The 72,089-nt window shown below is 40.9% G+C and overlaps 1 protein-coding gene across 1 annotated transcript; it reads right to left on the bottom strand.

Annotated features, from left to right (window-relative positions):
- Nucleotides 1-28,308: 28,308 nt before the first annotated feature.
- On the bottom strand, nt 28,309-55,524 carry kitlga (kit ligand a). The gene is made up of 9 exons (XM_053886198.1): nt 55,266-55,524; nt 37,623-37,733; nt 37,155-37,211; nt 36,717-36,869; nt 36,472-36,649; nt 31,416-31,460; nt 31,044-31,141; nt 30,777-30,886; nt 28,309-29,629 (listed from the first exon to the last, which is right to left on the bottom strand). Exons 1-9 carry the CDS (start codon nt 55,278-55,280, stop codon nt 29,599-29,601), a joined length of 798 nt encoding a protein of 265 aa, XP_053742173.1. The 5' UTR covers nt 55,281-55,524; the 3' UTR covers nt 28,309-29,598.
- Nucleotides 55,525-72,089: the final 16,565 nt, after the last annotated feature.

Genomic DNA, 72,089 nt, shown 5'->3' with positions numbered 1-72,089 from the left:
TGCCTTCCTTAAGGCCCTGGGAGCGTCCCCCAGCCTGTCCTCCGGCTACCATCCCCAGACCAACGGACAAACGGAGAGAACGAACCAAGACCTGGAGTCCGCCCTCCGATGCGTCTCTGCTCAAGATCCCTCCGCCTGGGCCTCCAATCTCCCCTGGGTGGAATACGCTCATAACTCGCTGGCTTCTTCTTCTACGGGCATGTCTCCTTTTATGGTTGCCTATGGTTATCAGCCTCCTCTTTTTCCATCCCAGGAAGCTGAGACCTCCGTCCCATCTGTTACCCAGCACTTGCGTCGCTGCCGGGAGACCTGGTCCCGGGCCCGCACAGCTCTATCTCACACCGCCGAACGCAACAAGAGACTGGCAGACCGAAACCGGATCCCAGCTCCGTCTTACCATCCCGGCGACATGGTCTGGCTCTCGACCCGTGATTTACAGCTTCCGGGTGAGTCTCGCAAGCTCTCACCCAGATACATCGGTCCGTTCAAGATTGAGAAGATCATCAATGACACGGCTGTAAGGTTAAGACTCCCAGCTTCTCTCCAGATCCATCCCACGTTCCACGTCTCGCTTCTAAAACCAGTCTCCTCGTCCCCACTCCATGCAGCCTCTGAAGCTCCTCCTCCTCCCTTCACCATAGACAACCACCCTGCATATAAGGTTCACAAGATCCTAAACAGCAGAAGACGTGGCCGAGGGGTCCAGTACTTGGTTGACTGGGAGGGTTACGGCCCAGAGGAACGATCATGGATCCCTCGGTCACTCATCTTAGATCCCTCTCTGATTTCAGAGTTCCATGCCAGTTTCCCAGATAGACCCGGTAAAGCGCCATGAGGCCCTCCTTAAGGGGGGGGTACTGTCATATCCGCAACTACTTTGTCTGTCTTAACCTCTGTTCACCCCGCATTGTTCCATGCTTTTATTTTGTTACTCTCGGTTGCTCCTGTGTTTCCTTTTCCTTCCTTTGTTCCAGCTTCACAAGCGGCGCAGCTGGTGTTCATTTGACAATCAAGCCTCACATGGATTTCAACACCTCAACACCAGTCTGTGCCGCCAGAGGATTGTTTCGCTTCCCTATGGTAAACTCTTTCAAGACTCTCTCGCTTCGTTACCCTGACTTTCCTAAATTTCTCTGCGCGCTTGATTTCCTTTTCAGCCGCCTTCTTAGTTCTCGTTCTTCCTCGCTCCATTTTCTGTTTTCCCCTCCATTCATATAGTAGAACCGCGTGTGAGCATTTAGTCTCACCTCTTTCATTTATCGTTTATAGAAGTTGATTCCTCGTGTGAGTTTGAGTTTTTTCTCCTCCACGCAGCGCTTTAAGTTATTTGGACCTCGTGAGCTTATCTCCGAGCGTGTTTGTGTTCTCCTCGTTTTATAGGCCTGATTCTAATTCGCCTCTCCTCTGTTTTCAGATTCTTCCCCAATCCCTACGTGTAGTTCCCGGTCCGCGTTCTGGCTCCGGCGCCTTCTGTTCTCCGTACTTGTTCGTCTGTCTTAAAACTCGCCTTTTGTTGAATAAATTCTTTAATTTACTCTCGTTTCGGAGTTTTCTGTCGACCAGCACTCACTGCACCTGGGTCCACCTTAAGCAGCCATGACAAAAAGAATACACAGGAAATAACTAAATAAAAGCACACAAATACCGGAACACGACAAGTAGTATGATTAAAAATTAAATTAAATTACAGCCTCATTTTAAAGATTCAAATCACTTTTCAGGAGACAAAATGGTGTGAGCTTCTCCTGCAACCATGAGGTTTAGTCATCAATATTAATCCGAACGCGTTTTTCAGCGATCACTCTCATGCCATGAACTTCACTGGTGCACTTTAAATTGCCAAGCAACATACATCATGATTTTGACCAGAAGTCTTCAAACTGCACCGTCCCGGGCCTTTGAGGACCAGTTCGAAGACGCCAGATGTAAACACTTCTGTAGCGTCCAGAATGGTGAAATCATGCTCCATATGGTGAGCTCCCCTCCAACCTCCAACCTTGAAGTTGAGATATAAATAAGTGATTAAATTAAAAAGAAATGTAATTGTTGGCAATTTTCAGAACCATTGGACCGAGCATGTGCGTTTAATGACAATTGCGTGAGAGGAAATATATTACTCTAATTAAGACATTGCGACAGGAATGCTCACACAGCAATTTAAGGCACTGAGTCACAGTTCATGACCGTTTTCTAATCGTGCATTTTATCTTCTCACATGGTCTTTGAAAAAGACACTTGCGACACTGTTGCCTGAAGCACTTCTGGCAAGGCAAAACGTTACAAATATTTTACAGAAAGCTCTGCCAAATACTTTGTTAAACAGTTACGTGCATTTTTGTTGTTGTTTTTTTTCTTCACGTCAGTACGTCGACATAAATTTTAATAAATCTTCTAGCGGTTGTAGTCAATGACCTTGAGGCCAGATTGAGCTCAGGAGCAACATCTGTTTGGAGCAGTCTGAAAAATAACACAAACACATCTTTAAAGGAATTCTGGCAGTATAAGTGACAGCGATCACAAACCTAGCATTACATAGACTCAACAGAGAAGTCTTTGTTTTAATTATGGGCCATATTATAATGAGATGGGTCTTTGCGCCTTGTATTTGGTCACAAGCAAAACATAGGTCTTTCTACTGCAGCAGTGTGTTCTTTGTACTTCTAATGGAATTAACGTAAGTAAAGAGTAAAAGTAAAAATGTATGCCTGTCAACTAGGGATGTTCAGATCGATCGGACACCGATCGTGATCGGCCAATTTCAGCGTCATTACCTGCCGTTACAGATCCCCACAGCCAATCACGTGTGACAGCTGGCACTCTGATGAAGCCCCACTGGTTATGACGCGTCCGCTCCTCCCTCCCTCCCTGCGACTCACCAGGCAGCAGCTTATCTGCTGTGGAGTTTCTTTCAATCTGTCATGTAAAGTTTGCAGAGCACAGAGAGTTTTCTGAGCTCATCAAGGTGAGACCGCTGGTTCCTCAGCAGCAGGCTGTTAGCACAGCTAATACCTGCCGCTTCGAGCATGACATTCGGAACACAAAGCAAATTGCCCAAGAAATAATGAGCAATTTGCCCAGCATTTATCCGGTGTTGTTTACACATGACACATATTTGCATTGAGGAAAGTGGTATTGGACACTCATGTTGACAGAATGATTTATTTTGTCATAAATGTTAAATATGCTGGTTTGCTCATTTCTTGCATTCTGGGCCTGAAATTGCTCACTTCACTCACAATGCCATGTTTGGCAATGAATCATATTCCCTTTGTTGAAGTGCTATAATTTTCCCCCTTTAACTCTGAGATCTCTCCCTTTCCCTTGACAAGACCACAGGTGAGGGCAGCGGTTCACTTGAAATTGACTGGGTCATCCATTTACTGATGATAACTGGAATTCACTTAAAATCTGAGTTGAAATGACGATTAATAAATAAATAAATAAATCGACAAAGTGACCATTGTTATCTGTCATCAAGCAGGCAAAAGACAGAGGTGGACCTCACAGAGAACATCACTGTTGTACAACGATTAACCATCAAAAACAGAAACGATAAACTGTTATTATTCCTCACAACAAGTTGCAACATAAATTTTCACATTGCACTCATAACAATGAGTAATGAGTGGAGGCGGCCTTACAACATGAGATTTTGGAAATCCATTCAAGTGTGAAAACTGCGTTGCCTGTTGACGCATTAGGTTTTCGGTTGAAGCACGTCGGGTGCTGTCGGAGGTGTCGTAATATATATATATATATATATATATATATATATATATATATATATATATATATTAGGGCTGTCGACGTTAACGCGTTAATCTACGAGATTAATGTGACTGTGATTAACTAATTAAAATAATTTGACGGCGTTAACATAATTTATGTCACTGCGCATGCGCGACTCCTGACACCGAAGCCGGAAACTTTTGGACATCCGGGTCTTGGTTTTGCGTCTAATCTACTGCCGCTAACACCAGATTGGATGCGATGGAGAACGTTGGAAGAGGATGGAAGGTTTTTTTTTTCAAAACGCTGAGTGACGGAACAACAGACCGCTCTGAAGTTGTGTGCTCAATGTGTAAGTCTGAGTTCCGCTACCACCGTAGTACGTCCACGCTACGATATCATTCGAAAGCGAAACACCCAACGGAAAGCACCGCATCTTCTGCCAGCCGCCGGACAACGCTCCCCGAGTACAGTCGGTCAATCTCCAAACCTGTGAAAGAAAAAATCACGAATGCTTTGGCGGTTTGGGTTGCCGCGATTGTCGGCCAGTTAACATTGTGGAGGATGCTGATCTACCCTGCGCTGCTCACATTTTGCAACGGACAGTCACCGTCGCCCTAAAAGACTGCGGTTTTGAAAACGTCCTCGCTAAAAGTCGGAAAATAGTTGGACATTTCAAACACAGCCCATCAAATGCTCGTGATTTAAGAGCACAACAGACTGCACACGGACAGCAGGTTTCACTGTCAGGCCACACTGTCCAAAAGAAAAGAGCAGCATTGACTCCAGAAGATGTAAATAAGCTTGTGTGTCTCAGTAACTGGCTGCAAGAGAAGCAAAGTTAAGCCTAATTCAGTGAAGAAAGCAAAAGAGATTTTCCTAGTTTAAAGTGTTAAAGTTTAAGTGTTTTTGCACTATACCAATAACAATGTGAATGTTTAAGTTCATTTTGAGCACTTGATATACTGTTAGGTCACTTTATGGTCTTTTTGTGGCAATATAGTTGTTCATTGTTTGAGATACCAGTGGATGTGTTGTGATGGGTAAGCTGCGTCATTTCATAGAAGAAGCAGATTTGTCTGTTCTTGGTTTTCTTTAGTTTTATTTATTTATTTATTCAATTTTATTTTGATGTTTTTTGGCCATAGCATTGGTTTGTAAGCGAACAGCCCTTGTGATTTGTATTTGCCCTAATAAAAGAAAACTAAATAAAAAAAAATACAAATTACTTGACTGGTTTACTAATCTCTTTCAATCTACATATCTTAATAGTTTTGTGTTTGCCTGAATACACAGACTTTCAACCTTTAATCGCGATTAATCGCGATTAATTAATTAAGCAAATGAGATTAATTAGTTAATTTTTTTTAATCTATTGACAGCCCTAATATATATATATATATATACACTCGTCCTCAAAATTATTCATACCCTTGCTAACTCTTGTGATTTTTTTATTTTGTGATGAAATGAATGATTTTTTTCAAATTTGTGTGTCAGTTATACGTGGCCAACAATTGAAAGAATGACAAAAATACAAAATAAAAAATATGTATATATTTCTGGGGTATTTTATTAATGGAGTCCCAAAAAATGTCATGTTCAAAATTATTCATACCCCAGTCCAATGTATTATTTAATGGTCAATGGCATAGCCTTTATTCTTTATGACCGCTTCTAGACGATTCCTGTACGTGCCCACAAGCTTCCTGCATGTCTCCTGTGGGATGTTGGCCCACTCCTCCTTGGCGAATGCCTCAAGCTGGGTCAGGTTTGTCGGCCTCCTCGCCATTACTCTTGGTCTTCAAGTGATGCTACAAGTTCTCAATGGGACTGAGGTCAGGACTTTGACTTGGCCATTCCAGGACATTGACATCATTGTCCTTGAACCATTTCTTCACAACCTTGGCAGTGTGTTTAGGATTGTTGTCTTGCTGGCACGTCCAGTTGTGGCCAAGCTGGAGTTTCACAGCGGATGCCTTCACATTTTCATCAAGTATCCTGATGTAATCCTCCTTTTTCATGGTTCCTTGGACCTTGCGAGATTCCCTGTGCCACTGAAGGAGAAACATCCCCATAAAATTATGCTTCCACCACCATACTTGACAGTAGGCACAGTGTTCTTCGGCCTATAGGCTTCTCCTTTCTTCCTCCAGACATACTGAGCATCCATATGGCCCAATAACTACAACTTTGTCTCATCGGACCACAGGAGAGTTGAGCAAAAGCTGGGATCTTGCTTCAGATGACGTTTCCAAAAGGCCAGGCGAGCTGACAGATGTTTCTGACTGAGCAGCGGCGTCATCCGAGGTTTACGTCAATGGTGGACCGTGACACCTTTGTCCTTGCCTGGTCAAGTGTTTTCATTAGGGCCTTGGTTGTCATCTGTGGGTTGGTGTTGACCTCCCGGCAGATTTTCCTCGCAAGTTTGGGGGACACCTTGCGCTTCCGTCCACGGCCACTGAGGTTTGTAAGAGTGTTGAACCTCTTGTACTTGTTGACAATGCTCTGGACGGTTGAAACAGGGACATCATACTGCTTGGAAATAGTCTTGTAACTTTTTCCTTCACTGAAGCTACGAACAAGACGCTGACGCAGGTCCTCGCTGAGCTCCTTCTTCTTGACCATGATGACCAGAAATTAAGAATGACCTGAACACTTTCCCCCTGTTTATAATGTTCTGGAAAGATGCCTTTTTTCACTTAAACATTTGGCCAACAATGTTTACTTCATTGTGACATCTTGAAGTGAATACTAGACAAAAATTACCACATTTGGCACATTTTTGTTGAAAGATCGTCAGGGGTATGAATAATTTTGAACATGCCATTTTTGGGGGCGCCAGAAATAAAGAAATAAATAAATAAATATATATATATATCTATATATATATATATCTATATATATATATATATATATATATATATATATATATATATATATATATATATATATATATATATATATATTATATATATATTTATTTATTTATTTTTATGTATTTTTGTCATTCTTTCAATTGTTGGCCACATATTACTGACATGCAAATTTGAAAAAAATCATTCATTTCATCACAAAATAAAAAAAAAAAATCACAAGAATTAGCAAGGGTATGAATAATTTTGAGGACGAGTGTGTATCTCTCTCTCTCTCTCTCTCTCTCTCTATATATATATATATATATATATATATAGAGAGAGAGAGAGAGAGAGATAGATAGATAGATAGATATGTGTGTGATCATGGGCTTTTCATGCAGTGCAAACTATCCATAGTGAGATGTTTGTTTACACCAGGGGTCATCAAGTTGATCCTGGGGTTATGCAGGATTTTGTTCCAGCCAATGATATTTGTATAGCATGGAGAGTCCCATGATCCCTCGCAATTTACAGGAAAGAGCTGTCATGACATCAGCACCAATGATATAATGGAATATGTAGGCAAAAGGAATCTGAGAAATGATATCTGACATTCCTGCTGGAGTGATGAACCTCATCTGTGTCTGTGCAGTACAGAAGCTCTGAAGTGCAACAGACAAACACATTTCACAGTGGAAACGAACATTGAAGTGCCGACAACGTCTGGGCACAAATATGGTCTGTGGTGACAAACGTTGCTTACAATAAGCTTTGGGCTGATTCGTCGTTCGTAATCTCCTAATGAAGCGATTTGTTTGGACCTGGTGAGGAGACACCAGCAGATTTATGTACCTTCCTGCTGAGAAGGAACAGGATCACGCCGTGGTTTTATTTATGGAAAGTAAGCCTGAATGTTAGTCATTGGAGAAAAGGGTAAGCCCTGAATGTTTTGAAGATTAAAACTGTTATTGTTACTGTTGCTGCTATCAACTGAAAAAGGGATGAAGATGAGTGTTGGTTGATATGGTGGAGGCAGACCACTATGTGCCATGAGTTGTTGAATCAATTGCAGAATAACTGCTCACAGCACGGGAGAAAAGGTTGGCGTAATAGTGTAAATCCATTTAAGTCTGATTCTTAAACAAAAAATCTTCACTCACTTGACCCTGACCAGAGAAGTCATGTGATAATAGGTGTATGAATGTCCATGCGTGAGACTTTACGACTGCTTCAGTTTCTGAGTCCGTCTTGGTAGAGTAAATACCGACCAATGCTATAGTAACATCAAGAAAAATTAAATATGTGGCCAGTCAGCAATCAGCAGCAATCTTTGTTAACATTGTAAACAACTTCCTTGTGTCTGTTCGACTGTGTTTTTGTCAACTGCAAATTGTATTTATGTCGGCAGTGAAATGTGCCCGTGCAGGGCCACAGTACTGCAGTCAGTTGAATGATGAAATTCAGTTGGAAGAAGACATAATTATCAACTGTGTTTTGATGAAAAAAACTTTTTTTTTTTTGCTGAAAATGAGCATATGATTGATAATATGCTCATCCATATTCTAATATAATTGTCTGACACTACACTTAAATGTGGAGTCAGAGTGCAGATGAGGTCCCGCCGCCGCTTGTTATGTGAGCATTCAATTCTTGGTTTGTGACCAAGCTGATTTATAGAAAACTTGACCTCTTAAACAAGTTCTCAGCGTGAAATGTCTCAATTGATTTGCACTGGTTTGTTTGGTTTTGACTAGTCCTTCCTTAGAGCATTGTTTCACAGCTCCACAGGCTCATCATGTGCTCTCTGGCCAATATAAGTGAAGCATTCATATTTGTTCCTGGCAGGGGTCTCAAACTGGATTCAACCCATGGGAGGCAAGGCCTTGGTAAGGACGCAGTGATGCAGTGAACTGTGTCCTACAACCTCTGGTTTCCTGGGACCAGGGACTTTGTCTTGAACTCATTTCGCCACTTCTGTGAAACAGTATTTGCAACAACATGTATAGTAGATCAGATACATCAAGGCCATGTCAAACGCTGCTATGTTTTTTTTTTGAGCGGATAATCATCTGTGATAGAAATATTGAACCTCTTGCCACAGAAAAGGGAGGTCTGTGTAACATTCCTATATAAATCATGGATGATCCCCACATGAGAGCAGAAGCCTTCAGGTGCTCGCTTAACAATTAGGGAGCTAATTCAGGGTTTACCTGCACTCAATCACTTGAGCATCAGTTAGTGAAGGTTAGGAAATGTTCAAATCAATTCATCAAGGCAGCATGCAATACGCCATCTTTCATATGTGGAAAACAGCCCGCCTTGTGATCCTGAACCCATGGTGAGCTGTTGTGTCAATGAAAGTTGTTTTGTCTTCCTCATTTACAGGACTTTCTGAAGTGCGTTCACCTGACTTCCAACTGTTCTAAGTGCCAAATATTAATGAATAATTTCACTAATCACAAACTCACGAATCCCACCTCAACTGTTTAATGTCATTGTCTGAAGATAAACATTCAAATATTATTTGAAAACACAAGCTCTGATTTCAATATGGCTTTCTTTTAATGCCTGAAGTGTCCTATCGTGACGTACTATATATAGTATTTGATTCATCCGCCCATTCAATTTCTAAAGCTCATACAGCAGCTTTCCAGTAAAGTGGCTGCTGCTATACTTTTCAGGCAGTCTAATTTTATCTCGTCCACCTGCCGATGATGCGCTTATCTGCGGTATGAATTACACATTCTTTGTGCCACGGTGAAGAAAGAGCAGATGTCTTTCATGTCATTATGCTAAAAGTGAAAGAGACAGGTAGCTTTTGTTTGTATTTTTTTGTCAGTTAGTATTCAGCATTATCATGTTTCTCCTTTGAAATTGCTCTAAAGGGAGTCTGAAAAGGCTAGCGGTTCCTCATTCAAGTCTCGATAATGCGGCAACACCCATCTAACGGCTTTTGTGGATGCACGTTCGATTTTACTGTTTGACACAGGCGTCACAGTGTTTAAAATAGCACAGAACAAGACCTGCTTCAGTTTGGCCATTATCCTCATGTGTATGGTGCTTTTCTAATGCATGACACTGAGCAGTCCTCAAAGAAAAAGTCAGCCAGCCAGATGGTATTATCAGAGTGGATGAGAGTTCTCGTGTGGGGGCGAGCTGCTGAGCAATGTTCCCTTCGGTGCGGAAACACAGCCGCTCAGAAATGGGATCCTCTCCAGAAATAAAAGCCAAGAGTTAAGTGATTCATCCCCAATCTGAGCTCTACAGGCCTGAAAGCATCATTGAGGAGCCACTGAGTCACACTGTGCAGAGGTGGCCGGAGATCAGATGACAGGGACTGGAGTTGTCACACACTCTCACTCTGCACCAAGGTGACAGTGAACAAGCCTGCTCAAGGCCCCCTTGTCTGACTCATGCCTCCCTCCCTCCTCTCACTCGCTCGCTACCCTCCTCCCACGCAGGTGACCCATCTGCCTCTTATCCCTGTCTGTCCATATCTGCTGCCTTGTTTGGTCTCCCACTCACTGTCTAAGTATTGAATACATTTCGTTGTGCAGAAGCAGAAAGAAATGCATTAACATATTAACATCTGCCTGGTTACATCCATCGCACACTCTAGTTTTTGAGGGATGTGGAATGAATCCTGGCAAAAGCATCATATACACACCATTTTTTTTTTAAACTGCTGTTCATGTTTCAGTGGTTGTGCTTATTTTGAGCTCTAGCAAGGCTTCATGGAATTGATTCTGGAAGGCTGTTGTAAGCTCCTGACCAAGGATCTTTGTGCATCAATATTTGAAAGGCCACAGTGACTCTATTAACGTGATGTTATTTATGAATTTTACAGCGGCGATGACAGTCTATACATTGTATTCTGGGGAGCAAAAGGCAGGAGATACTCACGTTTTCACTGACAAGAAAGGACAAGACTTGAAACAAGTATATGTGAGGGACAGTGCACAATAAGTGACAATGTTAGGGAGGAAAGGTGGTGAACTGTTCGATGAAGGATGTAAGACATGAAAGCGCCGGGCAAAAGAAGAAGAGGAATGATAGCAAAAGTTCAACCCGCTCTTAAATTCTGACACTTCTGGTTTTCAGGTGCTGGAGATACTAACACTGCTGGGTGGCTGCAGGGACAGTCAGAAAAAACACTGCTCTCTGTGTCTGAGCATCCGTCCCGCCCCGCCTCTCTATTTACTTTCTATCTCTACTTGTCTCTTCGTCTTCTCGGCGAGAGCTTCTGCAACTCTGAAGGGGGGTTGCCTTCTCCATTACCCTCCTGCCCAGAAAAATCAATATTGGGAGGCGGCCTGAGAGGCCTTTCACAGGAGTATTACAGCACAGCCCGGCGCTCTGATAAGCCTCCTGTTACGTCCTCTCGGGACGGGGCTGGCCAGGCCCACGCTCCCCACCTGGGGGGGAGGCTTTCTCCTCTGGCCGCAGGGAGGAACATCATAAAGGGCAAGACGTAGATCACAAGTCTATTGGTGTGGGCTATTAGTAACCCTAGAGCCCCTGACCTGTGACTAGGGTCTTGTGCTGATTCCCACACACGAACGCACACACACTCACATTCGTATCATGTCGGCGGAGAGTCAACCTCACATACGCAACAAGCGTTATGACTAGGTTTGAACTCTATCATTGCATTAGCAGGAATATGATCCTTTTCATATGAGACAAAACTAACAGAAGTCAGGTTGATTTGATATCCAATCAAAAAACAGCGTCCATGATTCAAGTTTCCAAATGTGTGGTTGTGCTCACATCGCATTTTTTCCTCAACCATCGGCAACACATTTTGGCCCCCCAGTCACATGGACTGTATGCTGTTCTTTTCCAATGAAATGAATGAATCAATGCCCGTAAGCTACAGTGGGAGGAGCCAGCCGAGTCACAGAGTCCTTCCATGCCTTCAAGGTTCCAGGAGGTGACTTCTAAAATTGAATCATCTGTTCATTTTCTCTCAGACAGACAATAAACACGCTCAGTCATGGAAACGTTTAAACAAAGGCTCCACAAAGTTGCAGTTTAAAAAAATCAGACTCAGAAAAAAAACTTTGTTTCATAAGTTAAAAATCGTAAAAATGAGGACATTTCCTCCAGACATTATTTCAACGTTAGAATAACTTCACCACCGGAGTCCATCCAGTTCTCTGTCAGACAAAAACAAGGATTGCTATTGTAACTTACTCCTTTCTGGCCCTCCCCATGTGTCAATTGGAAAATTGCAATTTGTACAGAATTCTGCTGATCGTCAGCTGACAAGGACCAAAGAACACGTAGTTCAATTTTACTCTTGGTACGGGTGCCCTGTGAGTTAACTTGAATGTTTGCAGGTGTCAAAATCCTCAAATGGTCTCAATCTGTGCACAGTACGTCCCTCAAAGGCCCTTATCAATGTGAGCATGTGAGCACCGCGTGGTACTTTTTGTCCTCCTTGAACTTCTCCATGGTCAACAATCATGAACCTTGACCCAATGAAAGATGGAAATGCTTTGTGTGGGGTCCCCAGTGCTTACTATGACTGAGTAACACATTCATTTAGCAAATGACATTCATTTTATATTTCCAGATGTGTGTAATTGTGAAGTCGATGTTTGGTGAGGAAAGGAAGGATGAAGACCATGTCGCTCAACTGCGTCTTTGGTCATCCTCCAATAGTCATCGTCCATCTTTTATGGAGCTTGTATATTTGGTCTGCCCCATCTTGGGTCTCTGCTCGAGCATTGCAGGAAAGAGTATGTCTGCATCCGCCTTGATTTGTAATTGCATTTATTGCCACTTGTTTCAAATGTGATGCTTGTCGGGCCATTCCACACAATGTTCTCAGCCTGCACCCTGAATTTCATGAGCTCATCTTGAAAAGCGACCTGAATAGTTTGGGGTTTCTCACCTTGAGTTTTCAACCAAGAAACGGATACCAACATCCCTTCCAATCTTGAGAGTCTCTCCACTGATTCCATCCATTGATCCTCTCAACGCCTAGATAGAACATAGTACTACTTCAGCGCGGTGACAGAGAGGCAAGGCAAGTGGCACGGATTTGGTGACTAAGCTCTGAATGACTTGTAAGCATGCTGCAACAACATAGCCGTTTGGTATTGAATACAATTATTTTCTTTCTCTGAAAAAGTAACTTGTCTGCGACAAGCTTGTTTTGTGTTTTAATTTTGGTTGTAATGTTATGGACATTTTGCTTGCACTAAGGAGGTCAGTGGTTAGTTTCCACCTGTGTGTATTACCGGCACTGCTCATGTGTTCAGGACGACACGTTTGCCTCCGGTTGTGGAGACAAGTACGGTTTTAGATACACAGTGGGAGTAAAACGGAAGCATCTAAGAAGGTATCAGATTCAAAAGAGTAACATCCACATCATACAGTGGGAGCGAAAGTGACGGCGGCGGTCATCAGCACTGCAGCACCGCAGTGTTGCCGCCTGTTTGCCAAGAAGCACATTCAGGAGTTGATTCATCATCAGTGTGAAATGATGGTTCTCTGAAAAGAAAATGCAGAAAAATTGGAGATAATCGCAGACAAAGAGAGCTAAAGACATCTATTACAGTTTATGGATAACCACCCTATAGTTCGGCCTAAATCTAGACAATAGAATTTAATATATTCATTGTTACAAATGAAATAGAAAACAACTATATGTTGTATAAATGATGGCCAAATGTTGCATTAAGTCATTTTTAACAGTCAATGATGAATGAACAGACTAATAGATGGCCAGTCTAAACTTTCACTCTTAGATCAGTGGCCGATTTTTGGCTAGACGTTCATTAGACGTGTTGTCGACCAAAAGCTGCTCTGTGGGTAGCGTACAGAATAGGGGAGGAATGCCCAGCCACCATCATCGTCATTGTTGCTTGAGAGATGAGGAATAGTGCCAGTGACTCAGATAAACATCTGTAAAAAAGAACAATATTAAAGCAGGATATTTCATCGAAACAGTCCAGTGCCCAAATGGTGAAGACAGTATACAAAACTCATATACCTGTGTGTGTGAGACGATGGCTTGGTGCCAGTTATGTTAGCACTTGATGGGTAGATTGTGATTCCAAGTCTAGAACTAATGCTTTATTTTCAATGTTTATCAAAGGCGCTTCACCGTTATGATTTCCTGACTGATTTCATCATCTCAACGCCGTAACGCAGTGCAGCAGAAAAGAGAACTCATTTGAATTTTACGCAGCAAAAAAACAGCGTCAGGTGTGTCACACCTGTCAGTGTCGTGTTTGGAGTGAGTCCAGGATCACCTGCATCTCAGATGGAGTTGAGGTTGATCACAGAGGTTTTAGTAAAGTCTTTCTCTCCTACACTACATGTGTTGGTGGATGACCGCATAAACACCGCAAACATTTGAACAGAGAACCTTATTGACTAGAAAATCTATTTTGAAACAAGGACCGAAACCAGTCTCTCCATGCCTGGTGATGTCACCTCAGAGTTGTGTGCACATTCTAGTGGAACGTTACAGTGCCGCCTTTAGCAGATCTTATCTTGATTGTGAATTATCCATGCTGGTTGAGTCACCTCTTGAGTGAAATGAGGTGATGAGACACAGTAACACTTTATTAAGGATCAGTGAATTTGTTTGGACTTGATGGGAAAAGACATTCAGTTGCTTGACTGAAACACCAGCGATCCATCTCTGGGTTCGTAAGGCATGTAGCATTCACAGCATCCTCACTTACTTGTGACAGATTGAACAGCAGATCTGGAACTTAGCCACCTGCACACCCTTCTTATCAAGAGGTCTGTCAGGAGATGGCATGGATACAAAGATGGTTGAAAGCACAACAGACCAACATGGACTGATTCATGATATCATAAAACCTACAAGATATAGATGTAAATTCCTCTTAAATGGATGGTTTGTTTCAATCTTCGACTCTCATTGAATCATGAGAGCTGCTATCTCACCCTCATTTGTGTTAAGAATCAAGACGCGGAGCAGGGCCCAAGTGCAGTGGTGAAAGAGTCACAGGAGGCTGGAGCGAGTCAATACAGTTATTTAATCACAAGTTACAAAAATATACAACAAAAGGCATCACCGAACCAAAGAAGAAAACTAAATTAATCCAGAGCGTCGCCAAAACTGGGAAGAGTCCACAACGGAATGAGTCCAAACGAAAAGGGTCATCGAACCGGGAGAAAGAATGCAAGGAGAGTCAGTAGGAGCCAATGAAGTCGATGTGGCAGATGATCAGGGGGCTCCAGCCGTGTGCCACAGGGACAGGAAGAAAGGAGGGAGAAAGCAAAACTGGACTCAAGGGACCAAAATAAAAGCAGAATCATGACAGTTAGGCCTGAACTCACAAAGCAGACTTGGAAGTTGGTTTCGTGCACTCATTCCCACGCTTAGAAAGTAGGCTTTTTATTGACATTATTGTGCAACATTGTGGACACTGGAACCTTTTACACAAATAGTTATGCTTCATTTAAGGCCACTCCACAAACCTGTTTGATGCAAGTCTTGGATGTCTTCAAGCAGGTGACAAAGAAATATTGTCACATACTGTGCCTCATGTCAAGAGCTTGGCAGCATCAATTAGACAAATCGAATAACTTCTCACATCCGTTTTTTTTAAAAAGTTGTTTTTTGATGCTCGATGAGAGGGGAAACGAACAGCAGCAAAATTTAGCACTGTGACAACTAACAACGAGAGTGTTTATAAAAGAAACACTCCTGACACTGCACCAGCAGAGTAGACTGCCTTTTGCGATGTTTCATTTATTCTCCAAATGTACTTTGCAATCACTCAACTAACAGGCTTACAAAATTGTGAAAGTTATAGCATTGGTTTTGGAGCCCAAACAACTCATCCTCACTCCCATGGCATGTTGACATTGGGAAAGTGGACTTAGGGTCCTATACTGACACCAAAGACAGCCCACAGCGTTGCATGTGGATACGCAGGGGTTGGAATGGATTAAAAAGTTGTTTCCTTGGGGGTGGTCACGTGACCGCACACAAGATGGACGCTTAGGTTTTTGCCCTGCTCCGGGCTTGTAACGTTTCTATAATGTCCAGCGTCAAAGCCAAAAACTACAAGCATGATTTTCACCCGCTGTCAAAGACTGCTAAATAGACTTGTCTGATCATACTCCTCCTGTATACAAGTAACTTCCAACTTCCGACCGGTTGGTCCGAATCGATCCGATTGGACGTAAGTCGAATGCCATTCAAAATAGCCGATGTGAGGGTTCTAGGTGCTACTGTAGTGGTAGATGGCTGTGTGAGAGTGAGATGCTGGGATACTGGGCTGCTGCCGTAACTGTCGTACACGTTGCCAGGCTGCTACGTGCTGCGGTGCCAGACATTCAATAAAAAAAATAATCATCTGCTGGCCGTGGTCGTAAATACGAGTGGATGTAAGTTGAGCAGGTCGTAAGTCGGCTGTTGCTTCTATACTCATATATATTAGATGTCTTTATTCTCCCACAGCTTCTAGCCTATATTAAGAGGATCAGGCAACAATTTCTGTTGGTATCTTTTTATAGAAGTCTATCAAAGTGGAGCAGTAATACATAAGCAAAAATTTGAATTATATGACAGATTTTATTTTGCACCGAACTCCACAAAATGTTTCCGAACAGCAGAGATTTAAGCTTCACATATAAAAATCATGAAGGGACATGCATCCATTTTTTTCCTGTAATTGGAAAGATGTTCAAGATTCAAGATTCAAGAGGCATATTTGTCACACATACAGTTATACGCGGTACAACACATGGTGAAATTCTTACAGAAAGAATTTCACCATGCGTGAAATTCATACAGTTGTTCAGTATATTGTTGGTAGACACTTGACACCCACTTTTTATTTACTTAAAAATGCTTGTGGTATGTCCTTTGACTCAGGCATCAAGTCATTATTAACCATATTTTTGTATTCTGCTGCGATGGTCTACACATCAGATTCCTACAATTGACATGTGGGTCTCACAAATATCATGCCTTCCTCTTGAGAAGTTGACATGTGGCATTAACCACAAATCTGAGAAATACATTTGAAATACTTTTTGCATATATAATTTTTACATATATATATATATATATATATATATATATATATATATATATATATATATATATATATATATATATATATATATATATATATATATATATATATGACTATTGACCTTTCCGTGTAAGTGAGGGAAGCAGCAAAATTATTGTTATTGTATTTTCGTTGTATGTTTGGTTTTATTTATATTAGAGTTTTGATTTTGATTTTGTATTTTCATCTGTACTATGTATGTAAAAACAAATATCAATAAACAGATTACTAAAAAAGGTGGTGACAGCAGTCTGGCGTGACAGACTGCTCAAAACAATTTTATCTGAACCTCGCAATATATTTCATGTTGACTAAACTCATACTTTCACAACGTACCGATGAACATAATTTCGCCTGAATAACTCAAAGATTCTGTGAGATTATAATACGCTTAATGAACTAAAAGATACTCCTATGTTTTGCAGGTTGTAGGTTGCTCCGTCCAACCACTCTTCTGAAACTGTGGTTTGAAATGGCCGTAAGCAGGATGCTTTTCACCTTCATAACTATGGACTGGTTTTGTTGCATCACAGGTCAAAAATGAAGAATGCGGTACTGCGAGGTGTTCGTTTTAAAACCTTGAATATGTGTTTTACTCAGCTAGTTTTCCCATCTTTGCAAATGTGTAATTCTGATTGAAGAATATTCATTTTTATTTCCAGACGCTGATTTTTTGTTTGTGTTGTTCCTCAATACTATGATAGACACTCAACAAACAATTGACACTGCTGTTTTGTTTACAGAGACTCTACCCTGCATCTTTTATTGCCTTTTGGAATGGTATTGGACCCCTGTGGAGCACTTTCTGTTGTACATTTTTCATACTTTATAATTCAATTACGGAGTAAAAAAAAGTGAACTGCTGTCATCTCCAGGTAGATTGACAGATAGCACAGAGCTCTTCCCGTCTATAGCTCTTTCAACAACTTTTCACCGTCAAGCTTTAGTCTGCAGTCAACGTGAGTGTCTGTAACACAACGTGAGAATCACTTTTCTGTAATGGTGCCTTAATTTTAGTAATTATTTTCTTGATCTTGTACCATGTGACGTTTATCTCTTGTGCATGTGCACAGATTTGAATACGGCGAGTCAGAGAGAAGTGAATTAGTCAGTTTATGACAGAAATACAGTGCTTTTTACTTACGTGACTGGGAAAACCCACCGAATACTTTACTTGCAATGCTAAATATTCACCTACTAAATGTTTATTTACAATTGCCCCATCAGTACAGCAGATAAAATATATAATAGACAAACATGCACCGACTCATTATCACCTATAAGACATTTAGGCATTGACTGTCAAGTCTCTCTGATACTGACATTCAGACATAAACAATGCAGTAAAGAATGACGCAGTTAGGGGTCTTTCAGTCTTCGACAGTCTGGAGTTAAAGATGCCATTTAAGGGTTTTAAGTGCCAACCTAGTTGTGGTCGAAACCCCTCATAACACCGATAGATCCTTATGTACAATATTCAGATCCAACCATTTGCGCATTACAGAGTAGGCAAAACAGGGTTTGAAGCCTTACATATATTTCATAGACATTATACTTCAGAAACTCTGACACTCTCTGGAAGTCTTGTCGCGACTGCTGACAAGATTATGCAGGGTAATAAAGACACGTCACAAAGGGAGCAACGCGTGGCACTTGTGAATCAGGCACAACAGCAATTCAACATTTTGAATGTACATCAGTAAGACAAAATATAAATTATTTCATTCTTGGAGGTCATTGTTTCAGTTTCAGTTCAGTCATGATGGTAATAAAAAGATTTACATTTCCACAGTTGGCACTGTAAGTCTTATTTTTGTTGTCCTTTCAATGGAGCTGAATATATTGTGCTTGAAACATAATCACATGTATTTTATTTTGGTCGTAGCACACAGTTTAATGAACTATTTCAAACTGACTCCAGTTGAACCACACACGTTGTTTGCTCTGATTCTTTTTTTTGCCCCTGACAAATGATCCTTGAAAATAAAAGAATCAACAACATTGTGATCACGATCCATGCTAAAAAGCTCGAGGGACAGATTTATCACGTGCACCGGAACAAGCAGCCAGCAAAAAGCTATTCAAGTTCAGTGAGCTCAAAGTCTAAAAAACAGTAGAATAAGGTCCGGCTGTTCGATGTCTCTGCTTCTTGGTGCAGCTGTGAGCCATCTAAAGGGAAAGGACGTTGTAGAGCGGCTATTTGAATCTTTTTCAGCGACACTAGGCCACTTCCCTGACAAAAAAGATGAGCTGCTGCAGTTTATTTGTCACTGAAGTCATTACACATGGACTGGCTTTTTGCCTCCAGAGATAAATCTGCATTTATATGTTGGAGACAATGATAGAGTCTGATCGTTCATGGAGAGGACAGACATATCATGAACCATATGACGAAGACGAGGACTTATCTCATATCTCATCCCGCTTACTTTAAGATAAATTGACCTTATAAATGACATTTCATCAAGAGTGAGTGACTTCTTTTAAGACAATGCATCTTAAATATGTTGTTTTTATCACTTGTTCAATTGGCAGATTTTCTATTATCAGTTATTTCTCATTACTTTCACCTTGATGATAATTACTGATGACAAATAGCTGTCATAGCATCAGTTTTCCCCGGCCACTGTTGGAAGATTGCAAACATGCCAGGAGGCTGCCGCAACAACTAACATTGTCTTGATGAAAATAAAAACTTGGGCTTGCTGTCTGCAAAAAGGATCCTCACGATGTCAGACTATGGTGGCCTCAGTAGGACATAAAGCAAATCTCACGATAGATAGAGTCAGAAACTTTATCAGCATTTATCAAAGTTTCTTTCTGTTTTTTTTACATCCTGTGCCTTCAGATGCATAATTGACTTTCTATCAAGATGGAACAGGGGGAGTTTTCTTTACACAGTATATATGGAGATTACAGCATTCTATAAATATGTTTTCAATAATTTTATAGTATTGCGGCACAGTGGTGTGATGGTTAGCGCTGATGCCTCTTAGCAAGGGTTCGAATCCAGCTCTGGACCTCTCTAGTGGAGTTTGCATGGTCTCCCTGTGCCTGCGTGGGTTTTCTCCAGGTACTCCGGTTTCCTCCCACAAACCAAAGACATGCTCGCGGGGTTAATTGGACAGTGTAAAATTGCCCCTGGTTGTGTGAGTGGTGTGTTCCCTGCGATGGTATTCCTGCCTCTCGTCCAACCGCTGGCATAGGCTCCGCACTCCCCGGAACCATGTAACAGGACTAAGCACTGGTTAACTGAAGGTGTAAAAAAAAAAAAAATCCAGACATGACTTAAAAGAAGTTTCCAGTTAAAGTGTAAATAGCACCATTCAGAATTTTGCCATTCAAACCTGTTGCCGGTTGGGTTGTTTGTAGTGAAGAAAAAAGTGTAGTTCTTATATTTGTTAGTACAATTGAGCCACATTATTTAAGGGCAGAGTGAATTGTATCATGCTTTATCAACTCAGAGCCTTATCAATTTAGGAAATGGACCGTGATACCCAGCCCTATTGGTGGCTCTTTGTTGTATTGGATTGACTACAAGAAAAAGTCTCGTAGCATGAAAACCAGTGCTTCTTTTTCAATTTTCATTCATCAACGTATGCGTGGCTACCGATGAAGACAAGACTGGTTGTGTCTGTCTGGTGTTCACATGTGATGTGCCGCTACCGTTGAGCCCTAGAAAAGTGCTTTAGTTTGAACATCACAAAGAAATGTTTGTATTTTCAAAGTCATATCTGCGCACCAAGATGGTTCTCCTGAACATGAATAGGAAGCATATGTTTAAAATCAATGAAATATGGCAAAAGAAACAAAGACATTATTATTTGTCTTTCATCCTATTATGACGTTCATTTTATAATACTAACAGCATCAATTGTTTTTAAACAGGAAGCCTTGACTTGTGATGCAGTCGTTTCCTTCTTACAATGGTCGGTATTTATTGATTGTTTTCAATACTCTTTCAATAATTTCTTTGACGCAGGGTTTAGGTCATTAATTACAGCAAATCTTCCACGAAATCCGAGCTCTGGTTTTCTGGTGGGCAAGGCGATTCACCTGTCCCCATCTCAGCTATGAATACTGCTTCATTTATCTCAAATATGAATAACATCAGTGTTTCGTCCTTCCTCTCTGCTACATAACTACAAAGCGACATTTTTTTTTGTTAATAGTGGAATAATCTACCGCTGCAAAAAGATAGGATCTTCTTGAATCTAAGATAAGCAGTGAGGGAAAAAACAAAAATTCAGTAAAAATCCCCGATGACCAGCTGCATGAGTCAGAACTGTGTTTCAATAACTCCATTCATTGGTCATGAACAATTTACTCACTCTTAAAATGTGTCATTTCAAAAGTGAGCCAGCACAGATAAAATATCATTCAGTACTGTGGAGAAAGGATCTGTGTGAAGCCACTGTTCGGTTGTCAGTAAGGAAGTCCTGACACTTTAGGGTACACCACATGACAAGTGATATGAATGCATGAAGAGAGGCATTACTCTGTCTTTAAGCTACTGTTTTGAGTGACCATTAACCCCCATGACATTATTGGTTCCCACACACCAGTAAATCAGCTAACCCAAGAGGAAATGGTTGTCACTCTGCCGCCTGTGACAAATAGCTATGCCTAGTCAGATACAGCTGACAGACAGAAGGTCTGCATATGTGTGCACTGAACAGCGTGTGCTGCTATTGACTTAGACTGTAGGCGTAATCTTAAACAGGAGCCTTGTTGGAGACATGTCAGTTAAAATGTGCAATTGGATGTATCCTGGATTAGGCCACCTTGGTGGACACCAGACAGCAGAGAACCAACTGAAGAAGGAGTCTCCTTTTACTTGCAATGCTTTACCTGCAAAGGAGTCCAGACCTTATGTCTAGTGGGACTCCTGAAGCAGTTGCAAGGTACTTGTTGGCCCAAAGGGCTGCTGCTTCGGCTGTTGCTAAGGCTAAACAGTGGGTGTTGGAGGACTTTGGAGAGCCCATGGGGGAAGACTTTCAGTCGGCGCCAAAGTGCTTCTAGAGAATGGTCAAGCATCTCAGAAGGGGGAGACAGCAGAATAGCCAAGCTGATTACAGCAAGGATGGAACACTGTTGACTTCAACTGAGGATGCAATTGGCCGTTGGAAAGAGCACTTTGAGGGACTCCTTTACACAGATATTCCACCCTCTGTAAGAGAGACAGAGCTGGAGGATGATGGGCAGTCTTCGTAGGATTTCTCAGGCTGAAGTCTCTGTGGTAGTCAAACAGCTCCACAGTGGCAAGACTGCGGAATTTGATGAGATGCGTCCAGAAATGCTGAAGGCGCTGGGTGTTGAGGGGCTGTCTTGGCTGACACGTCTCTTCAACATTGTGAGGATGTCTGGGTCAGTACTGGACGAGTGGCGGTCTGGGGTGGTGGTTCCCCTCTTTAAAAAGGGGGACCAGAGGGTGTGTTCCAACTACAGAGGAATCACAGTCCTCAGCCTCCCTGGTAAGGTCTTATCTAAGGGGCTGGAGAGGAGGGTCCGAAACCTCAGTTTTCAGAGGAAAAATGATGGTTTTGTTCTGGCCGTGGAACAATGGACCGACCCTTTACACTCTCAACAGTTCTTGAGATTGCCTGGGAGCATGACCGGCCAATCGGCATGTGATTTGTGGACTTGAAGAAGCTGTATGACTGGTTGCCCAGGGCCAGGTTATGCAAGGGGGTTTGGGAGTATGGGGTGCGAGGCTCTCAATTGAGAGCCGTTCAATCTGAGTATTCCTGGAGCAAGAGTTGTGTCCTAATGCTTTAAGTCTGATGAATCTCCAGTGGAGGTTGGTCTCCGCCGGGGTTGTACTTTGTCTATAATCCTGTTTTTTTACATGGACTGGATTTCGAGGTGCAGTCGCTCTACCACACTGTTGTGTGTAATACAGAGCCGAGCCAAAAGGCAAAACTTTCTACTTACAGGTCAATCTTTGACCCGACCCTCACTTACGCACACAACCGTTTGGTCATCACCGAGAGAGCGAAATCTTGGATACAAGTGCCTGAAATGAGTTTTCTCATACGCGTGGCAGATGTCTTTCAGAGATAGGGTCAGGATTTATGTCACTCGAAAAAGACTAGTAGTAGAGCCGCATTGAGTTGAGTCAGTTAAGGTGGTTCGGATGTCACCTCCCTTTAGAGGTGTTTCAGGCACGTCGCGCTGGGAGGAGAGCCAGGGGTTGACGATTGGATGGATGGATGGATAATTAAAACAAAGAGACAAACAAACAGCAAAAAAACTAGCATACCAAATTCTCATTGCAATCTCTGCACCGAATTGAACTCTGTGTCCACAGTGCTGACACACATACTGTACAATCCTGCCCTACTGACATACAAAAAACATTGCATGATGCGCTGATGAACTGTTTGTCCGACTTTTGCCGTGTGCAAACAGGTTTTCGCACGTTTCACACGCCAGCTAAATTCTTGGTGCTTTTGTGATGTTAATTTGGGTGAACGTGTACAGTAGCCGCAATGAAGAGTAATAACTTCCTGCATAACTCGAGGTGCAATAAAACATACCCATCAATCATTTTACTTAACTGTTATACAATTGGTTCACTTCCGACTCATGCGTTTCATTAATTTATGTCAGGAGTTGGTGCAGAGCGACCAGCTGAGCTGGATTTTTTTCAATCCACTTTACTGTTTATGTGTAGATTATCTTGCGAATATAAGATGACAACATGCTTCCTGCGTTTGCTTAAAGAGTTAAGCTCTATTGTGCCTTTGTGTTGCTTATCTTGCTTGTCTTCACTGATATTATTTCATCTTCAAAAGGAGTGATGAAAATCTCAATGGCACATCAACTTAATTGTTTTCCAAAAACATTCTGCAGTTTTAAAATCAGTGCTGGAGAAGGATCATAGCAGTCAATTGAAACCTGCCACTCTTCTCTGTTTGAAATGGAAGCACTAAGAAACTAACACGACTCGTACGATAACATTCCAATAGGGATGCAACACGCACCCATTTCAGAGAGATATTTCGAACACACTTTGCAACTTCACAGTTTGTCCCCTTCAAAAGTTATTATCAGCAATGAAGCACCCAACTTAATACTGCCCAAATCCTCTGAGCAGAGCTGAAATATTTGAAGTAAAACAACAAAAGAAAAACATTTAAATGAAGACCACTTGGGAAAGTTTTTGAAGAAAATTAAGTCGACTGTCTTGAACCCCACTTCAAAGACATTAAACGTTATAAAACATGATATTGGAAACACATGAACTATTGGCATGCTTCATAAGGTCTGAGCTTGTTTTGTATGCATGATGATAATAATAAGTCACAACAGCCAGGGTGTTTGAATCCATGCACCAGAGCTCAATCCTGGATAAGCAAGCCTGGAAAGCTCTCCACGTTCTCTCTGTATCTCCTCTTTGTCACGGCAAATTACCCCAGGGATGAGGCTGAAACAAGAAAACTCCATATAAGAAACACCTGCCTCCTTTTATGGTCTATTATTGAAAAATCGGTTTGGTCCCACTTTTCACAACTGAATAATGGTTGAAATAGCTGCGAGTGGATCTGAATCAAAGCTTTTAAAATCTGGATCTGAAGCAAGTGTCAAACTCCATCTGCCACGGCGATGGGGTGGATGGGCCTAATAGAGGGGGCTACGTTTCTGAGCCCCCTAATGGTGCTCGTGCACCTTTTTCCTGGCATGATAATAGTGCCCTGTTTCTTTTATTCATTCTTAGATCCTTAAGAAATAAAGCTACTCTCTCATCAAGTCCATGTACTCAATTTAAAAGTCTCAGTTTGGAAACAAAGTGGCCACCTATCGCTTCACAACGGTATGAGTTAATTTAGTTATTTCAGTAAATCCTCTCTTGTTATACAGTCCGCAGGTTGTATTTCAGCAGCGGTGTGAATGTGCAGCGCGACTGAGCCATGTGCCGCGTTGAGTCGATTGAGGCTAATAGTTGTCACTATGGTTTGCCGTGCGGAGTAAGGAAACAGTTGGACACTTGTTGATTCATTTTTAGCTTGGAAAGAGGGGACACTGTTTTAGAGGGGGGACGATTTTTAACTTATTTGGTTGCGGGGTTGCCATCCCCTCACATGCCACCATGAACTCGACCAATTATTGTTAAAGTTAAAACCCAACAACAGAAAACTGCTCTGTGATGCCATGTACTTGGACGTTTGTAAGATATTTCCAAATATATTAATAGTAGGGTTTGCTTTTCTAAATAAGCCTTGACCCTAACCCTTAAAACAAGTACAAATCTTTTTGTATTATATTATTATATTATTAATCACAACACAAGAGAGTAGTTTCAAAGAAAAATGCATTAATAAACACCTGAGTAGTACACTGGTCTCTGCAAAAACATCATGCTCTGTCACCAGTCCTTCAGTCTATGCCTCTGTCTGTTTGGGTTAGTATTTAATTCATAGAGTTTGCAGCCAAGAGCTACATCCCTACCTATTGCTGCCTTTGAGGTGCCATGGTTGAAGAAACTAAACTGAACTTGGCAGTGGCCATATGATTCAGTACCGTCTGACTTCCTTTCTAGAATCAAAGGAATTCATCCGAATCCTATTCATTTACAATTGTGAACTTTGCATAAATGCTTTGCGCCAAAAAAAAAAAAAAAAAGTTAGCAGGTCAATCAGGGTGGTGCTGGATCTAAAGGGTGGTGCTGAAAACATTTCCCATTCATGTGGTGACGCATCATTGAAATTACGTGGCACACAATTCATTGACTGATAAATTAATAAACTTGCTGGATGGTTTGCAGACACAGTTCAACACCTTGACTTGGCTGTTTTATTTCCCTCATGTGATGCTTCGACTCACAAGTGAATTTGGGGAAGAAGTTGCCTGCTTCTGTTTCCTTTTCTCTTGAATATTCAGGTGTGTCTGAATAGAGATAAGAAGTTCCAGCGGAATTCGAGGCAGCCCCTAGATGCTATCTGTGTTTGCTTCTGACAGACACAATGTAGATCGAGCGCTTGTTTGTGTGACATGCGTGGGCAGCTCCTGTTTGTCAGTCAGAGCGAGCGACTGCGTGCATGTTGTTCTTATCACTAATAAATTCTATATCAGTAATCACTTGGTTAAAATAAAATTCATGATCACACCAGTGAATGACTACGCAACAGCCTGAGGGAAAAAAAAGCCAAACCATCGGCTTAAGTGCTCCAAACTTCAGCTCAGCCCTGCAGAACAGATCCCCTGAGTAGCGGCTTCGGGCAGATATCTGCTGGATTTTGAGGCACATTTGTAATATGTGATTTTTATCCACAGTAGTCGCTCAACTATCATGTCTTGCTTCAGTCAAACACAGGTTCTCCTCGTGTTTCATTCTTGAAAAACAACTTAGAACAAGTAAAACGCTGTTCTTCAGGTGCCAAAGCGAAGTTATCTTCTCCCTCCGAGTCAATTTCACTTCTTCTTCTACATTTGTCTGTATTTAGAATGCAACTAATTTACTCCTAAGAATGCACATTTCAAGGCTACATTTAAATAATAATGTGATTTCTGGTGATGGAGTGATCCTGTCATTAAGCAAAACAACCCCCCACTTAACCAGGAAGCAAAATGTGAGATGGGTTTAGATGGTATTCCAAGACCAGAAGATTCCTGAAGGTTTGGGAGAATGTGAACATCACGTCCAAACTTGTGAGACACACTGACTGGTGCATCTATGTCTCCCTTTTTGTATTCACAAATAAGTTCCATGAATGAAACCTGTACACGCAACGCTCTGACACTCACCTTCAAATCCTATCGCACAGAGATGTACAAGTTCTTGCACACACATTTCTCCTCTCTCACACCATGACACATCTTGCATTCACAAATATAAAACCTCAGGAACAAAAATATTGTACATGCTACTAAAACCTTACAAATACACCTCCACTCACACGTACGTATGAATCCAGTTGCACGCTTTTACAAAATAGATTTTTGAAGTTGGATGCAAACCTTCACTACACAATTTGTGTATGTGTTAGTTCCACATTGCACGTGACGGACATGACATGTTGTCACACCACAACTTGGTCCAGGTGAATATGTCTCACACACTTCCTAGAACCGGATTCAGGAGTAGGACCTGTGAAGATCATGAGTAAAATAATAGAAAACTCATCATTTGGATATATGTACTTTATTTATAACTCATATGTGTGTTTACATTTATATAAAAATACAGAATACAGTAGATTTTTTTTATACCCAGAATACCAACTGGGCAATAATTACATTTTCTTTTTTTGGCACCCAGACTTCATTTGTGCCTAGAGCCATTTGATTCACCCACTGTGGTGGTGGGACACTTTCCATCACACAAAAACAGGATGCTGTGGTTCTCACAAAGCAGCGACCAATGCACGTTACTATAACTCCTCATGACGCATTTATGCAAGGGTCTTGGGAAAAACAAATAAAAACATGTTCAGTTTTACCTTTTCACAGCTTCACTTTCATACACTAGGAATGTGTCAACGAGAAAACCATCTTTTTGATATTTTACATTTGGTTTTATGCGAGTGGTTCCACAATTCTCTGTTTGTGGGATTGGCAGAACACTAGACAGTTGATGGAACAACTTCAGTCCCCAAATAAAAAAAAATGAGCTTTTGATTTGAATAATCAGAAGGATTTAAGCAGAATATGTTAAAACAATCAACTGAGGAAAATGCTGGAAAGGGATGCAGCGTCCTTTGTGAGAAATAGATTTCACTGTCAGTTTTTCATAGTGAAAAATACTGGTGGGGTCACTTCCACGGATTCAGTTTTCCCAAACACACTTACTTCAGGAAAATGTCGCAGTCACACATGATTAAAAACAAATAAAAATGTAACTCTCCGCATCATTAAAACACACCTATTTGCCTTTTATTGGGGAAGTTGTGAACGTTTTGTCGCCAATCTGTTGACTTTACAAGGCACAAACCAAAACTGTGGTCAGGAATATCAGTGAGAGACATTTTCACTGAGCTAATGGCCAATATTAATAACAACTTTGAAAATCATCTTGGTACGCTTCATATTTTTCACGATGGCCATCTTGAGCAAAGTGTCTGGAGGCTTTTGACAGTCTATAAAGATGTGTAATCTGTGAGACAGGCGAAGGAGCTGCTGCTTATCTCATACTGAAGGAAGTGAGGAGACAGACGGGAAGAGCCAATGGGCTCAAGTAACTACTGACTATACTCAGGAATGCAAGCCCACTTTTGAATTGTCTCAATCTGAATACCTGTTAAGTGCATTTTTTTTCTTTTTTTCTCTAATTTAACAAACATGTAAGTAGCAAATGGTATACTCAAGAATATTGTAGTGAACAGGCTTTTCTTTCACTTTGACAAAACTGCTATATAAATGGACCGTGCCAAGGGAGTGACTTCTTACCTATTATTCATACTGTCAAGAAAAATGTTGGCAAAAATCTCTTTATATATGTGAAGTTATCGAGCCAGTGATCGCAAGGAATGTTGAGAAAGCAATTTGCAAATGCAGTTACACACAACATGAGCAAGACAAATTGTTCAAGGGTTCATTTGCAAACTGGATATGTGTTTAGAAAAAAAGAAAAAAAAACTAAATTGAAATAAAATAATCGTCAAAATGCATGTGAGATCAGCTGAACCGGGTTTATTTCACACACACACACACACACACACACACACACATCAACACTCTCAACGGGAACACACACATACATATCTTCCTATTTGCTTTACAAACTCATTACAACTGTTTGACCTCGATAGATTCTGCATGACTTAACAAAAAACTATGTTTAAAAAAACCAAACTAAAACAAAGCAAACAAACAACAACAAAAAAGAAATCAATATAAAAACATCAAAAGGCATTGTTTTACTCATACCCACTATTGCAGGACAGCCGTGTTGTTTTTTGTGGTGGAAAAAAAAAATCGACCCTGGAGACACAGAAAGTCATCCCTGATTTTCAACAGAAATCTATTGCAGTTTTATGACAGATGGGTTAAGCAGCATTTTGTACACACTATGTCATCCACACGCTCCATTCACACAGAGTAGTCCCCCTGCACATACCAAAGGACACACACAGGGGGGAGTCACATGTTCTTTTTTCACTTGTTTACAATATATTTTATATATCTTTTCCTTAAATGTGAACCATTAGTAAAGTAGGTGATTACTAGAGATATGTGAATCAATTGTAGCAACATACCAATAAATAAATACATCAAACACATCCCCAATAGCTAAAACAGGACAACGTTACTACGCCAAGGAGCGGATTAGCAAGATATTCTCAGAGATTAGGAAGGACACTAGAGAGCTGTTGAGCATGTGTTTTAAGGTCAGCAGAGGTAGTAAGTCATGCCTTAGTCCATTAAAGACGCAACCAACATCAGTTACTTGTCTTTGCTTTGAGAAAATGAAACAGTGTTGCCCCAAATTAAAACAAAACAAAACAAAAAACAGACTGGATTGAAGCCCGAACCAGGAAGCAGTTTTTCCTCCTCAGACAATAAAGATGCAGCATTTCACGATGGATAATCCGCAGGGGAGTGTAGTACAAGCGCTGGCTTGGGACGGTTTCGCCAATGTCCGTTTTCTCTGTTGGTCACAAGCATTCGGAGCTTAAGCTGTTGTACACAAAAGGCGAGCTTATCCATCTGATAGCAGGGATGGTGCACGAGAAATATCTTCACTGGTGAAGCCTCTGTGATCCACGTCAAACTGGTCTTTGCACTGGAGATCACGCTTTTGCATTCTTGTTAGTCTTCCATCTTCACCTCAGAATGGCGTGGGGGGTAGGATAGTGACTGAAGGGGAGTACAAACCCTCCCATAAATGAAGTGGTGGAGGTTAGTTCAGGGCTCGAACAAGATTCTCTTTGAGTTCTTCTGGGCGTCTCTAATCTCACCATTCATGATGAACATTAATGAGCGGAGGATTGGTTTTACACTGTGGCTATGACGTTCAACTGGTTTCTGGGAATGAAAGAGACAAGAAAAAAGGAATTAGACGCAAGAAAGGAAAACGACGTTTCAGTGAGGTTTTTCACATGACAGAGGTCTCCTGACACTCGATCAAGATCATGCTAACGGGGATCGGTTCAGTCTGGCAGTTGGTTATACGTGGGCTTCTGAGTTTCCCGGATGCAGCAACGGATGTCCGCGTACCTGTTTCTTGTACTACTAAAGATACTCCTCAGACTAGAATTAATAGATTTTCCAAGTAAGCGTTTTCATTTGCCAAATCATTGAGGGGCAAAGTCTAGACCACAGATGGGATAATTTATTCGTTTATCTATCTTTTGCCTCCATTTTCCAGGCCTGAAGCAGGGACGGTGAAGAACTAAAAAGACTCGTTTTCCAGTCATGTGACAGGTAGGGATGGAATGTGAGATCAATGAGTAGATTTGTAGAGCATCTGCTAGGGAACGAAACCCATTCCAAATAACCAGTTAATCCAGATTCTGATCCCCACTTGTACTGTCGGGAGTCGGATTCAGCGACCAAAAGGCATAAGTACAAGTGTTTCCTGCAGTCTCTATGAGACGAGGTGAGATCAGATTAACCAGCGACTCCATTGACTGAAGATTCCGTACATGACTAGTTCACTTCTAGGGTGTCACATATTGATGTTTGTCAAGTCATAATGCGGAAGCTACTAGGCTATTCAATTGCATCAAATCTTTCCCCTCGCACGGCACTTCCTGCTGCCATTGGCAGCGCATCATCGGATTGTCCAGCTTGTTTAAAACGGAACAGTTGGGGCGAGGGTGATGACATGGAGTGGCGCCCCGGTTCCGACCCTCAAACTTTTCTGGGACATCACTTTTAAAGTCACTTGAGACAGGCTTCCTGTGATCATGAGCTCATCTCACAGTGCCACATTTTTAGCATCGTGAGTGAAGATCTTCAAACGTAACAATGTCTTTCTGAAAGCCTTGAAACATTTAGAAACACAAGCATAGTTTAATAAAAGCCTACACGTATACAGGGACAAAAAAGTCCACTTCCAACGATGGGTGACACGTCAGAAGTGAAACAGTTCTGGACTTATTATCTATGCTCGATCATCCCTAAACATCTGAGTGAACATTGGTCCTCTGTTCCAGTGAATGTGTCTTACTTTTCTGATAGTTCAGTGTCTAAAGGCGGTGCGTTCCCTTCTGATTCCGTGAAGACTCCAGCCTCGCCAGGATTCTGTTGAAGGTCCTGTGCATTCCTTCGTGATCTAACCTGCAGTGCATCAGAACATGTTCTCAGAAAGTTGTCTCTGCTTTGCACAACAGCTGCAGGAAGCTGAAAGGTCAAGTTGTCCCAGATTCAAGAAGGCGCAGTCGCCAATATTTTAGAGCATAGAAGTCACTTGTGTTGGTGGAGGGGTCAAACTCACCTTCCATACAAGCAGGAATACAAGTGCTAGGAGTGGAATGAACAGTAAGGAGAGAAGGCCTTGCTCCACCACTTCAGGCAAAAGCCTTTGATTATTCACTGTAAGAATAAAAAGAAACAAAAAACCAATTACTATTCTGTAGAGTCCTTAACAGTTATGTTAGGCCACATCTGTTTTTCAAAAGAAAGCGTTGGAAAGTTTTGTTTTGCTTTGGCCACAGCGAGCTGAGACATGGGGCTTGCATGAATGTGACAGAAGAGAGCAATATGCCCTGCAGACCATCATGAGTCAAACAGCAAAATACTTGGGCTGCTTTCTCACAGCAAGCAGGAGCACCGGTTAGACAAACTGACAGTTTGGTTGATAACTTACCTGTTGGAACATCAAACACGGAGGCTTCATCGCTTGATGGAGAATCTGGAGAGAAAAGGGATAAGACACAAGTCAGTGGAAGACCATGGAAGAATTCATATCAGACAACAGCAGCAGGAACATACTGGAGGGACCTATATTCAACCGCCAAATTCCACCTGGCAAAATGATATTTCACTCACTCTACACTATATGAGCAAAAGTATTTGCTCACCCATCCGAATGATCAGAATCAGGAGTCTTTATCACTTGGCCTGGCCACAGGTGTATGAAATCAAGCACCTAGGCCTGCAGACTGTTTTGACAAACATTAGTGAAAGAATGGGCCGCTCTCAGGAGCTCAGTGAATTGTCATCAATTGCCACCTGTGCAACAAATCCAGTCATGAAAAAACACGACAGAACATCAGTGTGTGACCTCACCAATGCGCTTTTGGAAGAATGGTCAAACATTCCTATAAACACACTCTTTATATATATATATTCTATTCTCTCTCTCTCTCTCTCTCTCTCTCTCTCTCTCTCTCTCTATATATATATATATATATATATATATATATATATATATATATATTTTTTTTTTTTTTTTTTTTTTTTCTTCAACAATAAAAACTGCTCTTTTTCTTTCGCGCTCGGCTTCTCCGGCTTCTGGCCACAGTGGATCATCTTCCTCCATCTCACCCTGTCCTCTGCTTCCTCTTCTCTCAAACCTACAAACCTCATGTCCTCTATCACCACGTCCATAAATCTCCTCTTTGGCCTTCCTCTCCATCTTCAGTTCCAACCTAAACATCTTCAACAATACTGCTCTGAAAGATATTATTTTCGTCAAACCCAAACCAAACCCAAACCCAACCCAAACGCAGCCGTGCAGTCTACGCTGTAGGGAGGTCTGTGAGTTCTATGTTAAAACACACAACTGAAATTATGTGGTTCATAGATTTAGAAGTGTCAGCCAATTGATTTTGTTTAAAGCATTACTTTCTTATTTCTGGTGTTTGACTATTCACCAAATTCTTAACTCTTTTTTGTCTATTACAGACAGGACGTCTTAAAAATGAGGTAAATAGCAGCTAAATTCACCATCTTATTTCTAGTCCTGAGCTTAAAACAGAGTCCAGCGTGGAGTCGGGAGATGAAAATAAACTCTCCGATGTTCGGAACGTGCATCACGCCGGCAATATAATTAGACTTTGTGTATTTTCCTACGTGCGGTAGCTGTGGCCGGCTGTGGAGGCGGCGCTCTGGGAACACTGGAGCAGTGCTGGTCAGGAAAAACAGCGCCTTGAGCACTTTAGTGTAAATACAATGCCTGATGCGACAAGGCTCAAAATCTTTGCCCATAGAAACCCCTGTGTCCACATATTGTTTTGACAGTTCTTAAAAAATAGAGCGGCTTATTGTTCAGAAATTACAAGGTCACCACTAACATTAGCTTAGCAACATTACAGATCAATGTTCAAAATCATTTGATCTTGAACAACACATTTTGGAACAACAGTCAGTTCATTTAGTAAGTGCTTATTTATTATTCAGGAACTCAACTTTTATATAAGAACAGTGCAGTGACAGTCACGCTTGTAGGCCTCTGGAATGATGAAAAGCCGACTGCCAGGGAAGATTAAAAGGTTGCTCTGTAATCGACACGTATTCAAACAACCTTCAGCTCTTTTTTCTTCCTTTCTCAAGCTCTACCAAGGGAGATCTTCCTACAAGTCCTATGACTCAGGCGAGTCTCTGCGGACCGTCTCAGCAATGACATGTTTGGAGTTTTTATCTTGAATGGTCTTACATCTCCTTGTGCAGACACAATGGCCGCAGGACGTAAAAGCTTGGGAAAAGAGTCACCAGGGACCTGCCCCAAATACTTGTACACAAAAGTCTGACAAAGATCGTCCATGCGCTTTATCATTTGCATTCTTTTTCATATGCTAATAAGCAAATACAACTTGTGTTGGCTATAGGAAGAAAATAACTAAGTAATAAACCAGTTCCATTTAGGTTACGACAGAATATCATTTTTTTTATCTTGCCTCTAATCTCTTGAGATGTTTCTCTTCAGTTTATGACTGGAAAGTTTTTTTTTTTGTTTTTTTTTTTTAATGGAGCACCTGTATTTGTGGACGCTCATGTATCACAAATCGGATGCTTTGTTGGCAGCGCAGGTGATCTTATCTTTCCCCACCACATCATTCAAAACGGGTTTCAATAAGTGGAGCTGAACCAGGTGGACTTGCTGACACGAACATAATCACTCACGTCAGATATATTTATTTCCACACCTTGCTGAATATGGAGAACGTTCTACTGAGATAAACCTGTTGCATGTCAAGATGAAAATAGTTTTTATTTATTTTTATTTTTTTGTAATGGAGAGGGCCTGATAGTCAGGAATCATTCGACAAGCCAAAACACACTCAAAGCGTCGATGCTATCTAAATCTACTTTGTTTCAGAAAAGGCCTGCATGTCCAAACCAACATCTACTTTAAATGCTGGTGATTTCCACAGAGCATGGACTGGTTTGGCTTTCTCACACGCTGTCACCTGTCACCTTGCAACATCTGTTGTTTCCGTAGCACAGCAGAAGCACTCTCACTTTTACATCATCAAAGTGTTAACACCCCGTGGCTTTGCTCTCTTGAATCAATTGGCCATTAATATATTGAAAAAACACAGATATGCCTTTTAGCAACACAATACTCCCGGTCTCACAACATCAGAGGATGAAGGCTTTTTCCAGTGCCTTGAAGAAACCACTAAACAACCAGCCATCTTTAAGGTCAGGAGGCAACAGCTGTCAGCACCACATATGTAAAAGAATGCCACACATCTGTATTTATCAATCCAAATAAAAACCATAAAATGTCGCCCAAAAAGTAATTTTCATTCACGCTGTGATTTTATGGAATTGGATAATGTAGTGCGAGAGACCCATGAGCTCAGCTCACCAAGCTTAAGGACGATATCATCGAGCGTTTGATGATAGTTGTTGTTCATGTTTTCACATGAATAGAAACAGAAAAATAAAAAATAAAAAAACTGGCATGTTGCTTGCTAATTTAATCTGTTGAATGTGTATGGATTTTTATGGTTATTATTTTATCTAAATTGATTTGCATGTTTGTTAGGCACCGAATTACGTTACAATTTGAATCGCAACTGATACTATCAGTAAGGATTATGAAGAAGAGGAGAACTGCTACAGCTGCAGATGGCATGAAACCTCTCTGACCACTAACAGCTCCTCTCACAGGCTGTGAAGCAGCTCTTCTCTGACTGTTTAACCTGGGCATGAAATTAACTTAACAGGTCCTCTCCTTCTTCTGCCGTGCAGCCAGAGAACCAATGCCCTTTGTCTCGCCACATTTGCTGTTATGCAGGCTATGCCAGCTACCAAAGCAATTTACCCCAGCCTCTGAAGAACTGTCAGCCAATGGCAATGCTCTGCGCTGTCTTATGCGGCTTTTTACTCCAAATTTTGAGAAAAACCTCATCCTCCAGGGACGTGACTTTAAAGTTCACGTCTGCTGCACGAGCCAGTGCATGACTGCTGACCTCTTAGGGACAATAGAGTCCTTTAACCTCAGACAGGCAACACAAGAACCTACAGTGTCAAGGACACTGGTGTGTCAGACCACAAAGGCATGTTGTGTGAAATCGCATCAAGACCCATAGTTAGAACTTAAAACTCCACCACCTGGCTGCTGTGAATCAGCCAGGAAGTTCTCTAAAAAACCCCAGCTGTTTTCTCCACCTCACACAGAAAAACCCGTCTTTGAAAATGTCTTTGTCTTTTTGCATTAGATGCTGAAATCAACTTCCCAACCCTAAATCATCAGACTAGCACACATAAACGAAACTGTCGCAAAATTGAAAGAACATTCAAAGAAAATTCACCATCTTTGGAAAAAGGATTTAAAAAACTACCAAATAGCTATTAAGGAAGCTCGACGAACGTACAACTCTAACTTAATCTCCTCTAACAGCTCCAACCCTCAACTACTTATCCAGGTCAACAAGGTCATCAGCATTAGAGAACCCACTGTGAACACCTTCCTTCACCACCAACAGAGTCTCCACCTACTTTACCAGCTTCCAAGCAACTTCACCAACTCACCAAAGCGACGCAATGTCTCATATCACGCCACACCACGTGCAGCCTGGATATCCTTCCCACACACTTCTTAGGAGAGGCCTGAGATGTTATTGGGCCCAGCCATTTAACAGTTCCTCTCTGAAGGTATAATTCCATCACCTTTTCAACATGCATCGATCAAACCTCTCAACCTCTCAAAGAAACCTAGTCTGGACTCAACCAGCTTCATACAGATCTATAAACTTACGTTCTTAGCTAAGAGCTTAGAAAAAAATGTGTCTTTTTAAGTTCTGGATTTCAGAACTCTATTTTTGTCTGGTTTTAGAGCAGGTCAGAGCACAAAAAACAGCTCTTCTATATGTAACCAATAACCTTCTCAATAACCTCCAATACTGTTGACAACAAAATTCTACTTGACCGGCTTCGCTCCATGGTGAGAATCAAAGACACTGCTCTTAGCTGGTTCCAGCCATATCTCTCAGGCGCCTTTTACATCACCGTCACGGTTCTGGTACTAGTGCAGTCCAGGACAGAACCTCTGTATTTCCTATGGAACCACCCCACGTTCAGACTGGTTTAAGTGGAACCATTTTGGGACTATTTGTTTGCATCCAACAGTCAAGCAACGACGTTTGGTGATGAGGAGACAGAAGACGATTACGTTGGATGCGTCTAGTGTGTATTTATAGGTGATGATTACGCACAGACGCACACAGATGTTGTGCGAACACAACTCTGTTTATGCCTGCACAGGGTCCCAGTCATTCCCAAGCATTGCATCTCAATGTGAGGTCCCTTTATAGCATTAAAAGCTAATAGCTACAAAACGTTGAACGTCCATGGTCTCATTTTTCACCTGCAAATGTGTAAGGAGGAGTCGGACCATTCTGTCCTTTATAAAACTAGTTTCAGATTTTAGAAGATTTTTCAAGCATGACCAATATTCACGAGAGACTCACCTTCAATATATTCTATCGTGCTTGGGTATGGCGTTGTAGGGCAGGGAGGAGGTTCACAGTCATTCGACTCTTTTTGATGCTGTGCAGCTATGAGGAATTCTTGAACAAAGTCAAAGTATTGTGCTGTTGGCCACCCCTCTCTCCTGTAGTGGCACTCAAATTCGTACATAAGTGGCTCCTGGGTGAAGAAGAGAAGAGTGGTGAAGGTCTGGAAACTACATCTCTCCAGAACACCTGAAACTCACCAACGACTTAATGTTGAACCGTAGTTCTTGAAGCATCTCTATGAAAATGTCGATATCTTTTCTGTTCGACGAAATGTTCCCGAACTTGTGCGCTAAATCATTTAAACTCGCCTCCAAGTAGTAGACATTTAACGTTACCCAACACATCCCACCCTGGAAGGAGAAGAGAAAAAGCACTTGAAAGCACAGACAATGGAGTCAGATGAACCTTTAAATAGAGCTTCATGAGTCATGGTGCTTTTATATATTCATGAGTCCATGCTAAAAAAAACAAAGTTGATTTTAAATCTTGCTCAGTTTCTGGATACCAATGACCATTGTGTCTTCCACCAGTGACCAAGAACTTTAAAAGCAATGATGTATGAAAGCCATTAAGTTGGCCTGAATGTTTCCACGAATCTTGACAATAAGGGAACCACGAGGCTATGGTGAACTTACCTCTTCTTTAGGAACGAAAGTGACAGGAATTTTGTAATCTTCAGGTATATTGTCTTTCTGTGAGAAAATGACATTTCATTAGTGAGCTAGAACAGTACACACAGAGTCTAGTACAGAATTCAACCTTCCTAAAATCTGATCTTATCCTCAATTATGGTATAAAATGTTTGGCCATTCCAACATTAAAAAAAAAAAAAAAAAAAAGCTTTTAAATAAAAGATCAAACACTCCTAACTGTGTTCAATCTGTATCCAGTATCATGGTAGGCTATGGTTAGTTGAGGAGCATTTAAGGAATGCAAACAGAAAACAGAATTGTTATGTTTAATTTGAAAGATTTGATCCAATAATAGAATAAATAATTCATTTTAGAATCTCAGCAAACCACTTTTTCTAAAAATGAAGGACCTTATTGATAGTTATTTCAGACTAGAACAGTGCTCAAATAGACACAATTGTTCCTCCTCACCAAAACAGAGAGTCTCGAGATGTCATCTGTCACTGGGTTGACGTCAAATCTGCGAGATTGTACCCCAAGCGTGATGAACAGTAGTAAATGGACACAGACGCGTATCCAAATCTGCAGGTCAAAAGAGGCAAACACAAGATGTTTCAACAATCAGGGACATTGTAGATGAGCCACAAAGTTGAACAAATAACATAAGCCTCCATAAGCTCGAGGAGAACACTATTCTTGTTCACAAATTTCCTTTCTTCTATGATCAATGCTTTTTTCAGAATTGAAAATATTTCACTTGGTTAGTCGAGCCATTATCCATTCATTCATCTTTTCAATGAATTTATTTTTATTTTTCCTGTGAATTGTGAAAGGCACGGAGAGACAAAATCTGAAATAAAAGCTTTTTTTTTTCTATGTTGGTTTGTTCTCTCCAAAACTGAAGATATTAATCACGGTATGAAAGGAAGTTCCCTTGTATGAGCAACAAATGATGTTTATCCCTGATTGAACGTGGCGTTATTGGATTAGAGCATATGACTGGCCACATCCAACAAATCTAAACTCGCACGGATGGTAACAGCACAGACATCTGAAGCAGAGTTACTTCAGGGATCATAGGTTGAGGTCCATGACAACACCACGTTTCCATCATGAATGTATTTAAAACTCATTATACACACATTTTTATGCATATTTATTTAAAAGACAACAATCCTGAATATTTTATTTGTGTGATATTGTTGACTATTTAACTTTCTGCTGCAAACTGTTTACAAACCTGATAAGTTATGAAGTCTACTATCGGCGGCTATTGTTGCAAGCAGTGGATTTATTTTACACAAAAATGTAAGAAACGGTTACAAACGAATAATGCGTATAAGACCTTTTAAGCTCACATAAAATGAACTGTTTACCACAAAAACAAATCTAAAAAAAAGTCAGAAATACAGATAGGTCCGAATATATAATAAGCAAAAATATGCAAATTAGCAAATGAAACTCTTTTTGCAATGACTATCTTTAACGTTCTTGTTTTTAAAGTATTGCTATTTGTTTTCTGATTTGCAGCTCTATACTTGAAGGTAAACAATGCGTGTCTTTCATGAGGAAACCATCGCTGAGAATACTTTTAACTAAAATATTACTACACACAAAGGTGATGCAAAAAGTCAGATATTATATTAGAAGACATTAAACATCGTTCTTCTTTACTGTTTGGCCCCTTAAGTTTCGAGCGTCAAGACAGATTCTAGGCAGAATCCAGGCAGATGTCACACACATTTTAAAGAGATATGAAGATGAAACCGCTGATGTGTTCGTTGCACCCGTAGATGATTATCTTAAGCGAACACAGCACCCGCAATCAAAATACGCTTTTCATCAGCTGGTTGAAATTTAGCTCAAGAAAGGAATGGAAATGTAGGATTTGATGACTTGGGCCAGGGGCACCAGCAATAATTATGGGGTCCACAAGTCAACTGACTCCTCCCAGGGTCAAGCATTTTCACTCCTATTATTAGTCCTTGATCTACTCTTCTGATGGTGCTCAGCAGCATGGATTTTTGTTTAAGGTTTTGCTGACAGCTGTGCACATTTCCTTCAACGTCAGTGTCATAAGGAACAGATGTCCACATGAACCTGTACTTATAATATGCAACAACAAACATACTGCAAACATACCATATAAATAGGGAGCACTGTGAATTATTGCTTGTGTTTTGGAACTAATTCTGATCATAATAATAATAATTATAATGATTGCAACATAGCATCATTAGTCTGCATGGCTTTATGCAGAAGTCACAGTGCGTTTATAATCACACACACAGAGTACATCAACTCAACAATGGCAAAGCTTGTGCTTCTGAAGAGACAAACAGACCAATCGGATGGACCCCGCCGAGAACTGCCATCGAACAATGCGATACTATTCAGATTTAATACCAGAATATGTTCCCTTTTAAGTATTTCAAGTATTGTAAAAATAAACAAAAATACTCAAGCTTAGTTGCAGGAGTGAAAAAGTAGGAATGTGAAACCATGTTTTCCCACAATTTCTTTTTCACCCTATTTTTTTCTACGGAAACAAACAAGCAAAAAAAAAAAAAAATTCAAACCAACTGATATTGTTTACATTGCGGTGCAGGTGCATCAAGTCACCCGAAAATTCAAATGAAGCTGCAAGTGAAGAAACTACTAGCTATTTAATGCGCTGCAAAACTGGTTCTGTGTTCTTTGAAATTGACAGTTGTCCTGCTAGTACTTGTAGCACGCATTGTTCTGCCAGACAGCGTTCCGGGTGAAACCTCCCAGAGGTGTCTTTCATCTGAAGATCAGAAGTGAACAGAAACTGACACTTTTTTTTTTCTTCTTTTATTAGTCAGACGCATCGATGCAAACTTCTCCCGGGGGCTAGTCCTCAAGTAGAAACCGCCACATTGTAATTACTGTGAGAAAATTATCCTCTGGCAAGGAGGTCGCTAATTCCAAAACTGTCGATGTGCATTAGCAGGATGACTGACTTATCCTAGCAACATTTGATACATGCAAGCCACATGACAAGGTCGATCCGAAGACGGATTACCAAGAATCATTACGCCGTTCGGATAATAAGAAGAATTATGCTTTATATATATAAAATCATTTTACAAGAACATTGGCATCGACGGCGGAGCTGGTCGGACAGACCCCCAGTGAGTTGAGTTGAGAAATGTTAGGAGGACAACTACATAAATGCAAGCCTCTAAAAGTGGTGAACTCAGGATACCTCGATAAAGTAAGCAGCTGACAGCCTTTAAGCCCGACATGATGAATCAGGTTAGATGAGAAAGTGACTTGTTGATGTGAAAAAGATGCACGCTGCTCAAGTGGGATGACTCAAGAGCTACTCATGTAAACTATTTCAACAATCAGAACTAATGACTCATGAGATTTTCAAAGAACAAACATGATGATTAAGACTTCCAGAGCTCTTTGAAATCCTGATGCTTCTCGTATGGAAAGAGCATCAAACAATAGACTGTTGGGATGTACAGTAGGTTCTGTTACTTTGAATGAATGTGTGAGATTCCCGTAATTTACTGCGCATTACATCAAGAGCTTTTCGTACATTATGCTTCCGCTGATGCTAGTTATGATTGACAACTCAAGTATAGTCATTCAAGTGGCAGTATGGTAGCGACAGCGGCGCCGGCTGGTGGAAAGCATCGCATGTGCCACATTCAAACCACAAACATGACAATCAAGTCAATGTGGGTACGGTGTTTCAACCCAACCGCACTATGGCGGCAACAGAGCGGAATTGGTAAACCACAAGAGACACTATCTGTGTGAGTGAAACGAGAGCGTCAGGACAAGTTTTTCAGCATCGTAAAAATCAGGAGGCAAAATACCAGCTCTGGTTTTGTGACAGATTTCAACAATCTGAAGCAAAACCTAAATGCAGCAGTAACTGAGCGTCAGATCTAAAAGGTCAAGGATGACATTGCCAAAAAAAAAAAGGAAATATGTCAATACAGTGAACGTGACATAGACTAACACCATGTTGCATTTAAATATATATAAAATTGTTAATATTTAATTGTTAATATTCAAGTATCTGTGACCTTTGCTCAGTGGGGTCACAGTAAAATGTCTTTCAAATCCGGTTCAAATTTGCCACAAAGACCAACATATTCTCAGCTAATTCTTCGCTTGGGAACACAATTCTACGGCTATTTGGCGCCTGTGAAACAATGACTAGAAAAGAAATCATATTCAGTCATTCAGCAGCCTCCCAAATTTACATCTGGAATCAAAACTCATGACTCTGATTTCTATCATGAACTAACAAGTGACCTCTAAATCCAATCGTATTTTCATAAAACTGAAACGTGCAAAAGAATAACAACATGTTGGCACAAAGAAGCCTTTTCAAACATTTTATCTCCCTCACTGACTGATGGATGATGCTTCCTCGACAAGCTAAGATTTGTATTATTCACATTGGAGCTGTGACAGTTGTGTAACAAGCAGGTTTGAAGCAGTTCAGCTTTCTCCATCTAGCGAGCTCTTGAAGACAGCTGTAGCACAACAGCTAACGGTCCAGCAACGTCAGAGGTGTTCTCAGATGCAGGGGATAAAAGGATCACAGTCTGCTAAGCCACGTCTAATCTTCTGCCACTTGAACCCAAACAACAGATCCCCCGCCCTCCCAAACGCCCCTCCTGGTTTAGTTAAGTGACTTTCATACTTCTCATCTGGCATCTAAACTTTCCCCCAGGAGCCTCCTCCACCCTCCACCCAGTCGTCCACCCTTTCTATGTCACCACTTGATGCTAAAACTGAGAACACAGGAACAGGAAGCCTATGGAACAATGATCCAACAGCGTCAGGAAAGGTTGAACGGAAAAAAGCATTATGTCCAGGGCCGATGAGAATGTTTCTGCCTGAGTGTAATCATCTTTAAATGTCAGGGGTCAATGAAGGGGTTTGAGGAAGGACAAGAAAGATAAAAAGTAAATCACAAGCTGTGTTTTTAATCCTGAAAACAATGTTAAAGGTCATACTTGGAAAAGAAAATCAATGTTACACAGCATATATCCCATATGTTCTGGGTGTGTACCATGCATGGAACACTTACTTCATTGGATTTCTAGATTATGAAATTCCCTCAAACAACTATACAGAAAACCAAGACCTGGTATCACAGTACTCGTTCTGGAATAAAAAAAAAGAAAGAAAAAAAAATGCATTCATTTACTTTATTTAAACATTTCATGTTTGAAATTCAGGTTGTGGCTGACTGTGAGGTACACTTTATACACTTTTAGGAAAATACATAAAGTCTAAGAACAAAATAATGAGTGTATTCTTTTGTACCGAGGAACGCACCAAGCAACTTATGACTACCTGTGTCCTCCAGCAGTCCAGACTGACAGCATTGGGACATTAGTGGAATGGTGACTTTAACAATTGCATCACCGTTGCTATAGTTAGCAAAACTTGCTGTGTGACTAGCTACGAGGACGACGAGGAAGATGCCACACACAACTGAAAGACAACTGAAGTCAAGACGTTCCTTGATTCTGGTTTGAAAGAAAAGTTTGTACCAAATATAAAACTTTTGTTTATCACCTTTTGTGTGACAATTTCAAGGCCATGATTCTACTGCTGACAGGGCGACAGACAGATATATATTTACAAGTCAAAGAGAAGTAGATTTAGGTCCTGTTTACAAGGAGATGGGAATGTTGGTCTATGCAATGTTTCTAGGTTATATATATATATATCTATATATATATATATATATATATATACACTCAAAAATGTGGATAGACATTTCCAAGTTTGCTCACGGCGCTTTGTTTCTCCAGTGACGTCACTATTCAGCAACAAAGAAGACTTACTTTACATTCTTAAATACAGCAAGTGAAGTGGTCACATTTCTTTTTTAACGAATAGGAAAAAAAATAGTGCAAACATAAACACAACATTAAATACAACATCGGATACACGACAGGTAAAGATAAAGATAAACAGGAACAGTATTTTATATTCAGTTACATGTACCAGTGACTTCGCACCTCATTCGCAATACACTTAATTTCTGACAGCATTTCTGACAGTGGGAACAATGAAAGGAGTGACTGCTTCTCGTAAGCATTTCCTGAGAAATGTTGCCCCTAGAGCTCACGAACTTGTGCGCCGTTGTCATATAGACACTGTTTTATGAAGTGTTTTCAGTAGGTTATTGCCATGTTCATGTAGCAGGTTGGGATGGAACAAAAAAACAATCCTGTCAACCAAACAGAAATGTACAAACACCTACAAAAATGGTCTTCAAGGTCTGATTAAGACGTGAAGAGACGGTCAGTAAAAAGCTAAATCAGCAGTAATGGCTCCAGCATTCACAGTCCATGAATGCATTCAATGACACTAGTACTATTGTGGCCTTTTTGATTCACGAGATTCAAGGGGAGGTGAGATGCTACCAGCAGACCTACAGCAGTCCTCCTCTGCTCCAAACCAATACTGGGTTCTTAGATTTAACATCTTTCTTGCTTTAAATGCGTCTCTCAAAGGCTACTGCGTAATAATTAAAAACAAACCTACTTTGAAGTAAAGGCAAACAAAGATATCAATACATTTCCAAAACCAGCTCTTTGGAGCTGTGTATCCAAATGATGACAAGTTAATTAAGCTCATCTGTTTGGTGAAAGATGGAGAAAGCCCCTCCGTGGGATTTTTCCTTTTTATTTTTTGCTTAGCCATGCACACAAATAAACTATTGCATGTGGGAAAAACAAGTGATTTGGCAGACGATCCTATCTGAAACTACTTATTCCAGACACACGCAAACACAAACACACACACACACTGAAGGAGAAACACAGCCAAAATGCGAACTCCAGCAAAACAAGTGGCTCTTGTTCAGACTTGCTGGATGATTCATATTACATCAATAGGGATATAAACGACATAACTGCAGCCAGGAAAAGCCAAGTCAAAAATAAACTATAAATTTGACATCACATAAACAGATTTTAAATATCCATCCTGTTTTCCTTTCATCAGAGGTCAGGTCTCAGGAACACCAGCTGAAGTCAAGTGCTCACCCCAGAGACTCCCTCTTTCTTGGGGGGAGGGTTTCAGAGGGGATACCAGGACCAGCAACACAAACCGCATGTTCGGCACCACCTTACTACGGAAGCATCAAGGCAGCACCACAACTGCATTCCCAAAATCTTGGTTCTGCATTAAGCCTTTCCCAAATGGTTAAGAGTCCTGTCTGCCGATCTTGTTTTTCAGGTCGCAACCCAAGAGCTTGTGAGAATAGTTTGCATTTGAATCTCTGGAATCCATTTGTTTAAGCCTTTTAGAAGAGAGTCAGATAATTTACATTAAGATAAGTGAAAAGCTGCCGCTCACCTGAGAGGGAGAGGCAGGATCTAGACTTTACAGGGTCACTGGTGGCCAGCAGACAACAATTGAGGAGGGGCAGGACTTTTCAATATCTCCTGCAGAATCCTGGACAATTCCTTTCAGAAAGACCCCATTTGATCAAAGTAATAATGAAATAAAAAACTGTTGGGCATGCTGTTATGAAACAATGAGTTTAATCTATGATGAGCGTGCACGCTCCCATTTGTTTCCCTCGTATCACGCATCACGACTAAAAAGAAGGTCATACTCTGGGCCACATCTGGCCCTGTGACCCTTCACTAAGCCTCATAAACTCCACACGACTCGAAAAAATGGGTATTTCCTTAATCTGCAGCCGAGCTCATGCAACTCTTGTTTCATAATGTGGATTACCAGCCAGATTATTAAGCAGTGCAAGTATTCAGTACTTGCACGGAATGGTATTGCTCATTTCTTCTCATGGATTCTAATGTTTGATTATGGCACAAAAAAAACCAAACCAGCAAAAATGATATCAGTATTAAGGACTGCCTTATCCAACAGACACCGTGGCATTAGCTACTCTAAAAACAATGTGTGAGCGGACACACTGTCCCTATCAAGTGGAAATACCACAACTCTCAAATAATAAAGAGTGTGAACCTGTGTGCTTGGTAACACTGGCAACACTCACTCATACGAAGGGGACAGTTGGAAAGTGTATTCTGCCGAGAGCTCTCTCTCACGTGGCGCCCCTCTACTGAACATGCTCCCAGCATGTAAACATCTCACTGACGTAGCAGCCTTTTACCTGAATAGTTCCAGCAAGGTTTTTGCATTATTTTTCTCCTGAAGAAGTAAATAAAACATGTGCCTTTCTAAACTAGGCAGATTTTGTGGTTCATTTTTTCCACATCATGTACCCAGAATCTTACCGCAAGCATATATAACTTAGCGGCCATCAATTGAAATGTTTGTGTACTCACACAGTATGTCTACTGTAAAGCAGCCTTCAGGTCTGTGGCATGCAGAAATATTACCTCATTAATCATTAAACAGTAGTGAACAGTGACCTGTGTCAGGAGAAGATTTTAAAAAAGGGAAAAAAAATCATAAAGATAACACTGCTCCGACGGCCAATCAAAGCGTTTCTTATCTGACATTTTAACATCGCAGTAAAGTGAAAGATTACCCTGTGGTTTTTCGTTTGCCGGCACAACAAAGAGCACAGCCGAACCGCCATAAACAGGAAAAGCATTCGGGGTTCAGTCGATCGACTTCTGCTCTCAACTTGACAAGTAAATTCGATTATCACAGATGAGGAGAATCTGGCTGCTGCTATTAGTGAGGCACTGAAACATGAGGTGCTTTTTGGACCAGGGCAGACAACCTGACTTCTCACAGAACGTGGGACATATCTCTTACTGTATGTCCTCCTCATCATCTTAAAGAGAAAAGAAAAAGAAAAGATTTGAATGTATTTCATTTTCTACCCATTTGTATTTCGATTGTTTGGCCGGTAAGAAAATGCCTGCATTACACCAACTTTCCACTTTTCCTCATGAATAACTTGGTGAGAGAAGATCACTATTCATGATTGTAAAGTGTCTGATACTTTCAAGAGTTTTCCAAGAATGAGCGTTCCACAGAGCAATCACGCAGAATGTTTCATAAAACTCACTAAAATGCTGCGGCTCCACCACTTCTCCGCTCATCACTTTTGTGTGTGTGTGTGTGTCATCCACTGATCAGTGGTCCGATCACGAGGGCAGTGGTATCGCAAAGAATCTTCCAAGAGAAGATCTGGTACCAAAATAGGATGACTTGAAAGCAGCGGCAGCAGCTTCCAGTGGCTCTTCTCTTATGAAACACACCAGTATAAGAAACACCATGTAACCGGAGATGCCCTGTCAAGAGGAAGCACATGTTATTCTAACCAGGCACATGGTCTACAATCAAGAGCACGGTGGTCAGTTCAAGATAAACAGGACCTGCTGGAGGTCAATGTGACTTGTGAGAGACAAAGTTGGAAATCTCTCACGTAATACGAAACATCACTGGCGACACAAAGGCATGGATAGATCAATGTTTTCAGGGAATGTTAAGTCATGGATGCCACAGTCCTGGCCTGCCTTCTTTTTCATCCAAACACAAGCCTCATGAATCATCTGTCGTCTGTTTAAATCATCAGTAAGTGCAGTAGACTAGGGCATTTAGAATATGTACATGAATCTTCATTTTATGACAGATGAATGCAGCATGAGGAACGCCTCCAATTTTCTATTATTCCCACATGTGGAGTGAAGCTTCCTCACCAACTCATCAGAAGAATATGTAGTAGATAACGCAAGAAGGAGCTTGACGACTTGGAAAAACAAAGTAGCTCTGAATTATCACTCATAGCTAAGACAATTCAAAGAGTATCGTATGAGTATAAGATGAATTCAAATATGGTGGCCCTTCAGCGGGACCCTTAAATCATGCATGCTACCAAGTGAATTTCTGAATGAAACTTCCTTTTTTCCCTCAATGGAAAAAGAGAAAAACAGAGGTTAAGTGACCTCAGTCTAATGCACTTAAAATATATATTAAAATGCATCTTACCCCAAACAATGAGGAGGGGAAGCCCAACACCAAACTGAATAAAGAAGCTTAAGTCTACTCATCATACAGACACGCATTTATTCCTAACTGGAACTAAACAGTGGCCACATTTTGGAAAATGAATCAAGAACTATCCACTAGTTTGTTCTGTACTCAGTCTTAGTTTCCTCAATGGTCTTGGTCTCTGTACTGTGCTCAGGTCTTTACACAGCCTTCACTACAGCAGCAGGGTGTGAGGCACCTTGACAGATCATCAGCCTGTCACCATAGGGCGATTACAGACAAATAAATATGAACGCGCGCAGTATTTAGGGTTATCAATTCGCCTGTTTTTGAAGAGCGAAAACAGAGTGCCTCGCCGCACTAGCTGAACATGCAAAGTTCACACAGTAAGGACGCATTTTGGCTCAAGCTGCAGTCGTACCTATGACCTTCTTGTGTCGAACACTGAGATTGCTCATTTCTTTTTTCACAATTCAGCAGCATGATGAGTTTGGAGCAGCACGTGTGCATGAACCTATGTAACACGGCCATGACTTTCAGGTCCAAATACAAGTGTTTCAGTCATGGAAGTAATGCAGAAACTTAGGTAAAAAAAAACCTCACAAATAATCTCAGCTTCTTCATGAACCTTTTCAGTTTTATTCAGACGGTTCTCTACAATAATTCAACACGGAAGGCTTCGGGGGAAAAAAGTGTTTTTTCAATAATTTCGAGAGTTGAGAGCGTGCGTTGCAAATGGGTGTAGTATAGCAAGAACGACGGCCTCCCCTGTTTTTCAGTGATCAAAATGTACCGATATTCATGCACTCACGTCACGTCTCTGTTTTGATATTGCACTGAACACGTCCATCTCTCATGGGCAGACATTCTCCGCTCATTCACAAATACACTCACGACAGGCCCGTCAAGTAATGAAGTATGAAGTACTCCTCAATAACAGGATGCACTGGCACCCGAACAGCCAAACAACGGATAAAACCCAGGAGACACACCACCACAACATAAAAACGGTCTATTCCGTTGAGATTCTGAGTTAAAGTGCTGAACTTCGTTTTACAAGACATGGTTTTGACCTGTGGAATCTACTACTGCAGTGCATGTTTTGCCCTTTTTTGTGTTAGACAGGGCTTATATTGCTAGCACTACCTAACAAAACATAACAATATCACACCACCAATATCGACTCTTGAAATGTCTGGTTGAGTTTTTTCTGCATATTGAAAGAGGTTTGCACGTGTTTTAGTATGCACAAACCATATGTCAATATTGACTTTTGACAACCGTTGGGCAGTACATGGGATCAAAGCATTCACACATCCACATAATCCACACCATTAGCCGTCAAAACTGCATCTGAAATTCCAGCGTACTCGCAGCCTCACCACTTTTCTCGCGAATCGATGTCACAGAGTCTCCAAACAGCTGAACCTTTCCAAGCAGAAAAGAGTTCAGAATCCATGGCTGTGATTAAACTTCACAGAGAGGTAGATGGACTGGTTTTATGTCAAGTCATAGGCGCACATTCTATTTTATCACTTTCCAGATGTGCATGTGCATCAAAGCCCCTGGTGTGTCACGCTGGTGACACTGATGTGAACCGCATCATTATCCTGTCTCCTTTCATCAAAACAGAGTCGGCGGATCAATCTAATTTGCAGGTCACTGGGAATGTCTTCTGAGCTTAGTTATATTTGTTTCATTTTTGACTGAAATTGGTGAAAAAATACAGAAATGGAATTAAATTGTTTTTATTCCATCCTCCACAGTGGCATAACATCTTGTGCCACTCATCACTTTATTGTGGTAAAATATATCTTATTTTTAAACTATATTTAATGATAATAAATAAAATCATCATATGGTCATATTGAAACACATATATATAAACCAATAAAAGATATTCCGGGCAGCTTGTACACTGATACATTGTGGCCTATCCTCTGGCTCCTCAGATTTAATCCACTCCATCAGACTGTTAGTGTGGTGTCTTGGTGTCTGAGCATGCAGAACAAGGCCAACGGTCTAGCGATGAAAAACCTTTTTAACTTTCAGCCCTTTTAACCTTTGACATCAGCTTATCAGTCGCATCTGAAGAGGAAGCAGGCTTGCTCTCAGCATGACTTGTTATTTTTCTGCGGGTCTGCAGACACAGCAAAAACGAAAACAAAATCTACGTCTCCTGTTCATAAAAATGTGCTGTTATTCAGCTGTAAATTCAGCTCTGCTGCATGACACAAAGAATGTTTTTTCGTCCATGTTATTTATCACGGATAATCCAGCGTCATACGGAACATCAATTTGGCTCCCTTTCACGCGACTTAAGGGGGAAATGAATCATGTGGAAGACTTAATGCATGGATTCAAATTCTGAAATCTTGAGTTGGTAGAGTGATATATGCTACATTCCAAATGGTTGTGCAAATTACGTTGAACAGAACATTCGATTCAAATGACAGTCAGCATAACTTTCAATTCTCATGGAAAAAAACTCCCATTGAAGCATTATTTTAATAAAAACATATTGCATTGCTCCATATTTGGGAGAAGAACCGTTTCAGAACATTTAGTAGCTTGTAAAACACTTAAAAATATATTGTATTCACAGTTCTTGAAATCAAAAACTATTTCTATACTATTTTTCTAACTATTTTTAGGATGTTATACCCGCACATGATTGGTCCGAATGAAGGAATGGTGACGGAGACATGAGCGTGTGAGAGTGTTGTGCTACAGATTTAGACAGGACGGGTGACTGGGTACATAAAGTACCCCCAAAAAAAAAAAAAACTAAAAATGAGATGCATGATGGTGTAAGAGACAAATAATAAAATTGTATAAAATATATAATTGTACAAAAAAGTTCCCGCAAACAAAAATTGGACCTGTATTTGTTTTAGCATTTATGTACTTTCTGTTATTTTTAGCTCAAAATCCTTTTCTATCCACACTGCTTAAATTGCAGTCTGCCTAAGGTGGAAACTCATTTTTAAGTACCCTTTCCTTTACCAACTAATAATCTGTGGCGTCTGAGATTGATTTCCGTGACTCGAATGGCCCTGAGGCATAGTATCATCCGAGGGATTGAGGAACAAAAATGCAATCTTTTTGACACTCTAATTCATTTTCAAAAACACCTCAATGGAATGAAACTGCTCTGCAGTGTTTTCACTGGTAAAATGGATCCATTTTGCAATGCTCTACTTCATGGCACTAACATACACATACAAGATACCTACGCCCGCTACATGCTTGTAGCTCGGATTGTGAGACAGGACTCCCAGCTCCAGTCGAGAAAAAAAAGAAAAATAAATATAATTGTATAAATTTGATTGCTGTTACGCTATTTTGCACGCATCTTGTGAGTGCTGCGTGAGTCCCTCCCCTGTCCATTTCTTCATGCTGACTTTTTTTTTTTCCTTGGTTCCCCTATTATTTCTCAGATTGACACACTAAAGTTTTGTAGACAACTGTTGAAAGTTACGAGCTGGCATTTTCTTCCCATCAACAGCACCAGATATGCCATCAATGGTGCTCTTCCATGCTGTGTCGACTAGTCAAATGCGAGCGTTGCGACTTGCTAGTTTGGATTAGATGTCCTTTACTTGGACGTCTGGGTGGGAAAAGTCGACGTGTCACAGCAGCAACAAGCAATGGCACTAATGCACTGTGAGATTGCATCTGAAAACAAACATGGTGCCCGCAATAGCAAAGCCGCAGGTCCACGAAGGCATGAGAATCAACAATATTGGATCCAACACCCTTCATGGTTGCCATTATGATGGCGCTATGATGAGGGCACAATAGAGGCACTAAATGAGGGTGTCCTTCTGAAAAAACAGGGCGTCCAATATCTCAAGTTTTTTTAGTTTAGAGGCCACTCTACCTAAAAGCCTGTACAGGTTGCATGCTCAGGCACGCTCCCCTGTTTCAACCCCCCAAAAAAACTGACAAAAAAGTGGTGCAACGATGCAAACTCCCAACCCCCCAAACAACCATGTTGATTGTTGCTAGTGATAGGCTGATGAGGCTTCATGAAACAGTGTCCTTATTTTCACAGACCACCACATGGCCCTTTCTGCTCAAAACTCTGGATATGAACAGCACCAACAGCGCCACCTACTGAGCTCTAAAAGGACACTGTTTCATGAAGCCTCACTGGCCCATCACTAATGGTTGCAGAAGAGCTTATGGGAATAAAGCGAGACCAACTCTTGAAATGACAAAATCTTCACACCTTCCTCAAACTTCCAAACCAGACAGTGAGTTTTTTGAATCCGTGTGACAGTGATAACTGCACCGATGATCGCATTCATATGACACCCACTAGCTGCCCCAGCGCCTCCTGAGGACGTTGTATTTGACCGTATTCAAGCAAACATCTGATGTAAAAGTGCTACTAACAGCCCCTTGTTGGACTTCTGCAATGTCACGTTCATCTAAAAGAATTAATAGCAAATAATGAGTGTCAGAAAATGATTCCGAGGTTTGGCCAGAGAGAATCGCATTAGTTTACAGTGCATCACAAAACACAGGAGGGGTTGGATTTGTCCAGTTAAACATTAGTTAGACAATGACCAATTGAATTAAAAACACCAAACTAAACCCAATTCATTAGAGCCTCTTCAATGACATGTGGCTCAGACTGTGATCACTCCATCACTCCGCCTTCAGCACAGAACTGTTTTCAGAACATGTTCGAAAATCAGCTACCACAGAGTGAGAACCAAACCTTGGAAGAAGCGAGATGGGTTGGTAGCAGGTTGACAAGTGAATTCTGCTCTTCAGTTTGTCATTTTCCTGGATTTTTTCTAGGGTTCGCTGGAGCAACAGAGCAATCTGCACTGGCTGCTCTCCAAGCAAAAAAAAGAGACATCTGCAGTAGAAGAAAGAACCTCTTGTCACTGTGAGATCCTAACCATGTGCCAAAAGAAACCCATGTCTGTCAACCCCTTTGACATGACTCCAACAGCTACAGTATTAGCTTGAGTTTTATTGGTGACATTAGGATCTGGAATTGCGAACAAAACAACATTTTTTTTTACATTTTAAGAGACTGTTCTTGAGTCGGTTTGTTGCACCTCAAGAACCTAAGAACCTAAAGAACTGCAGTCCACATGTTTTTGGTTAAATGTTGGAGGAGCTAGAGGTGCGAGTGCTTTAGAACATATGTCAAGAGCAACTGATAACAGATCTACAAATGTCACCACCAGGTACAGAGAATATAATCTTCCAATGAAATACTACTCTGTTGGAAACCACAGCATCTACAAGTGAAACCTGTTATTATACTTTTTTTCTAGAGTCAAAATGATTGGTAGTGCCATTAAAAATAGACATTTATATCCTTGTAACTCAGTGGGAGATGCTTCCTAATGTCATCTTGGATAGACCCCCATCTGCCTGAACCTTGAGCAGGAGGAACATTCTCTTGACTCTCACTAGTAGAACATTATATTTCACCAGATTGATGTTAGTTTTCTGCCTAATACTGTCAAATACCTGGCTATTCCTCTCACTTCCAAGGCATCAAATAGCGACTATTTGCAAGTGGAGCCGCAGGATTGCACTGTGACTGAAGCACATCATAGTCCCGCTGCATCAGGTTGACATGCCGCGGAAGGAAAAACATGTGCCTCAATGAAACGCCTAATGTGCGCCACTCTGGTACGCAAACTTCCTAATTGACACCTTGAGCATGACAATGTGTTGGCCACCAAACTGACCACTGCAGAAATCATTCCAAGCCATCAACAATGTTTATTATCAAAACAGCAGAGCAAAATCAACAGTCATGCTCTCACATCCCTAGACACAATATTTTGAGTTCTGCTGAACTGATGTTCTACATTGATAAACCACTGGATGCATAAAAATCTGCACAGATATCCAGCATGAATTTCAGAAAAAAAGCAGCAAACAAGCTGCACAGTTTGATTACAGAGTTTACCACTTAGCCTGACATTGATCCCGTGACCTTTTGTGGCTTCCATAAGTGAAAAGGATAAAGTTTTAATGCATTGGGTTTGGGACTCTTTGAAGCTACCAATCGATTGTGGTACATGATAAGTTGGCATATCATCTTGCTGACACTGTAAATTTACCGGATGGAAAAGCAGCAACGACTGATCATTTACTGTGTCGAACACAAAACAAACACAAAACATCAGAACGTTGTTCAGGAGGGCATCGACTCAAAAAGGTTGATAGCAGGAGAAGCCAGAAAACATTACTCTCCTGCATCACAACAGTGACACAAGTTGAAGTTGCATGCTTTCAAGACAGCACAAGAAATGGGATTTCATTTCAGTCAAACATCTGAATATGAAGTTGCTGGTCACTTTCAACTGCTTTGTGTTTCTCATCATTTCATCATGTTCAACAATGCTGTATCAGACGAGAGAAGAACAGATACTGTATTTACTAACTCAAGCACAGTTTGTGAGCATTTGTACCTATGTTGAGTAAATTATTTTGTAGGGACAAACAAGGAAGAACGAGAAGACTTGGATGTCACACGTTTCACTGTTTCAGTGCATTTAAACTGTTTATTAAACAGCACTCTACTGGTCCATAACACTCATGTGAGAGCAAACCTCCTTCAACAGCAAACAAGCCAAGCCAAACTCAACTGTAAAAAACAAATAAGCAGCTGTTCTGTTTTTATTCCATATTTAGGTCGTGGCTTGTAAAGAAAGTGAAGAAGGCTTAAGGGGTACCTTTAGTTTTACCAGAGAATATCAGGAGTTTATTTTGTATTTTCAATTCAATCAATTGACATCTCATGGCTCAAAATATTTTAAATCAGGTCTCTGTGATGGAAGCAATGACGGGAACCTGTGTATTAACTCTATTCTATGCTTCTTTCTGTGCGACCCCAAGGGTTTCAGATTTAAAAACTGGTCTCACCCGCTGTGCATGCACCATTAAACGAGCGCTCCCTACTGGTGTTCAACATTCTGTGACGGACCAGACATCCCAAGCATGCACCCACACACACACACACACACACATCATCTGCCAGATTTTTCAGATACTTCAACCACAAATTAAACGTCATTAAACCTTCAATAGACAGGCCGACAAAAAAAACATTTTGCAACTCAGCACGTTTACATGTTGAATAAAACGCCTTCAAACAAAATCTAAGAATTCCAAGACAACTGCATAACAAAACCATTTGTCCCCGCAATAACAAGGAGTCATATTCTGTACAGGAAACAGATTTCTGAGGGCGAAGAAAAGCACTTCATTTGACAAAACTTGCAAGTTCCAAAATAAAACGGGGTGGGAATCAGGATGCAGGTAATGGTCCTCCTCCCTTCCTTCTGATTCAAAGCCATGTCTACACCTTCACATCCTGTTGGATATATATATATATATATATATATATATATATATATATATATATATATATATATATATATATATATATATATATATATACTGGTGGAATCGCGTGGATTTTTCGAGCGCGTTCTGCATAAATAGCAATTTCGCAATCGTGTCGCTAAATAATGCGCGTGTGTCATTTCAAGTGACGCCTGTGCTGGAAGGTTTATTTAAATGAGAGGGGTCACGAGGGCCACGGGTAAGTGTAGCAAGCCTGAACCGGCGCTGCAGCGGCGGCTCCTGCTGTGAAGCAGCCGGCAGAGGGGAGCTTGCACAGTCGCCTGGAGCGGCGGAGGAGCCGCCCCGGGCGCTGCGGAGACGGCGGTTGAAAGGGAAGAGAAATGGTCTAGATGGCAACAGGATTAGAGAGGTTGACAACCTGTGCTCGGTTTATGCGAGATTAACATGTGTTAAGTTACGAGTGCGCTTGGACTTTTTTTTTTTTTTTTGCGTCGGATGAAGAAGTATCATTCTACCGTTATCAATGCATATTTTCGCATCTCCTGAACAGCTCAACTTATTGATTAGATTGATGCAACCTGTTATTATTATTATTAAGTTCATCTAAAGGACTTGCCGGAGTAATACCGGACAGGTGGAGTCGGTCAGCCTCATACAACCAGCCAGGAGCTGCAGCCACGCGCGCCTTACCTGGCTACTATTTACGCACGCCACATTGATGTATTTAAAAAGAAAAAGAAACGGTCTGTAAAAAGAACCATGCATCGTCGGTGACCGCATTAGTAACATACAGACACACAGACAAACACTTACTTTTGGCTTCTTCATATGGAACGACAGGAGAAAATCCACTGTGTGCGAAAGCCTACTTTATTTTACTTCTACGGGGAGGAAAGGGGTTGTCATCATCTTCTGTGCACATATCCAATGCCTAAGTTAGTAGTATCCAAGCAGAGGAGAAACGCAAAGAAGCCCCCGTAGACGCGCGGGCCGAAATGAGATTCGAACTTTCTCTCGAAGAATGCGCCAGCGGACGAACGGTGGGTCGCTCATGCATCTACAACATACTTCCAGAGACTGAGAGTTCGCAGCTGCAGAGCGGGACAGGACGCGCGGAGGGAGGGAACTTGATAGTGATGCGTACCACGCAAGAGCCGCCCTCCGACGGGTCTGAGCGTCAACAGAGCGCTGAGAGGCATCGTTTGACACAACAGGTTCTTCCGTTGAAGCGCTTTCGATAGCTTTGTCAGGGACATTCGAAAAGTGAGAACGCTTTTCAAAAGAACAGATGAAAGTATGAACTGAACTGAACTCGGAAAGATGCTGCGAAAATCCCAGGTGCCTTTAGATTGCATGACATTCATTCAATGAATGTACTGTAAATGGTCATTTTGACAATATGCCAGAGCACTGGTGAGGAGATTAAATGAGAGTGACACCCAAAAACTGTCTATATTGGAGGACGACCAATATGCTGTTTTGAAACTGATAACCTATATAACCTACAATGCATGCAAATCGAGAACATGACCACAGGACATGCTCTGGACGCTGCCATAGATCAACTGCTCTTTACATGTAAAAGTCCCAGATGAAGGTCCCACCTACATCTACATCCTGTATGGGCAGTTCCAGGTAGGAATCGTCTTGAAAGTGACAACATTACATCACATTACTGGCAGGGTCTCCTGAACTGAAGTGCCACACACACTCACACCCGGATCCCTTTTTTCCCACCTCGAGGACCCATTTGAAGCCAACCACCTGCCACAAAAGGCTGGATGTCAAATGACAATTTTCAAAGGATGACATCACAAACAAGCCTCCATATGCATGCTGAGCTGTTTGCCTCATTCTATAAAGTGGCAAGTGCCCGGGCGGACTGCTGTGCAAACAAACGCTCTGTATGGTGGTAATATTCAGAACAATTCTTTCTTGTATGTGACGGTCAATTGGGCACAGATGGCAGATTCTTGAAAACAAAGACTGAACAGAACTCAAGTGAACATAAATCCTTTCATCTAAACTTGTTAGAAAATATATATTTTTCAATTTCCGGAAGCTTTCCAATGTTTTAATGTAAATACTTGTACCTGTTGGCTGCAAACTGCGACCCTGAAAATTTGCCTTGAAGGTCCCACACACTTTGTTTCATTGCGGTTGTTAAGAGTAATGACCATCAAATGTAATAATCCCTCAAATCATTTTGGGATTTTGAAAGAACAGTATTCTCCCTGGTGCTCAAAACTTGAGGCATATATTAATATTTGGAGCTGCATTGTTTGTAACAAAAATAAGATGAGATAAAATGTGGCTGAGAAGTGAAAAAGAAATTGACAAATAGTGAAACATTCTAAACTTTTACAAAAATCTTTAGTCAACATTTTTTTCCCCGAGTTTGTGTCTTTCCAAGTTTGTAAATTTGTTTTCATAGTTTGTAAATGGGTTTCCAGTGTATTCAAAGTTTCCAAACAATCGTACGGAAATTACGGCTGTGACTCAGATGTGGTTGCTGGAAAGTTCCACTTGTACCAATCGCAGGGGAGTTTACTTAATGCGCAAAGATGTTCTGTCCATTTCACAAACTGTAAAAACAAATTTACAAACAGAATTTTTCACAACAAACAATTTCAAACGCAGGAAAAAGAATGGTTTGCTATTTGCTAGAAATTGGTATATTTGTTTGAAATATTGTTGATGTGTTTGTATTGTGTTTCTATTTGTAAATTTAAATTTCGTCAATGTGTTTTGCACTTCTCAGCCGTAATAAATAATAAATAATAAATAATAAATAACGTTGTAAAGGTGTATTTTGTTATATTTATCAGTCTTTTTATCTGCAACAATAATACATTTAACTGAAAATACCACAGTTGGTGGTTGTTGTTTTTTTTGACTCACAACATCGAGGGAATTGCCTCTGCATGTTTAAACAAAAAACAAAACAAAACAGTAGAGACTGTTTAATCATCTCTACACGGTCCCAAACTTACAAATGTGATTTAGTGCTGTCTTTCATCCACGATTGTGTGTCTACCACACTTTTAACTTGCAAAATATGAAAGCTTAGACACGTCTTACATCAAACCAAGAGTGTCCTCAAGGGGCACTTTAAAACGTCCAATTGACAGCTTGTGCTTTGAATTCATGGCTATCATCTAAATTGGAGCCACATGTTGTTTCTAAAACAGGACAGATATAGATGTTAGACAGACTCCAGAGTAAGTTGTCATCTGGACACATTTCTTCATAGTTAGACACGCATTCGTTTTTCCTCCCCATCCGACCATTGCTGTTTAACGGCCACGTCTTACACCGGACATCGGAGATAAATCGGAGATTGATAAACAATCTCTGATGCAATGGATTTTAAACTGGTTCATTTGAACTGCTGTTTACAAATGCGCAGTGCAGGTCTCACTCCCAGGTCCTTTCCATAGAAACAAGAAAGGAAAAAAAGGGAAAAAAACAAACATTTAAATCTTTTTTTTCTTTCATTATTTTTTTATTTTTTTATTTTTAGATCTCTTCATGAAGGCAGCTTGTTGTGAATCTCAAATTTTGTCATGCTCCATATACTGCCACCCAAGTCATGACACCAGATCTGTGTTAGCCTGTTTGTTTTTAATGCTTGACAACTGATTGTTGCATTTTTGTGGCAGGATTCTAAATTCATTCTGCAGTGTCCATGTAATACACAAATATTTTTCAGTTCAGCAAGTCAGTGAACCATCCACTGAAGTTGGTCCTGAAGCACTCTGCACAAGTACAAAAATAGAAAAGAGGAATGTTTCAAAAGAATGCTAAATTATCCTTTGAAATGCAGTTTCTCACTGCATTTATCCACTTTTCTGTCAGCAGTGACGTTGGAACGTCATTGTCGAGCCACGTAACTGTGTTTTTGACCACTTAAAAAACGTTTAAATGCAAGGAAGACGAAACCACAACTTAAACTTCTAACATTGTATTCTAACTCTAAAACTGCACGAATAGGCAAACAGAGAGAACTGACAACTCCTATTGGATTTCTTTTAAATCACACCCACTGTTGAGAGGTTACTGTACAGAGAAGCCTACAATACAGTTGCTGCATGAGGTGGAGTTGATCTGTGAATGGGCGGCACCTCGCGCAGGAGGGCTGGGGATTGCCGTAATGACAGCTGAGTGCAAGGCCCAGGCTCGCTCAGCAGGTGTAAATGCCTTCCACACTCAGACCATCTTTCTGGGGAAGCAGGGCAGCATTTACGGCAGATGATATAGCTCCCTTACAGTCAGAGGATAGTCTCAAACACTACTGGCGATGGCTGTTTTGGTGGAGGATGACCAGGGAGGTCCTGGTTCCTGTCGCTTGAAAACATCCATATGGAGGAATAATTCTCACACTAACCAAAAAGTATTGGAAGGCCAGTACGGGATAGTCGGGTAAATGTATGTAAAAAAAACCCAAAATGCCAATAACATTTTTAAAAATCCTATAATAGGATAAACACATCATCCAATTCAACAGGAAAGAAGAACATTTTCCCAGGTGATAAACTTAGAACACAGTCACTCACTCTGACACTCTGCAGGCTAATAGGTTTAATAACATAAGCTGTCTGGAATTTCAGACACCTCCACAGGTATTTTGTAATTGATGTAATCCACTGTTAAAAGAATCTGGCTTTCCCTGCATTCATTAATGTGTATTAGAGCTTGCATTGCAGTGCTGAGTGAGAGATTTCTTCTTTTTCTTCAATGGGCCATTTCATTTCACTTTTCTTGATTAGAAACAAGTGACTCAATTGACCCTCAATGACAAAAATGAAGATAGGACAGCACTAATAATTAACACTGTTTCAGTTCAACCAGATTATTGAACTGAATCATTGAATTTCTGTTTATTTACAATTTAACACTATAATTTCCGTCTTTCATCAGGGCCAGCAAGGCCTTCATCGATGACAAAAACAAAATAAAACTATATTTTTTTGTAAATGTGTTCATACAATGGTACAATGGTCAAAAAATGAATTACTACCTTACAATATTATAGTATTACACGTCTAGTGATAGGATAAACCCTTATGAGAGCCTGAAAGGAATAAATAAGCTATATTTTAAAATGTAAATAACATGGCACACTGTGAAGTGGACTGGTCAAAATGTTGCTTGGAAATTGCCTTTCTTTGCGTATAACTTTCAACAGAATCCCTCATCTTTCTTTCCCACTATTATGAATGCAAACTTGTCAATTTTGAATTGAGTGTTGCTTGACCAGCCTCAGATGATGTATAGTAATGGATGTGATGGATTCTCGAGATTAATGGTATTATGAGGTATATAATACCATTGATCTGATACCACGCCATTGAGATAAGATTATGGTATGACATTGCAAGTGATGGGCCAGTGAGGCTTCATGAAACAGTGTCATGAAACCTATTTTTAGGGCTCAGTAGGTGGCGCTGTTGGTTTAAAAATGAGGGACGTTTCATTGAAATGACCGTTCAAATCCAAAGATTTTTCTGCAGAGAGTGCCATCTAGTGGGATCTGAAAATAAGGACAATGTTTCATGAAGCCTCATCAGTCCATCACTAGACATCACTGAAGGCCTGGGTAAAAACATACATGGCCCACTGCTGTTACTGTAGCAGTGAAATTGAATTTCTGGAGAGTTAAAAAGGTGAATAGTTGTAATTAGAAACATCACATAAATTGGCTTTTCAGTTGGATAACAAAGACTTACTTGATCAAAACATGCTCACTCCTACGGTGAAGCATACTGACGTGCATGAAGTGGACTTTTGCATTGTCACTTGATTTAGACAAAATCCACTCCATTTAATGGGAGTTTCTTTATGTTACGCATCACCCATTCAGTGGTGGGCTGCTATTCCGCATACTGAGGGCTGTGAATGGCTCACAACTTTGAGACCCGTGGACGAGAATGATCGACGATCTTAGGTATTTCCTTGTTATTTTGTGTGTGATGTGACTTGGTCCAGTATATGACATAGCTTATGTGACTCCTGATGCCCACGTTGCTACCATATGATCGCATTAGGTACTATATATATACCATGTGACATGAAACTGTATTTTTGGGGCCAGACCTACGCAGCGCCACCCCATGTCTTTACCCTTGCCCCAACCATCTGACTTGTATGTGTTGGACAGTCACTGTTGTTCAATCACTGTGACTTTCCTGCAAATACGACCAATCACTTGAGACTCCTTTCCACCAATCTACCTGGCATGTGCATCATCATATTCACCTCCACTTTGTTATGCTCACATTTGTCCACAAATACGACTGCTAAAGATTGTGATTCGGGCGTTAACAATTTGATTCATAAATGTCCAGTTATATATTTATATTGGTGCTGCTTAATGCATCAATATGCTGTGGTGAAGGTTGATGTCTGTGTTGTGTTGGAACAAAAATCTAACGACAGATTTGGAGTCATGAAACTAAAGAGCTTGAACTTTACCTACCTGTTATTCCTGAATATGATTAAGGAAACAAGGGTGACTGGTTGTGCTGCCAGGAAATCATTGTCGTTGAATCACAGGGCACATCTAAAACTGGAGCAGACGTAATGTGTCCTGCATGAAAGCCACGAATTGGGTGGAATTCTGCTGGGTCCGTCGGGGCCTGTAAGGAAGACTGAGCCCCATTGTGACTGTCCAGCAGGGCTGAAATGGTTCAAGCTTTCCCTGACCTTACCGCATTGTCCCAGTTCTTCACAAGCTCAAAATCACCACCTTTGAACAGAAACTCGTGTTTGACTACCTCATCTTATCTAGTTTCAGTGCTGCAGACAGGCCGCCCCACTTTTCCCCGTTAACTGTTGATTAGCTGTGAAAATTCATTTTCCGTGAGTCATTATTGTTGTCACAGAATAGTGTTGTCATGGTTTTTAATTTGTTTTCATTTTGTGTACTTCCTTCTGCACCCTCTGTGAGCTGGGCCAGGTAATGGCATGAGCTACTCTCTTGCTACTTAACACTGAAGCTCCAGTGTGATGCGACAAAATGTCCTTGTTTCTGCAGTGGTCATGTTGTTTCCTTGGGCCAGAGTTTCTTTGTGGAGCTGCATTCACAAGTGTCCTCTGTTTGTCCTCCTTCTATTTCTTGTCTTGTGCTCCAGTCATTTCACCGCATTCCTCTCACTATTATATTCATTGCACTCTGTATTTGTCCATACGTGCTGACTGACTGCTGTGTGTAGATTCGCCATGACTTTTTTCTTTCCATGTTTTCGCTCCCTTTGCTTTTTTTTTTGTTTTTGCTCCGTTCTAATTTCCCCCCCCGATCAGTGGCGTCATTGTGGCTCACTTTGTTAGAGTGTGTCTTTGTTATTGAGTTTGTGTACTAGAAAACAAGCTCATCGTTGTTGTCTGTTTATAAACCGTTGAGCTCAGACACTTGGCTCTATTGGGACAAGTATGACTGTTAAATGGAATGTATATATTTGGCCATCAAAGTCAGCAATTCAGTCTGGAGACAAGAGCGTTTGATAAGACAAATGAAAGGCGGCTTACTATAGACTTATGTGGGCAGTGCGCGGCTCATCCACAGAAAAGCTGTCCTCTCAAATAAAGCCTTACATGGACTGAGATGATCCAGACATTGGTATGTCTCTTTCCCCCTGGGTTTACTATACACCGCAACAACTATGTCTCTTTATCTTCATCATATCAGCTATGGGATAATGAACCTATGTTGCTTCTGTGTCCATTTATCTGTCCACTTTAGTTATTCATTATTTTTGCTGGCTTAAGGGGGCCACACATGTAACAACCAATCTGTTTGCACAGTCCCATTCCAGGACGGTAAATACCTGATTATCTTATTCCACCATCCGATAAAAGAAAGCCTGTATCAGTTGACCAGCTCTGCATCTCTCTGTCCTTGTCTCCAATCGTCAATGTTATTTTCTTTTCCTTCCTTCCTACCTTTTCTGCTGTCTCCCTCTTCTCCTGCCACCTAGTATGGTGCCTGGCGAGCTGGTCTTTGCACGGCCAGAGGATCTGGTGACGTGTCCATAGCACCTCAGTTTCCGCTTTACAACACTAAGGAGAAGGTCATGGTGTGGGCTAATGGCTTGGCTGTTCTTTTGCTGTACTTCCTCATTTGGGACGTGTTGGGTGTAGGAGACATTCCTGAGTCTTCTGTTGCACCTCATCTCCTTGCTCTGTATTCTCTTCTGTGGTTCAATGCAATGCAATAAGGGTCCAAGTTTCACAGGCTTGACACGACCAGTGAACGCAGTCTGGGTCCATTGACGTGGGAAAATAATCACTTTGAAGTCTAAAGTGCATCGACAATCATTGCCATGGTGACAAAAAAACGGAACAAAACAAAGATTCCATGAGCCTGGTTTTTCAATATTTAGCACCCATGATCATTTCAACCTCATTGGAGGACGAAGGACAACTTCAATAAAAGTGGTTGCTGTGTATTTGTTTTCTCAAGGAGTTCAAACAGACCCACTCTCTGAAAGCAGAAGCTACTCTTTTTATCTTTTGAGAACCAATTTTAACGATCTTGCGCTGCTCTCTGTCCACAGACTGGCGAACAAAATTCAGTTTTCACTTCCCTTTGAAGTTTAGATTCAATAAAGAAACCGTCAGTCCCAGTTGCAAATGTCAAATCTTTCATGTCATTATCTTGTATATTTTATCTTTTAGTCATTGAGAGCTCCTCTGTGTGTTGTGTCATCTCCAGTTTCCAACAGCTCGGTTTTGACTGCAGGATAATGACAGATTAGCAGTGACAGAGAAGTATTTGTGTTCTATTGATTCATCTATTACCTGAACTGAGTCTTTTTCCCCTCTGTCTGCCAATTTAACTGTTTGTTTAATATTTTAATTTAGAAGGTGTCAGTCAAGGGGTTTCTTTTGCAGAAGATCATAAATGGGATAATGTCAAGTACAGTTCCTGTGAAGCAGTGAGCTGAGGCCAAAACAAACAAGGCAGCATACAGTTCCAAACTCCCTCAAGATTAAGAGCTGCACAACTGTCTCAACACTTCAGTTGTCAGGTGTATAATGGCTGCTGTTGTCCATACAATGTTTAGTGATTTGCAATAGAGTGAATCCTGGTCATTTTCTTAAAGACTGGCAGAGAGGAGCACTGTGACAGGAAGCACAAGGAAGAGAACACAGCGGGTGTCTTGATTTCACACACTGATACAGGATTTCACTAGAACTCAACGCATCTTTGAGGAATGTATCATCCCATCCGCACGTCACCCATAAGTGTTTCCTGGTTGAAGGGGAAGGATTACAGGTCAAGTGATACTGTTCATCGGGGTAGGCCAACGCACGTAGACCACAGTGTTGACGAAACATACACAGAAGGGAAATGATGCGGATGATGTTACGCAGTTCATCGTGCTATTGCTACAGCATTCCAGGTCAAAGGGTTGAACATCCCTCGATTATGGTTATGGGGATTATGGAAATATGGGTGATTGTCTGATTTTTAATTTTTTTTTTGTTATTGCTTCTGCCACAGCGACAGCAGAAAATCCCTCGGTGATCTTCGGCTGAGCTTGACCTCTGACTCCAACCTTATTCACAGCTGCCCACGTAAGTCAGACGACTTTCCGAACCCTCCTGGTGGCATTTATTCCAGAAAGGGACTAGTGACAAACCCAGCAACTGTTTTTTTGTGGTCCCGGTTTCACCAAAAAGCCCCTTTTGCTGCCATTTCCACCAATCAGCGTCCTCTGCCGCCAGCCCGGCTCCCGTTACAAAGCACTTCAGTCGCACTAACTGAAGTCTCACAGTGCCCTTCTGCATCAGAAAACTTCCCGCGACTTTTAGGACAGCAGACTTCCATATACTGTATGCAGTTTATTTGCTCCAATTTTAGGTGGAAAAGGGAACCTCTGACTTACAGCCAGATGAAGGATGTTGGTTGCCAGATATCAGTCTTCGCTTCAAGAGGCATCATATTGGCTGTGATCCTCCTAGGATTAAATAAAAAAAACACTTGCAAACGACTGATAGAATTTGATGAAATCATGCCACAAACTCAAGATGTAAAAAAAAAACATTCAATAAACTCCAAATTAAGATGATCGGCATCTGCAAACATAAGGTAGTACGTGACACTTGTGAAGCAGCAACACATGACTGAATTCATTTTTTGGTTAAAGCATGTTATGAATGTGAAATGTCTAAAAACCTTCAACAAACTCAAAATCAATCTTCAGTGAGTGAAGAGTTACGGGCTATTTGGACGTCGTATCATTACATACAAAACAGCATCACATGTGCATTATTTTCAGAGCTTGTTTATACAAATTTACCTGTCAAAACTGCTGTGAACACTGCTGTGTCAAGTGACTGTGTCGAGGTGTTGTCTAGGCGTCTCGTAGCTGCTGTCCAGGCTAGACGGCGCATCACTGCCGCTTCCAGGACCGGTGTCCTTGCCTCTTCGTCCAAAAATGAAATGGGAACAATTGATTTGAACTCAATTTTCTTTGTACAATGTACATTGAATGAATGCATGATTACCAACGTTTTCCTTTTTAAGTCTGTTTGAGTCACATGAATCGTGATATATTGTTGATGACATTTCTTGCAATATATCAGATATCGCGGATATAGTGTGTTGTGATATTATCGTGGGCCAAATATCGCCACACTATCGAATCGTGAGTTACCCATATCGTGCCACATCTACCTCTTATTGTCCGGTGCCACTGCCAAACGTCTTCAAAGTTGCTTGTGGCGATAAATTCCTTGGCTCAGGCTTGACTTGCAAACCAATGTTGACTTTTTTAGCAAGGCAAAAATTCCACTGCAAAAGACATGAGGTGGAAGAAAAAAGCTATTGCTTACCATAGCAACAGAATGCTTACTCCAAGGATCTATTTATTAATGGCTGACTGTTGCGTAACTATGAAGAAGAGTGGCATCTTTTCAATGGCACAAAATAAATAAAAATAAATATATATTAGCATTGAACTTCAGCACGTTTGTTTTGTTTAACTTCAAGTAATTTTATCCAGGATTCTTGTAAATCTCATTTCACTTTAAACTCTTGTAAAAAAAAAAAAAAACCTTTGGTATTTTGTGGGACGACTACTCTGCAGTTGCGTGATCTAGACCATGTCCAAATCACATGTCCTTAAACTCTTAGCATGTTAAGATAAAAAAAAGAGAGTGCCCGTCAAACAAAAATGTTTAAACATATCAGTGGAGTTATGTTTCATGTGAATATACTAAACCAAAGCCCACGACAAAACCACAAAAATACACAAACACTACTGGTAAAAAATGTTTAAAGCCAAGAAGAAACCCCTTCCTGAGCTCTTCAAATAAGCAAAGAAATACAATATACAGTATAGAGTTACATGCAAGAAGAAGTATTCACCTGCTTAAAAGTTCAGCCAACACTACTTCTCAGAATGGAGTAATTATTTCCGTAATTTTATCATTTTCCATCTGGTTTGTTTTACGCCTTCTTAGTTCTGCAAATGTGGGTTACCACCAAAAGCATATTGGTTTCGTTCGTATTGGTCATTTTGATGTTGTCTACTTTTGTAAGTGAACGGTCTCTTGCCCTTGAACTTCTTCCCGTGAATGATTTGTTTTGTTTGGACTTGCCCCTGTGATTGAATATTATGAATCTCAGGACTGAGTCTTATATGAATTTTGACAGTTCACAATCACCTGTCATGACTCCATCTCTGCTCATTCATGACTCATGAAGCAACTTTTGAAGACATCTCTTAATCTGGGTTTGTCATCTTGAATGCAAAACCAACAACAAAACGCTAACCTGGAAAGCTTGAAAGGAGATTGTTTGTAGCCACTGCACAAAAGCACAATTGGATGAAAAACTTTGAGTCGACGACTTACATGTTAGAAGGAACGGTGTACCGTGTACAGTGTACAGGGCCTTTTTCTCAAACCAAAATCATCGACATATTTAATGAACTGTTTGAGAGAAATCCTCAACATGTCAAAAGAGCGATTCCAAACTATGTAAACAAACTCTTCCATCGTTCATCCTGCTGACAGTGTGTGTACTTTGAATTACCAATGAGTTATCGTCCTGCTGTGCTCTGAGTTCAAATGACTGCCTGGCTGGACAATGTACATGGCAGCTCAATCGTCCTTCCGGTAAGACCGTAGCACTCGGTGAAGACACTTAGTTATCATGTATTTTGGATTCCACCTGACCCAGAATGGACTCATGCATTTACTAACAGATTAAAATTTATCTGATCAAACCATGCACACGGACTTCAACTGTGACGTGGAATGGAATGCAGCCAACGAAGAAGTGAGCCGACAAAGAAACAAAGGTGAAGACTGTAAGAACGCTTGTTTTTGATCGTGAGAAGTACATCTCATTCCAATCTGCAGCCTCACCCAGTCCGTTTCTGTCTGGATGGGTTGTGCAAACCTTAGTTCCACTGCATTTTTTGTCACGTTTCTTTCTGGATTTTTCCCTTCCCTGTCGGCGCTGGGAAATAATTTTTATGTGGGTGGTGTCCTGGGATGATGCGACTGCAAACAATAAACATAACCTCAACCATAACCTTTTATCGTCTCGTGTGGTGTCTCTGCTCGAAAATCCCTTTAGTAACTCAAAAGATGAACAGATATTCAAAAAGTATTGAAGTGCCCTCTTGAAACTGTAGCACTTGAGTCAAACATTTTGGAAATCCATCTAAAAGCTTCTCACAGTTGTTCATTATTATGGTCAGTTTCTCATGACAGAATTCGTGTAGTTGGTCACCTTGCTCCGGCCATAAATCTCCAATTTGATTTAGATCAGGGATTTGTAATGACCTCGCAAGAAAACACTGACTTTGTCATCCATTAGCCACTTAATAGCTAGCTAGGAAAAGCCATTTGCACCCAAGACTTACTGGCTGATGGCTTGAGATGTTGAGCACAAAGTACGGGTGTTTTTCCTCTAGCAAAAAAGTTGTTATTGGTATGAGTATTGGCCTCTTCCAGGCAGTGTGATCTGCCAGGCCAGGTCTTGTGATGCCTGCTCACCAGCTTTCGTCAAATCATTAAGTAAGTCATAAAACTTGTCCAAAGAAATACCTCTGGTTTCTCGCCGTTTTAAACAGTTAAACCGATGAAACTTAAATTGAAGCATGTAATGCACAAAAGACAGTAGCATGGGATGTTGAACAAGAAGTGTAATGTTCAAGATCACCGGACAGACCACAATGATGGAGACGTGACGATAAGACTCCTGACAGGATTTTGCCATATAATATTAAAATAGAACCTGGAAATATGAAAAAATCATAAAAAAGAAAAAACAAAACATAGCAAAACTAAGTAGAAACGTCAAAACTATCAGCAAGCAACTAAGCATTCGGGAGATGGACATGTGCTGATGAGGGTACATCACTATAAATTGGGACAACACCAGTTGGAAGTTCCTAATACAACAGAAATACTACTTACCTGGATATAACCCCTGTTCTATGAGTACATGCAGAGCCCTTTATCAGACTTTGCCATCCCTTCAGGTGGTCATGACCCATACAGAAAAAGCAGGAAGCATGGAGATCACTGGGGGCCAGGAGGACTGCACACGAGATTCAGGACCTCACTCTGTCAGACTCCGTAGCCACACAGGATGGTTAGAGTAGAATGGCACAAAGATCAATTCGAGGCACTTTAGTGAAAAAAGGTATGATTTGTGGTAACGGAGGGCTTGCTGTATATACTGAGCTAGCCCTTCCCGTTGTTGGCTGGGGGTGCAATATATAGAAGATCTCCCAGGGCAGGGCAGAGGTGATGCCTTAAAAGGGATAAACTAAACCAAGCAAAGTCGAAAGGGCGAAACATGCATGAAATACAACTAGAATCCAAAATGCCTGTTAAAGCGGATGACTGACTGCTATGTAGCAGCTGCCTGGAGTCTGAGTCGTCACCAAGGTTGGATGAGTTACTGGGAAAAAAAAAAAACACACACAAATACACACACATTGAGATTTATTATATTTATTGACTATTACCAAACAGGAGGCTTTCTTTCATTTTTGAGGGGTTGACAGTACACTTCACCAACTAATTGTCAGGACAGTCCTGAAAGTAATCTATTTAAAAAGGAATGAAGTCAAGCAGTCGTCTCCACAGCAAGCAAACACTGGCCACTTAAACTGGGAAGATGACAGAGCCAAGTAAATGTAAAATAAACAACTTGAGTAAAGTCAGACCTTCCAGTCATTATAGTTGGATGGCATTTTGCTGCATTTTGTCATATTCTTTCCAAAACATTTCAAGCTGTTACCAGAGTCTACTGTATTTTGGCGTCTTCCTGGCGGTGTCATCATTCAGCCCCGGTCTTGTGATGCTTACTAGCCAGCAATAGCCATTATCTTCACAAGATGGTTAAGAAGGTCATAAAACTTGTCCATATAATTTGCTTCTGGTTTCTCGCCACTTTACTCAGACAGTTAAGCCAATTAAACCTCATTAAAGAATGCCATGCGTGAAAGAGGGTACCATGGGAGGCTGGACAAGAAGTGCAATGTTCAAGATCACCGGACAGACCACAATGATGGAGACGTGACGATAGGTATGGCATCATGTTATTCATTCATGAATATAATTGTACTGTAAATGACTGTCCAATGGTGGTGTATTGATGAAGAGTCACAGTACCTGACCTCTATCGTTTGCTTGGAATGATCCTTAGGATAGTAAATAAATGAAAGCTGCCCTTGCTAGTTTTTCAACCAAAAACTGCAGCAAGGATTCTGTCACTGACACAGCACTGTAAAGTCAAACTGGTCTATTTATATATATATATATATATATATATATATATATATATATATATATATATATATATATATATATATATATATATATATATATATATATATATATAAAACCTCGGTTCTCGACCACAATCCGTTCCAGACGGCCGTTCAAAAAGTGATTTGTTCGAAATCTGTTCAAACAAATCGTTTCTCGAAATTTGTTCAAAATACTACACAATATACAATTACAATGAATGGAAAAAGAAATAATGCGTTCCAAGCCTTAAAATAGGCTTTTGTGGGAGTGAATGTAGAGTGTCTGCTGCAGGTGCGCTGTTCGTCTATGTGTGTGGCCGCTGCATGTGGGAGGGGTTGCCGAGTGAGTTTTTTCCTTTTTTCGAGGGCGTTCCACTTCTAGATTTTCGTTCAGCAAAAAATCTTGAAATTTTTGTTCGAACTCCGATTTGTTCAAAGTCCTGGATGTTCAAAAACCGAGGTATCACTGTGTGTATATATATATATATATATATATATATATACACATACACATATATATATATATATAACATCTCCAAATCATGTCATGAGCTCATCAAGTTAAGCACATGACATTGAGGAAGAACAACCATGTAAAGAGCAAGAAATTGGCAAATAATAGAGTACCTAGATTGCAGAGTGTTGCTTTATCGCTGAAATAGGAGAATCAACTCAGTTATTGCACCAATCTGGTCTTTATATAGTAGACTGGTCAGTTGGAAGCAGCTTCTCAGTAAACGGCAAATGGCAACCTACTTGGAGTTAAGGTCTCAAAAGGCACCTTACGGATTCTCAGACTTTGAGACCAGTCTGATGGTCTAATTTTTTGGCCTCAGTGGCAAACTTCATACCTGGAGGTTCACCACCTGGCTAGCACCATCCCTACCGTAAAGCATGGTGGCAGCACCATGCAGTGGAGATGTTTTTCTCCTGCATGAACTGGTTGCAAAATGGTGTTAGCCTAGATTCTCTAGGTCTGGAATTCAGACGACAGCACCAATTCATCTTCCTACATGACAATGACTGGAAGTGCCGAGTCAAGATAACAAATGAGGCACTGCTGGAGTGGTCTGGGAATGTCCTTGAATGGTCCAACCAGAGCCTGGACTTAAATACAACCCACACATCCCCTTAAGAGTAACTTGGGGCAAACTGGAAAGCCACACAGAATGTGACCCGCGAACACACAGTTCTACCTCAAACCAGATGCGGTGTCCTCTGGCCTAAGTCAGGTAACTGGAAGAGGAGAAATCTATTGCAGTCTCATAAATCTCCAGAATAGATCGTGGGAATGGAAATTGAGGGTCAGGAGAGCAGTGGAGGCTGTGGCCTGAGCAGGTGGGCCGCTCATGACTTCGTTCTAGCTCAGCGACCATGGTGCCTTGGGTGCTACAGCTCTGTTGCAGAATGATTTCTAAAGAAAAAAGGCTTTGTAGAAATGTGTCCCATCAGGCATCTCCGTTGACAAAAGAGGTAATCCAAAGACAGAAGAGCCCAGCCAGGCAGAAAATCTTGTCATTCGCTAGTGTGTAGGTTGTGGCTCTTAATTCATCTGTCACTTAATGTCTCAGGTCACTAGTCTGGTCTGAAATTCTGCATTCCATTGTGGAATATGTCCCGCAGGAAGAAAAGCCCAAATTCCACCAAATGCTGACTCAACAGGTTCTCCTACCTACAACCAAAACTGACATGGCCTGCAGTGATGTTTCAAAAGTGGTTTGAGGTAGGAAGAGTTTGAGGTGGGTTATTGCTCATTGACCATAGGAAGTTAAGGTCCAAACTTAAAATTCTTCTTTGTCATTAAACATCAAATGACAATGTCTTCATGTCATATAACAGTAAAAAAATAAGTCATTTTACTGACTCAGACCACATGCAACTAGAAATCCACTCAAGCGCGCATAAACATCTACCTAAGTGAAATCCTATACCACTTTATAAAAGTTTTAATAAAATCAGCTTTCATCGTTCAAGCGTATGTTGTCGTAAAGACAAAAAAGTTGTGGTCTTTTAAGTTAGCACCTCGAAGGAGGGCAGCTCATGTCTTTAAAGTAGTGATGGGCCAGTGAGGCTTCATGAAGCAGTGTCCTTATTTTTAGAGCTCAGTAGGTGGCGCTATTGGTTTATAAATGCGGGAAGTTTCATTGAAATGGCTGTTCAAATCCAAAGATTTTTTGAGCAGAGAGCGCCATCTAGTGGGCTCTGAAATAAGGACACTGTTTCGTGAAGCCTCATCAGCCCATCGGTACTTTAAAGCAATTTGGTTAGTGGCTCATGCTTCTGTCTCTAAGTTGGGGTTCAGCAGTTTTACTAGCTCATATTTGTTTGTTGTAAAATTCAGTGTTGTAAAATCTGTTGTAGATTGATTTTCAACAGTGAGCTGACATGTCATGTCATTTACAGGAGAATTGGTGGCAATGTTCCCACTAAGATGCATGTGTGCGCAGTTGTGCACCGCTGATATGGAAAAAACCTTGGTTTGTGAATTGCCTTATCTCAAAAGTGAAAGAAAAGCCAAAGATCCCGGGTCTTGGAAGTAACAGCTGAATTGCCTGGATAGAAGCAATTAGACGCCCATACATCACTTTTGACATCACTCGACACTGTTAGGGCACTGAGCAAGGACAAATCAGATCATTTTTCTTCCCTTGTCTGAGATTCATTTGGAGTGAATTTAACATCTTGAGTTCACAATGTGTGTTTTTTAAATCATGAATCAAGTCTTGGGTGATGCGGCTTCACATGTGGAGTAATGTTTGTAGATCAAGGCAGATGTAATGGATGTTAGACCCACAGGGAGACAATAACCTTACAGAGTAGCAAGTAGAATTTTAAATAAATAAAATAATCAAAAAGA

This window comes from Synchiropus splendidus, chromosome 14, assembly GCF_027744825.2.
Source record: "Synchiropus splendidus isolate RoL2022-P1 chromosome 14, RoL_Sspl_1.0, whole genome shotgun sequence".
Lineage (NCBI taxonomy): Eukaryota > Metazoa > Chordata > Actinopteri > Syngnathiformes > Callionymidae > Synchiropus > Synchiropus splendidus.
This window is presented reverse-complemented; position numbering and strand designations above follow the sequence as displayed.

Excerpts from the sequence above, each read along its gene's own strand:
- kitlga (XM_053886198.1), bottom strand. Across the intron at positions 37,212-37,622 it reads TCTCGAGACTCTCTGTTTTG|AAAGACAATATACCTGAAGA; the intron begins GTGAGGAGGAAC and ends ATTTTCTCACAG. Across the intron at positions 31,142-31,415 it reads CGTGTTTGATGTTCCAACAG|TGAATAATCAAAGGCTTTTG; the intron begins GTAAGTTATCAA and ends TTATTCTTACAG.